This window comes from Arachis stenosperma, chromosome 4, assembly GCF_014773155.1.
Source record: "Arachis stenosperma cultivar V10309 chromosome 4, arast.V10309.gnm1.PFL2, whole genome shotgun sequence".
Taxonomy (NCBI): Eukaryota; Viridiplantae; Streptophyta; class Magnoliopsida; order Fabales; family Fabaceae; genus Arachis; species Arachis stenosperma.
This window is the reverse complement of record NC_080380.1, coordinates 50,481,672-50,553,760: the sequence shown is the minus strand read 5'-3', so window position 1 is coordinate 50,553,760 and position 72,089 is coordinate 50,481,672. Positions and strand designations below refer to the sequence as shown.

The following is a 72,089-nucleotide window of genomic DNA, read 5'->3' as shown; positions in this document are numbered from 1 at the left end:
ACAATTTCGCACACCAGTGGCGTATGTGTATTGATTACAGAAGGCTCAATACAGCCACTAGAAAGGATCATTTTCCTTTACCATTCATAGACCAGATGCTAGAAAGACTAGCAGGTCATGACTATTACTACTTTTTGGATGGATATTCAGGCTATAACCAAATTGTAGTAGATCCTCAAGATCAAGAGAAAACAACATTCACATGTCCATATGGAGTATTTGCCTACAGAAGGATGCCATTTGGTCTGTGTAATGCACCTGCAAACTTTCAGAGATGCATGCTCTCTATTTTCTCTGATATGGTAGAAAAATTTTCGAAAGTCTTCATGGATGACTTCTCAATATTTGGAGACTCATTCAGCTCCTGTCTTGACCATTTAGCACTTGTTCTGAAAAGGTGCCAAGAGACTAACCTAGTTTTAAACTAGGAGAAATGTCACTTTATTGTGACTGAAGGAATTGTCCTTGGGCACAAAATTTCAAACAAGGGAATAGAGGTGGATCAAGCTAAGGTAGAGGTAATAGAAAAATTACCACCACCTGCCAATGTTAAGGCAATCAGAAGCTTTCTGGGACATGCAGGATTCTATACGAGGTTTATAAAGGATTTTTTAAAATTACAAAACCTCTAAGCAATCTACTAGCTGCTGATACACCCTTTGTCTTTGACATGGACTGTCTGCAGGTGTTTGATACTCTGAAAGCTAAGCTGGTCACAGCACCAGTCATTTCTGTACCAGACTGGACATTACCATTTGAACTAATGTGTAATGCCAGTGACCATGCCATTGGTGCAGTATTGGTACAGAGGCATGATAAACTTCTGCACGTCATTTACTATGCCAGCCATGTTTTAAATGACGCGCAGAAAAATTACGCAACCACAAAAAAGGAATTGCTTGTAGTGGTATATGCCATTGACAAGTTCAGATCCTATTTGGTAGGATCAAAAGTGATTGTGTACACTGACCATGCTGCTCTTAAATATCTACTCACAAAGTAGGATTCAAAAGCCAGGCTCATAAGATGGGTGTTTCTTCTGCAAGAGTTTGATATAGAAATAAGAGACAGAAAAGGGACAGAAAACCAAGTAGCAGATCACCTGTCCCGAATAGAACCAGTAGAAGGGGCGTCCTTCCCCTCTACTAAGATCTCTGAAACCTTCCCGGATGAGCAACTCTTTGCCATTTAGGAAGTACCGTGGTTTGCAGACATTGCAAACTATAAAGCGGTAAGATTCATACCCAAAGAGTACAATAGGCAGCAAACAAAAAAATTTGTTATTGATGCAAAGTACTAAGACAGTGCTCAAGTTCCTCCAAAAGCATATCTTCAGCAGATTTGGTATCCCCAGAATACTAATCAGTGATGGAGGAAGTCATTTCTGCAATAAACAGCTTGACTCTGCTCTGATCCGATATGGAATTAACCACAAAGTGGCAACTCCATATCATCCACAGATAAATAGACAGGCTGAAGTCTCAAATAGAGAACTAAAATGAATCCTGGAACAGACTGTAAGTACCTGTAGAAAGGTTTGGGCAAGGAGTCTGGATGATGCTCTATGGGCATACAGAATTGCATTCAAAACTCCTATAGGGACCTCTCCATACTAGCTTGTGTATGGAAAAGCATGCACCTACCAGTGGAACTGGAACACAAGGCCTACTGGGCAACCCGATTCCTAAACCCTGATGCCAAGTTAGCTGGAGAGAAAAGATTGCTCCAGTTGAATGAGCTAGAGGAATTCAGACTCAATGCATTCGAAAATGCAAAAATTTATAAAGAGAAAGCAAAGAGGTGGCATGACAGGAAACTGTCATCCAGAGTCTTTGAGCTAGGATAGAAGCTGTTTAACTCTAAGCTCAGATTGTTCCCTGGAAAATTAAAATCTCGGTGGAGGGGACCATATGTGATCATAAGTGTGTCACCATATAGATATGTAGAACTTCAGGATATTGACTCTGACAAAAAGTTTATTGTTAATGGACAGAGAGTCAAACATTATCTTGAAAGCAATGTTGAGCAAGAATGCTCAAAATTGAGACTAGACTAAAGCTTAGTAAAAGTCCAGCTAAAGACAATAAAAAAGCGCTTGCTGGGAGGCAACCCAGTCATTAGCAAAGGTCCTTGTTATTTAAATAATAGTTATAGGAGTTTGATATAAATTATCTTTAAGGTTAATTATCAAAATGCAGAAGTTCACAGAGTTACAGAAGGATTCAGAGTACAAAGCAGAGAAAAAGAGCTCACTGGCTCGAAAACGCCAGTAAGAGGCATTTTGGGCGTTAAACGCCAAAATGGGTACCATTCTGGGCGTTTAACGCCAGTAAAGATACCTTTTTGGGCGTTAAACGACAGAATGGGCACCATTCTGGGTGTTTAACGCCAGAGTTGCAACATCCTAGGGGTTTAGAAAAATGCCCAGTGATAAAAGATTTCTGGCGTTTAACGCCACCTGGCTGGGCATTAAACGCCCAAAATGGCCAACAAATGGGCGTTAAACGCCAGAATTAATACCATTCTGGGCGTTTAACGCCAGAAATGACAAGGGGAGGTGATTTTGTTTCCACTTCAATTTTTTTCAAATTTTCATGTTTTAATTCATAATTTTCTGCATAAACATGTTACAAATTTTCATCTCTCAAATTCAATTTTCAAAAATTTAATAATCTTCTAAATTCTTTTTAATTTTCTTTCAAAATCTCTTCCAAATCTTTTCCAACTCATTATATCATCTTTTAATTCTTAGATGCATCAACAAAAATTCAGTTTTAACTTCTTTATATCTTTTCCATATCTTTTGAATTTTAAAATCTCATCTTTTTCATATCATGATTTATCTTTTCCAAATCATATCTTTCTATCATATCTTTTTCAAAATTTTTGAAACCCACCACCTCCCTTTTAAATACAAGTTCGGCCATCCCCATACCTCCACCATTCGAATCTGTCCCCCTCTTTTCATCTCCTTTCCTTTCTTTTGCTTGAGGACAAGCAAACCTCTAAGTTTGGTGTGTTTTTCCATAATCACTGAGCAAAACCTCACCAAGATCATGGCCCCTAAAGGAAAACAAACCACTTTAAAAGGCAAGAAAGAGAATAATCCAAAACCACTTTGGAATCAAGAGAGGTTCTTAACCAAAGAACATGTAGACCATAACCACAAAATAATGGGTTTGAGGTTAGTGATCCTGGAAGTTAAGTTTGATCTAAAAGAAGACGAATACCCGGATATCCAAGAACAGATTCGAAACAGAGGTTGGAAAATCCTAGCTAATCCTGAGATAAAGGTTGGAAGAAACATGGTTCAGGAATTCTACTCAAATATGTGGCTAACAGATAAATAGAGAATGACGGGAACTGCCTTCCATACCTTTCGAACTATGGTCAGAGGGAAGACTATTTACTTCCACCTTGACAAAATAAGAGAGGTCTTCAAACTGCCTCAGCTACAAGATGATCCAGAATCCTTTAATAGGAGAATGGTGAGAGTAGATAAGCGTTTGGACCAAGTTCTGGAGGACATTTGCCTCCTTGGAACTAAGTTGATAACCAACTCAAAAGGTGTCCCAAACCAACTCAAGAGAGGAGATTTCAAACCAGTCGCGAGGGGTTGGTTGGACTTCATTGGGCATTCTATACTACCCACTAGCAACCGCTCTGAGGTCACTGTCAAAAGAGCAGTGATAATTCATTGCATTATGCTGGAAAACGAAGTGGAGATTCATCATTTGATTTCTTGTGAGATTTACACAATTACAAATAAGAACTCCATTGAAGCCAAATTGGCCTACCCAAGCTTAATCTCTCTGCTATGTAAAGATGTTGGGATAAAGATGGGAGTGGATGAGTATATCTCAGTCGAGCATCCAATTACCCAAAAGTCAATGGATGGACAACAAGTGAACGAAAACTCCATCAAGAGGAGGGCGCAGGAATTCCTCCCAGAAATCCCTCAAATTGACTACTGGACCCGCCTAGAAGCATCTATCACCAAGCTACAAAAAGCTATGGATCAACTTAAAAAAGAACAACAAAATCAAAATAGCATGCTCTGCAAACTGCTTAAGGAACAAGAAAAGCAAGGGCGTGAGTTATAGGAGCTGAAGCCTCCCTTGAGGGACCAGACATCCCACAGATTGAAGGAGCATCCATCTCCCAAGATAAAGGTTGTTGAGTCCTAATCTTAAACCTGTGATAACTTTTATTATTAGAAACCTATCTTAAGAATTACATGAGTATTAGTAATTAGGGTCTTTATTTTTATTATCTCCAAGTAAGCTATAATTTATTTTTCTCATCATCACTAAACATGAATAAAATAGTAGATTTTTTTAGAATAAGGAGGCAATTGTTTCAAGTTTTCAATAAGAAAAATTCTAATTATTTTTATGTGGTGGCAACACTTTTTGTCTTCTGAATGAATGCTTGAACAGTGCATATTTTTGATAGTGAAGTTTATGAATGTTAAAATTTTTGGCTCTTGAAAGAATGATGAAAAGAAAGAGAAATGTTATTGATAATCTGAAAAATAATAAAATTGATTCTTGAAGCAAGAAAAAGCAGTGAAAAATACAAAGCTTGCAAAAAAAAAAACGAAAAATAAAGAAAAAGCAAGCAGAAAAAGCCAATAGTCCTTTAAACCAAAAGGCAAGGGTAAAAAGGATCAAAGGCTTTGAGCTCTAATGGATAGGAGGGCCCAAAGGTATAAAATCCTGGCCTAAGCGGCTAAATCAAGCTGTCCCTAACCATGTGCTTGTGTCATGAAGGTCCAAGTGAAACGCTTGAGATTGAGTGGTTAAAGTTGTGATCCAAAGCAAAAGAGTGTGCCTAAGAACCCTGGGCACCTCTAACTGGGGACTCTAGCAAAGCTGAGTCATAATCTGAAAGGTTCACCCAGTTATGTGTCTGTGGCATTTATGTATCCTGTGATATTACTGGAAAACAAGATGCTTGGGGTCACAGCCAAGACTCATAAAGTAGCTGTGTTCAAGAATCAACATATTAAACTAGGAGAATCAATAACACTATCTGAATTTTGAGTTCCTATGGATGCCAATCATTCTGAGCTTCAAAGGATAAATTGAGATGCCAAAACTGTTCAGGAGCAAAAAGCTACTAGCCCAGCTCATCTAATTAGAATCTGAGCTTCACTTAAAACTCTGAGATGTATTACCTCTTGATTTTCTTTCTATCCTATTTTATTTATCAAGTTTCTTGGGAACAAGCAACAGTTTAAGTTTGGTGTTGTGATGAGCGGATATTTTATACGCTTTTTGGTGGTATTTTTGTGTAGTTTTTAGTGTGCTTTAGTTATTTTTTAGTATATTTTTATTAGTTTTTATGCAAAAATCACATTTCTAGACTTTACTATGAGTTTGTGTGTTTTTCTATGATTTCAAGTATTTTCTAGCTGAAATTGAGGGACTTGAGCAAAAATCTGATTCAGAGGCTAAAAAAGGACTGCAGATGCTGTTGGATTCTGACCCTCCTGCACGCGAAATGGATTTTCTGGAGATACAGAAGCCCAATTGGCGCGCTCTCAATTGCTTTGGAAAGTAGACATCTTGGGTTATCCAGCAATGTATAATAGTTTATACTTTCCCGAGATTTGATAGTACAAAATGGCGTTTAAACGCTAGTTTTTTACCCTTTTCTGGCGTTAAACGCCAGAACTGGCATAGAAGTTGGAGTTAAACGCCCAAACTGGCACCAAAGTTGGTGTTTAACTCCAGGAATAGCCTATGCACATGAAAGCTTCAATGCTCAGCCCAAACACACACCAAGTGGGCCCCGGAAGTTGATTTCTGCACTATCTATCTTAGTTTACCAATTTTCTGTATACCTGGGTTTCTAGTTTAGTATAAAAACTACTTTTAGAGATTTATTTTGTACCTCATGACGTTTTACATCTGAATTTGTATCTTCTACGGCATGAGTCTCTAAACCCCATGGTTGGGTGTGAGGAACTCTGCTGTGTCTCGTTGGATTAATGCAATTATTTCTATTTTCTATTCAATCACGCTTGTTTCTATTCTAAGATATTCATTCGCACTTCAACATGATGAATGTGATGATTCGTGATACTCATATCCATTCTCAACTTATGAACGCGTGCCTGACAACCACTCCCGTTCTACTTTAGATTGAGTGTGTATCTCTTGGATTCCTGGTTCACGAGTTTGATTGACTCTCCTGACAACAGTGTTCAAATCCATGCAACCAAAGTATTTGTGGTATAAGCTAGAATCAATTGGTAGCACTCTTGAGATCCAGAATGTCTAAACCTTGTCTGTGGTATTCTGAGTCGGATCTAGGAAGGGGTGACTGTGACGAGCTTCAAACTCACAAATGTTGGGCGCAGTGATAGTGTGCAAAAGGATCAATGGATCCTATTCCAGCATGAGCGAGAACCGACAGATGATTAGCCCTACGGAACCCGTAGTTGGACCATTTTCACTGAGAGGACGGATGGTAGCCATTGACAACGGTGATCCACCAACATATAGCTTGCCATGGAAGGAGCCTTGCATGCGTGAAGAAGACAACAGTAGGAAAGCAGAGATTCAGAAGGCAGAGCATCTCTAAAACCTCAACCTGTTCTCCATTACTGCATAACAAGTATTATTCATTTCATGTTCTCTTACTTTTTACAAACAAAACTCTTTTCATTATTAATCTCCTGACCAAGGTTTACAAGATAACCATAGATTGCTTCAAGTCGACAATCTCCGTGGGATCGACCCTTACTTACGTAAGGTATTACTTGGACGACCCAGTGCACTTGCTGGTTAGTTGTGCGGAATTGTAAAAGTGTGATTGTAATTTCATGCACAAGAAATCAAGGTGGTCGATGATTCCATCGAGTTCATACTAGTGTTCCTTCTACCTCGACAGATCAGGGAAAAGCCATTTGCTTTGGATCTTATTGTTTTCCCAATGTGAAACATTTGCAAAAGGAAAGGAGCAAGTGATCATCGAAGAGACAGGTAAAAATATTGAAGCTTCATTGCCCAAAGCAAATCCAACTAATGCTGATGATCCCGATCTCAATGAGGATTATTTTGAGGAAGAGGATAAAGAAATGACTAATACTATTTCTATCATACCTTATGAATTCATTGGGCAGCATGAAGGTAATTATAGTGGGGATTACAATGATGACTCAATCAACAAGGACGTGTTTGCCTTCACTTTTGAAATTGAAGAGGTAGGGTGTTTTAATAAACTGATTGAGAAACAAAATGGACACCTTCGACCGCTACATATAACGCAACACTATGTAGCATTTTAATCAACAAAGTCTTCATTGATGGCGGTGTTGTGTTATCAGTCTTTTGCCTAAGAGAATGCTACTAAAGGTTGGAAAATATTTTGATGACCTGGTACCAACAAACATTTCAATAATAGATTACGGTGTTTCGATGCCAACAAAAGATCTAGTCACTTTTATGGTTAAAGTAGGATTGTTAACAAGGAGAATTGTGTTTGTGGTTGTCACCTCCAGAGCAAGTTATAACGCTTTACTAGGACGTGACTGGATTCATAGCGTAGGAGTCATGCCCTCAATCGTGCATCAAAGTCTTCTCCTTTGGACTGATGTAGAAAAGACTGAAGTGGTCAGTGTTGATAATAGCCTTTATGCCAAACAAATGCATGTTGACTTCAAGGTTTATAATGACAAGCTGAAATCTCTTGATGTTGACAGGAACCTTAGTTATTACAACTACGAGGGCTGTTTTCTAACTACTAATGGGCTTAGCGTAAAGCTTAGGCACCCAAAGCTCAAATATACTTCAACTAGTTAGGAGCAGTAAAAAAAAGGAGTAAAAGAGTTTCGATCAACAAATTCTACCAAATGTCTGATGAAGAAGTTGTTTCGAGATATTGAATTTCTTTATATAATTATGTAGTTAGTTTCAATTCTGCAGCATGTACCTTCCTTTCTTGTAGCGGTTCTTCTGATCAAGTTGAACCAAATAAGGTTTTACACTCTGCAACATGTATTTCACTTTCTAGTTTGGATTTGGCTGATGAAGATGGTCCACGTAGGGATTTATTTTCTTCAGCATGTACTTTTCCTTCTAGTCCTAGGATTTCAGGTTCGGTCAGTTCTGATTGGGTCTATGTTGTCCGTCGATCTTTTGTCGACACATTTCAAGCATTTTGTACTCAAAATAATTTGATAGCTGTTTTGGCTGATAATATTAATAAAAGTAGTTCTTTGGTGCACAAAATTGACTCCGCAATATTTGCACAGATAGATCGGAAAGTGCACTGAGTCATCTAAGTAATACCTCAAGTGAGTGAGGGTCGATCCCATGGAGATTGTCGGATTGAACAAACAATGACTATCTTGTAGATCTTAGTCAGGCGGATAGAAAAGATAGTTTTTGTGAAAAAACGCATAAAAATATAATCAATAAAGTATAACTGGATTGGTGTGAAATCAATGATAAGAGAATGGTTGAGGCTTTGGAGATGCTTCCTCCTTCTGGATCAACTTTTCTCACCATCTACTTCAACTTCTCATGACTCATTAATCTCCTCTGCTTCAGATCAAACGCCAGGTCAGTGGTCATCCAATCTGAATGGTGGTGAAGCTCCTATAGTCCATTCCCTTGGTGATCCTACTCAAAACACCACAGACAAGTTTGGATCTTCTGGATTAGAGAATGTTGCTTCTTGACTCTAGCCTATACCACAAAGCTCCTAATTGCCCCGTACCTCGGCTGAACTGATGTCTCCAAGTCCCAACGAAGTCGTGGATTAGCCGTCTAAGAGATGTATAATCAAGCTTGTGGTTCAATACTATCCCGTCAAAGACTTGCAAGAACCCATGTAGAATAGGGATAACGGTCAAGTTACACTCCTAATTCATTAGGATGAAGAACGAAGATACATCTTAGAATGGATCAAGCATAAATTGAAATAGAACAATGATATTATTAATCCATAAGAGTCAGCAAAGCTCCTAACCTTAACCTAGGAGGTTAGTGACTCATAGCTTACAGAAAACTAATGAAAGGTTTGAATGGGCAAAGATCTCTAACAAGGGTGATCTCTTTCTTTACTTTTCTGCACTTTCTTTCTGTTGGTTTTGATTGAGCAATGATGAACTAAACCCCATTTTCATTAGGGGGAGGAGCTCTATTGTAATCATAATGAATCAATGAAATTCTTCTTGTTCTCAATCCGCTTGGGTAGCTATAGGATATCTTCTATTTTGATTGTGAATTATTCACTCTGGAAGGGGGTTTAATTCAATTGAATGCTTGTGTGAGCCTCTAAAAGGGAATCACTAACATTAGAATTGGAGCTCTATCCTTCACAATTCTCTTAACCAACACCATTTGGGAGGAATTGAGGTTTTGAGAGTTTGTGTGGCTTATGAATAAGAGAATGTGCTCTAACTCTTCTCATGACAATTAGATCAAGGAATTGACAAGATTGATTGTGATTAGATTGATTGGTTTGCCAAGGAATTGGGATCCAATCAATTTCAATCCGCCATAGGTCTACTCATATGATTAAGAAAGGAGTTGAGACCCATTTTGTTCATGATGGATTATGATATCTCCAATCCCTGATGAATCTTTCTCTTTGATTTTCTTCAATTTAAATCACTCTGAATATACCTTAATTGCAAGTGTTCATTGCTTTCTTAATTCCAAGCACCCAATTCCCATTTACAATTCCTACAATTTAAGTTTCATGCCATTTAGATTCTGTACTTTTACTTTCTTGCAATTTAAGATTCAGCCCCTTTACATTTGATGCAATTCACATTCTGTTGTCATTTACATATAGCTCTTTTACTTTCTTGCTCTTTAAGATTCAACTCTTTACTTTTCTTGCTATTTAAGATTCTATCAATTTACTTTCAGTACTTTAAATTCCTTGCTGATTCAATTTCACCAAACTCTTTTCACTATTAGTTTGACTAGACTCATCACTCAACTAAAGTTGATTGATCCATCAATCCTCATGGGATCGACCTCACTCTCGTGAGTTTTACTACTTGATGCGACCCGGTATAGTTGCCGGTAGTTTGTGCGGATACGATTTTCCGTCCATCAATATGTATTGACAAAATAAAAGATTTTGATGCCTATAAAATTGATATCCACAAAATGGAGTAAGTTTCACTATGAGATATTAAACTTCAAACTATTCTTATGGTTTGTGATTGATCATTTCTTTTAATTGCAAAAAATATGTACAACACAAATATACTTAGATTTTTAATTTACCCACTACCTACCTCTACTTCACATGCACACATCTTTGATCCAAATGTCGATGTTACCTTATACTTTTGAGACTTTCTTTGTTCTATCATAAATTCATAGTAATTGATTTTATTGATTATTTTAAGTCTCTTTATAACTCAATTTTTCGTGCCAAATTTTTGCACGACACATAAAACCTAACAATTTAATTTCCACCAATTAAATTAATTTATCCTACTTTATATTGATTATGATTCTTACTTGATGGTTGAGGTATAACTCGCCCTTGTTGAGTTTTTACTTTGAGCTTCTTTATCTCTGTTCCAAGCTTCTTCTCTTCCAAGAGAGGCACACCTTGACGAAGAGAAAACAAAAAATAGGGGAAAGTACCTGCAAAAGGCACTCCGACGCTCAAGTCATTTTTTTGTAATTTTATTTTTAAGCAATATTCAACTTACCCCCAAATGAGTTCCTCCTTCTCTTTTATATTGGTAGTTTGTGTTCCGAGTTTGCTTGTTATCGAATTATGGTGGTAACGTATGTAGATCATAACGTTTTGATTTGTCGTTGTGATTTTAATAGCCGACCTATAACATATATGCCGAGCTTTTCATAATTGACTTATAACGGTCATATCATAGCCCCCAAGATGAGCCTAGTGAGATTTTAATAAAGCAGGTTGAGCTTTAAAATGACGATGTATAACTCGGCTTTTACGTAATAGGTCTGGGGCCCCCAGGTCAAGATACTTTATTAAAATGGAAAGCAAGCGAAAAATCCAAACAAAGTGATTTAATGAGTTGAATAAATACATAGTGAGAGAGAATTGGTGACATCATTAAATAGGGTGCTTTACCTTTCCCACCTACCAATGCCATCTGGACCGTTGTTCTGATGGGATTTAATGTTGGGGATCTCTGGTATGGAACTGAAACAGTTTCTTTAACTTGCAAGTGGTTTTTGTTTCGGAATCTAAATAATTTTCATAAATTTTGCTTCCCTTCTACCAAAACGTGTTGGAAATGATACTGTTAAAGTCATGAGTAAGAGTGGTAAGTGTTTCCTGCTATTTGGTTTACTTTATTTCGCTTTCTTCTTCTACTCTTGTTTTCTGTTCTGAGAAAGAAATGGGTAATGAAAAAGAAAGAAAAAGTGCAGTCATTTGTAAAGGATGGTACATATGACTGGGTGAGTGAAAATGTTAAAATACGTGGGTCACTGATGAGCGGATAATTTATATGCTTTTTGGCATTGTTTTTAGGTAGTTTTTAGTAGGATCTAGCTACTTTTAGGGATGTTTTTATTAGTTTTTATGCAAAATTCACATTTCTGGACTTTACTATGAGTTTGTGTGTTTTTCTGTGATTTCAAGTATTTTCTGGCTGAAATTGAGGGACCTGAGCAAAAATCTGATTTAGGCTAAAAAAGGACTGCTGATGTTGTTGGATTCTGACCTCCCTGCACTTTAAATCGATTTTCTAGAGCTACAAAACTTCAAATGGTGCGCTCTCAACTGTGTTGGAAAGTAGACATCTCGGGTTTTCCAACAATATATAATAGTCCATACTTTATTCGAGTTTAGATGACGCAAACTGGCGTTCAACGCCAGTTCCATGCTGCATTCTGGAGTAAAACGCCAGAAACACATCACAAACTAGAGTTAAATGCCAAAAACATGTTACAATTTGGCGTTTAACCCCAAGAGAAGCCTCTGCATGTGTAAAGCTCAAGCTCAGCCCAAACACACACCAAAGTAGGCCCCGGAAGTGGATTTCTGCACTAAGACTTATTTCTGTAAACCCTAGTAACTAGTTTAATATAAATAGAACTTTTTACTATTGTATTAGACATCTTGGTATCTATCTTTGGACGTTTAGTTCTTAGACTTTGGGGGCTGGCCATTCGGCCATGCCTGGACCTTTATTTGAAATTTCCACCAATGAATTACATAAGAATCTTTATCTCTATTTTATGCTTTATTTATCTCTATATTCGAAACCATTATAACCATTTGAATCCGCCTGACTGAGATTTACAAGATGACCATAGCTTGCTTCATACCGACAATCTCCGTGGGATCGACCCTTACTCACGTAAGGTATTACTTGGACGACCCAGTGCACTTGTTGGTTAGTTGTGCGAAGTTGTGAAGAGTGATATTACAATTGTGCGTACCAAGTTGTTGTCGCCATTGAGATCACAATTTCGTGCAGCAAGTTTATGGTGCCGTTACCAGGGATTGTTCGAGTTTGGACAACTGACGGTTCATCTTGTTGCTTAGATTAGGTAATTCTCTTTTCAAAAAGTTTTCAAAAATCTTTCAAAAATTTTTATTTGTTTTCGTTTTTCCAAAAAGAAATTTTTGAAAAACCCAAAAAATTAATAAAATCATAAAAACCAAAAATATTTTGTGTTTCTTGTTTGAGTCTTGAGTCAATTTTTAAGTTTGGTGTCAATTGCATGTTTTTAAAATTTATGCATTTTTTTTTGAAAAATTCATGCATGGTGTTCTTCATGATCTTCAAGTTGTTCTTGGTAAGTCTTCTTGTTTGATATTCTTATTTTCTTGTTTTGTGTCTTTTGTTGTTTTTCATATGCATTTTTGAATTCTTAGTGTCTAAACATTAAAAATTTCTAAGTTTGGTGTCTTGCATGTTTTTCTTGTCTTGAAAATTTTTCAAAGATAAGTCTTGATGTTCATCTTGATCTTCAAAGTGTTCTTGGTGTTCATCTTGACATTAATAGTGTTCTTGCATGCATCATGTGTTTTGATTCATAATTTTCATGTTGTGAGTCATTTTTGTGTTTTTCTCTCTCCTCATTAAAAATTCAAAAATCAAAAAAATTATCTTTCCCTTATTTTTCTCGTAAATTTCGAAATCTTTGGGTTGACTTAGTAAAAAATTTTAAAAAAAAGCTGTTTCTTGTTAGTCAAGTCAAGATTTCAATTTTAAAAATCCTATCTTTTCAAAATCTTTTTCAAAAATAAAATCTTTTTCATTTTTCTTATTATTTTTTGAAAATTTTAAAAAGTGATTTCAAAATTTCGAAAACTTTACTAACAATTAATGTGATTGATTCAAAAATTTGAAGTTTGTTACTTTCTTGTTAAGAAAGGTTCAATCTTTAAATTCTAGAATCATATCTTTAAGTTTCTTGTTAGTCAAGTAATCAATTTTAATTTTAAAAAAAATCAAATCTTTTTCAAACATATCTTTTTCAAATCATATCTTTTTCAAAATCAATTTCAAAAACCTTTTCTAACTCCTTATCTTTTCAAAATTGATTTTCAAATCTTTTTCAACTAACTAATTAACTTTTTATTTATTTCTTATCTTTTTCAAAACCACCTAACCACTTTTCTCTTTCTAATTTTCGAAAATTCCTCATTCTTTTTCAAAATTCTTTTTAATTAACTAATTGTTCCAAATTTTAATTTCAATTTTATTTCTTCTCTTAATTTTCGAAAATCACTAACCATTTTTCAAAAACAATTTTCGAAAACTCCTCTCTTTCACCTCCTTCTATTTATTTATTTATTTACTAACACTTCTCTTCATCTTAAAATTTGAACTCTCTCTTCCTCTCTGTGTTCGAATTCTTCTCTTCTCCTTCTTCTATTCTTTTCTTATTCTACTCACATAAAGGAATCTCTATACTGTGACATAGAGGATTCCTCTTCTTTTCTGTTCTCTTCTTTTTTATATGAGCAGGAGCAAGGACAAGGACATTCTTATTGAAGCAGATCCTGAACTTGAAAGAACTCAGAAGAAGAAAGTAAGAGAAGCTAAAACACAACAATCCAGAGAAAACCTTATAGAGAATCTCGAAAAAGAAAGAGACATGGCCGAACCTAATAACAATGGTGGAGGCGCAAGGAGGATGCTTAGTGATTATACTACACCTACTTTTAATTTTTATGGAAGAAGCATCTCAATCCCTGCCATTGGAGCAAACAATTTTGAGTTGAAGCCTCAACTAGTTGCTCTAATGCAACAGAACTACAAGTTTCATGGACTTCCATCAGAAGATCCCTATCAGTTTTTAACTAAATTCTTGCAGATCTGTGTTACTGTTAAGACTAATGGAATAGATCCTGAAGTCTACAGGCTCATGCTTTTCCCTTTTGCTGTAAGAGACAGAGCTTGAACATGGTTGAACTCACAACCTAAAGATAGCTTGGACTCTTGGGATAAGCTGGTCACGGCCTTCTTGGCCAAGTTCTTTCCTTCTCAAAAGCTGAGCAAGCTTAGAATGGATGTTCAGACCTTCAAGCAAAGAGATGGTGAATCCCTCTATGAAGCTTGGGAAAGATACAAGTAGTTGACCAAAAAGTGTCCTTCTGACATGCTTTCAGAGTGGACCATTTTGGATATATTCTATGATGGTTTATCCGAGTTCTCTAAGATGTCACTGGACCATTCTGCAGGTAGATCCATTCACCTAAAGAAAACGCCTGTAGAAGCTCAAGAACTCATTGACATGATTAAAAATAACCAATTCATGTACACCTCTGAGAGGAATCCTGTGAGTAATGGGATGCCTCAGAAGAGGGGAGTTATTGAAATTGATGCTTTGAATGCCATATTGGCTCAGAATAAAATGTTGACTCAGCAAGTCAACATGATTCTCAGAGTCTGAATGGATTGCAAAATGCATCCAACAGTACTAAAGAAGCATCTTTTAAAGAAGAAGCTTATGATCCTGAGAACCCTGCAATGGCAGAGGTGAATTACATGGGTGAAGCCTATGAAAACACCTATAATCCCTCATGGAGAAATCTTCCAAATTTCTCATAGAAAGATCAACAGAAGCCTCAATAAGGCTTTAATAATGGTGGAAGAAATAGGTTTAGCAATAGCAAGCCTTTTCCATCATCTTCTCAGCAACAGATAGAGAATTCTGAGCAGAGCCCCTCTAGCTTAACAAACATAGTCTCTGATCTATCAAAGGCCGAAACCAAACTAGAGTTCAACGCCAGTTCCATGCTGCATTCTAGAGTAAAATGTTAGAAACACGTCACAAACCAGAGTTAAACGCCAAAAACATGTTACAACTTGGTGTTTAACCCCAAGAGAAGCCTCTCCACATGTAAAGTTCAAGCTCAGCCCAAGCACACACCAAAGTAGGCCCCGAAAGTGGATTTCTGCACTAAGACTTATTTCTGTAAATCCTAGTAACTAGTTTAATATAAATAGAACTTTTTACTATTGTATTAGACATCTTGGTATCTATCTTTGGACGTTTAGTTCTTAGACTTTAGGGGCAGGCCATTCGGTCATCCTGGACCTTTATCACTTATGTATTTTCAACGGTGGAGTTTCTACACACTATAGATTAAGGTGTGGAGCTCTGCTGTCCCTCGAGTATTAATGCAATTACTATTGTTCTTCTGTTCAATTCAACTTATTCTTATTCTAAGATATCCGCTGCACTTCAACATGATGAATGTGATGATCCGTGACACTGATGACAGGTCATCATATACCCATTTTTCAAGTTAATTTCACTTGTTTTACTAGTCTTTATTCACTTTCTTGCATCCTAAGTAAGTGATTTGGAATGAAAATGCATAACTTCTTTAAATCAAGCAACCACCATTAAATTGATGCTAAATCATGAGGTTTAAGCAAGAATTAATTGATTTTTAATGAATTATAAACCTTATGAGTTTAGAGATACTTTGAGTGGTTGTTTTGGTTTCTTGTAGGTGAAGAAAGGAAGAAAAGAGGAAAAACGTGGCTTAAGAAAGCGTGGCCCAAGGGAAGAAGGAGTGTGGCGCATAGAAGGAGGAAGCAAACATTGCCCTCCACAATGGCACACTGCCCTCCAGGAGAGCAACATTATGAGCCAAACCTTGAAAAAGCATCACTGCCCTGCCCACAACAAGGGCGGAGCACAATTTGATGCTAAGAATCAAAGAGAGCAAAAACTTTGCCCTGCCCTCCTCAAGAGCAATATCGGGCTTCAACCAAGAAAAATTCAAAAGGAATTGCTTCATAATGCTTCCTATGGGTTTCAAACCCAAGGACAAGGAGGAAAGGAGTAGCACTCAAGCACAATAAAATCAAGCAAAAATTAGCTTGCTTTCATTCTCCCTGGATCGAACACGGCACCATGAGGAAGCAAGGAACTAAGCATGACTTTGGTGCCAAGAAAACCAAAGAAAAGAAGTAGCGTGTGCCTCCACCAAGTTTCGAACTTGGGACTTCACCTTTGGCACATTGCCCTGCCCTCCACAAGGGTAGGGCAGCATTTTGTGATGCACGGCCAGCGCACAAGATTGGCACGCACCAAGGGAGTCTCGGCCAGCAGCAACGCGCACGGGCAGAATCTGGCGCACCAAGAAAACTCTGCCCTGCCCTCCACAAGGGCAGGGCAGCATACTGCAGCATCACACGCACCAAACACGCATGCAACAAGGGCCGCACACACTATTTCCTGCCCTGCCCTCCACAATGGTAGGGCAGCCTCCTGGGAGCTACTTTCTCATGGGCTGAAATTGGATTAAAAATCCAATTAAATTCATTTCTTCACCAAATCAAAAGCCCATCCAAATTCCAAAATCCAAGAATAGAAAGTGTATAAATATGAGATAGTTTGATGTAATCAGAACTTTCTTTTTCACTTTTGACTTTTGAACCTTCTCTTGATTTTTGAATTTAGAGACTTCATTGAGAGCTAGGAACTGAAATTTCAGGGAATTAGGAAGGAGAATTGATCTCTCTTCTTCCTCGTTCTTGCTTGAGCATTTTTTTACTTTTCTTGTTTGAGTCTTGGGTGTGAAGAATTGAGGAATTTCTGTCTCAATCTCTATTCAAGATCTCTTTAATTCCTCTTCTGCATAATTAAGTTCAATTACATTTCCTTTACTGCTTCTTCTTTAATTTCTTGCTCATTGCTTTGTGAACTTGGATCTGGGAAGGCAATTGAGATCTAGACTTTACTATCTAGTCTCTGGAGTCCTGAGACCCAATTTTCTTTTTGGTTCTTCTGTGAACCTCTGCTGCAATTTAATTTCCCTTTCTGTTGAGATCTAACGAAATTCAATTCATCTCTTGCTTTGATAATTGTTGCAATTTAATTTCCCTTGCTTGAATTCTGAAATACCAGTCCTCAAATCCCTTTTCCATTCAAGCAATTTATATTTCTTGCACTTTAAGTTACTGCAATTTACATTTCTTGCACTTTAAGTTTCAGTCATTTAATTTCTTGTTCTTTAAGATTCAGCTCTTTTACTTTCAGTTCTCTTTAAATTTCTGCAATTCTTCCCTTCCCCTTTACATTTTCTGTCATTTACTTACTGTTGGATACAAAATCACTCAACCAAAACTTGATTCGCTTGACTAAGTCAACCACTAAACTAAAATTGCTCAATCCTTCAATCCTTGTGGGATTGACCTCACTCCCGTGAGTTTTATTACTTGATGCGACCCGGTACACTTGCCGGTGAGTTTTGTGTTGGATCGTTTTCCACACATCAAGTTTTTGGCGCCGTTGCCGGGGATTGAAATAGATTGACAATGATTAAGTGAAGTGGAGATCTAGATCAAGCACTTTTTCTTTATTTTTAACTAACACACTAACTGTTTGAAAATTTGCCTCTATCAACTCACTAACTGTTTGAGAATTTGTCTCAACTAACAGCACTCAATTCTCAAGAGTGCTGCTGTTTGTTCCTCCTGATTGTTTGCATGCCACAGGAAAAGAAATCTCTACAGACAAAGTGTATCATGACATGAAGCCACCACTCATTACACTAATCAAGAACAATTGTTCTTATGACGGAAATCCATTGGAAGATCCTCAACAGCACATATCCACTTTTCTGAGGACTTGTGATGCTGTCAAAACTAATGGTCTAGATCATGACACTTATAAGATCTTGTTATTCCCTTTCTCATTAAAGGGTGAAGCTGCATAATGGTTTGAAACTTTCCCCCAAGGAAGTATCACTAGTTGGGATGATTTGGTCACCAAATTTCTGGCCAAATTCTCCTCATCCCGACAGATCATCAAGCTGAAAGAGGGGGAACATCTATTCACACAAGGAGAAGAAGAACCACTCTTCAAGTGGGTTTCTGAGCTTTCTATGAAGGACTAACCCCAGAGACAAGAAAAGCAGTGGACTACTTCTCAAATGGCTTACTCAAGGCAACAACAACTGCCCAAGGTATTGCAAATTTCAATGACACAGGAGTCAACAACCAACACTCATTCGTGAAACCACAGAATGCAATTTCAGAAAAAGAAGTGATGAAACTTGAAGGAATGAATGTATTCATGAACCTGAACAAACAAATGCACCATCAAACACAGCAACACATGGAGCTGAGAGATAGAAAAATTGATTGCCTGCAGTCTGCTTCAGTGAATGCCCAGTTCCCACCATGGAGGCCCCATTCTTATCTAAGAATGGGGGAGTTCCGACATCAAGAACAAGGAAGTTTCAACCAGGGCAAATCCATGACCACAAACAACCAACATCACTCATCCACCAATGCCAATCAAAGCCAATACTCACAAAACATACACTTCCAGACTCATTCCAACTGGAGAAGGACCGAGTACCAAACTCACGAACCAAGGGACTTCAATTACAATAACCCCAACTTCACAAACCAGCAAAAACACCATTATGGTAACAACAACCACTACATACCACCACAACACCCACCCTTCCAACCTTTAACATCTCACAACTGACCAATCTCACAAGAATCTCAGAGGATCACTAACTTGGAGATCTTAATAGAGAGAATGATGAAACTCCAAGAGGAGATAACAAAGAACCAAGAGATGTCAATCAGAAGAATTGAGGAGCAGATAGCTCAACTGGCGAAGCACTTTGCAGAAATGGGTGAGAAGAAGGCAAATACTTCCCCCAGAGCCACTGAGGACAAACCAACCAACACCGAAGAGGCTACAAAGAAGGAATGATAGAAAAGGATCATAGAGGAAAGTAAGAAAACCTTGGACAAAGAAAGTACCAGCCAAGAAAAACACAACAAGGAATTCTTACAAGGAGAAACAGAGGATAGAATTAAAGAAAAGCAGAAAAGCCCCACTGGAAAATTTTCACTAGGGGATAGAGTAATGATAAACATTCAAACCATGAAGGTGTCCCCACAGTTTTCTGATCACTACACTGTGACTAAGATCCTTGATACGTAAAAATTAAGATTTCACGTACAACCGGCAAGTATACCGGGTCGTATCAAGTAATAAGACTCACTAGGAGTGAGGTCGATCCCACGAGGATTGGTAGATTAAGCAACTTTAGTTAAATGGTAAATTTAGTCAAGCGAACATAATTTTGATTTTATGAGCAATGTGACTTTTGAACATAATTGCAGGAATTTAAATGGCAATGAATTTAAGAACGGGAATATAGAAATAAAATGAAAGTAAATAACTGAAACTTAAATTGCAAGAAACTTAAATGACATCAAAGATAAATGACAAGGAATTAAAGGGTGCAGAAAATTAAAGAACATAAGAGTAAATAGCAAGAATTAAAGGAACAAAATGTAGATGACAAGAATAATAAATTGACCGAATGTAAAAGGGAATTGGGTTATGGGTAATCAACCAACTAGAAGCAAAAGGAATAAGAAGTAATGATAGAGAGGATCATTAGGGATCAGAGATGCAAGTTTTCATGAATTGATGTTAGTCAAATCCTTCTCAATCATGGGTATAGATCCATGGCAAGTGGGTAATTGAATCCCAATCTCTTGGTGATTCAATTTCTCTCAACATAACCAATTGCCACTCTCGTGATCTAATTGTTCATGAGAAGAGATGAAGCTCAAATCTAATCCAGCCACACAACTCCCATAATCTCAACCAAGGAGAGTTACATCTCACATACTAACCAAGGTGTATTGATTAAAGAAATCATGAAAGGATGAACTCTAAACTGAATTATGTGGCTCATTCCTCAAATTCACCACATAATTCATATAGATTAACCCCTCTCTCGATGGTGGTTGAATCTTTGAAGAACAAGAGTTCCCTCTTTAGATCAACCACTAGAATTGAGGAGGAAAAGATGAGTTCACCAATGCATTCCAACAAGCAGAGCTCTTCCCCCTAATGGAAGTGGGGTTTAGTGAGTCATAGCTCCAATTTCAACAACAATTGCCATAAACTAAAATTAAACTAAATGCAAAGAAAGATGATGAAGAATAAAGAAATGCTTAAAGCTTAAGAAAATGAAGAAGAAGAGTTCCAAGAAGAAACAAAATAGCTCTCCGGGTATCCTCCCGGAAGTGCTAAAAGAGTTCTCAAAGTGAAAGCTAAAAGTATAAAAATTCTAAGTGTCAAAAGTCTCCTTAAAGTACAAACTCAATCTCTATTTATATTAGTCCTAAAATTCCTTCAAAGATCTTCAATTGGGCTAGCAATGTGGGCTTTCTCTTTGTTGAATTTCTGGTTCAATTGATGAAGTTTCTTGCCTTTGTGAGGAATAGAGGAAGCAGAGCAAGTTGGCTATAATTCTGGCCCATTGAGGGGCGTTATTGGCAACAACTCTAGGCTTAATGCACGTTGGCAACGTGCATGGTATTTTCCTGGAAGTGAAGTTTGAGACTTGGGCGTTGCTGGCCCAAGTTATTGCCAACAACTTGCTTTTCTTCTTCTTGACTCTTCTTTCATGTCTAATGTTGCCCAGAATTTGAGTGTCAATCCTCTGCTTCAATATAGACTATTATACATCATTGGAAAGCTCTTGATGTCTTCTTTCCAATGCCACTGGAATCACCTCATTTGGACTTTCCTAGCTCAAGTTATGCTTCCTCAAAGAAGGTAAGGTCAAGCTGCCAAGTTGTTGCCAAAAACGCACCCATTCTCCCAAGTTGGCAACGTGCTCGTGCCTATCCTCCCAAGGCAGAGAAATGAGGCTGGCGTTGTTGCCAAACACGCCTTCTTGCTAGCACGTTGGCAACGTGCCCGTTGCTTCCTCATGGGCTGCCTTCTAGCCTCCTTGAATTTCAACTTCATGTTCTTATTTTTGGGGCCTAGAGAAGACTCTGATTTGGCTTCAATTTTGTGCTCCACCATAGACTATTATATATGGTTGGAAAGCTATGAATGTTAGCTTTCCAACGCAACTGGAAGCACTCAATTTGGATCTCTATAACTCAAGTTATGCTAGTTTGAAGGAGACAGGGTCAGGCTGCCAAAATCGCACATGTTTTTGGTGAAAACGCCCTTGTTTCCAGCGTTGCCAACGTGCTCAGATTCTGAAGCTCTAAATGAAGCCATCTTTTGAAGCTTCAAATGAATGCCAATCCCATACTATGATATATGGTTGGAAAGCTCTGGATGTCTACTTTCAAATGCCGTTGGAATCACCTCATTTGGAGCTTTGTAGCTCAAGATATACTCCATTGAAGGAGGTAAGGTCAGGCTGTCCAGCTCTCCAGCGTTTTTGGCAAACACTCCTTTGTTCTTTCAAGTTAGCAACGTGCTACCTCCATTCTTCACCATCCAAAGCTTCCTGGCGTTGTTGCCAAACACGCCAATGCTTTCTTGAGTTGGCAACGTGCTCGATGCTCTTTCCTAGCTCCAGACATTGCTTCCCACGTTGCCATTGAACACGCCTATAGAAGCTGGCGTTGGCAACGTGGTTGGCAAGGCTTCCTGGCGTTGGCAACTTGGCTGGCAGCACATCCTGGCGTTGGCAACTTGGCTGGCAGCACATCCTGGCGTTGGCAACTTGGCTGGCAGCACATCCTGGCGTTGTTGACGAACACTCCTTCTCTTCAGCACGTTGGCAACGTGCTCGAGCCTTCCTCAAAGCTCCATATTTGCTTCCTGGCGTTGCCTTGAAACACGCCAATGGTTCCTGGCGCTGGCAACGCCCTCGAGCTCCTCTTCAAGGCTTCATTCTTGTTGCTTGGCGTTGCCTAGAAACACGCCAGTGAAGTAGCACGTTGGCAACGCCCTCGAAACTCCTTCATGGCCCAAGTTCCTCTAGCTTAGCGTTGCCTTGAACAACGCCCATAGTTCTTGGCGTTGGCAACGCCCTCGAAACTCCTTCATGGCCCAAGTTCCTTGCTTGTGTGCGTTGCCCATAACAACTCACTCCTTCTTCCAAGTTGGCAACGCCACTTCTCTTCCAAGGTTGCCTGGCGTTGCCTCCAATAACGCAGCCCTTCTCCAAGTTGGCAACGCCAACTTCTCTTCTTGCAAGGTTGCCTGGCGTTGCCATGAACAACGCCCACTATCTCCAACTTGGCAACGCCAACTTCTTCTTGCAAGGTTGCCTGGCGTTGCCATGAACAACGCCCACTATCTCCAAGTTGGCAACGCCAACTTCTTCTTGCCCACCTTGCATCATTCTTGCTTCCATGCTTTCTTGTTTCATCACCTATCATCAACAAAGGAAATAGCTTCAAAGTCTTACCAATTCATGCAATAAATTTCATGAGATTCATTCATACTCATTCATGTATGTATTCCTTAAATCATTTGCATGAATTTGGCTAGAATCAACATGTTCCTTGGTGTTCTCATGCATGAAGACAAAACTCATAAAAGAGCTTGTTTATTTAGAGAAAATGAGTGAAACTAAGCTAAAACCAACTAAACTAACTAGCTAATATAGTAAATATGCAAATGCATCAATCCTTCCACAGGAATTCATAGAGGTCATCAAAGAGGAAACCGGAAGGAAGTTCACAGTGAAGAAAGACAAGCTAAGGCACTGTGATTTTCAACTTTCATGATCAGCAGAATGGAAGATGTCAAGCTAGTGACAATAAAGAAGCGCTTGTTGGGAGGCAACCCAACCTGAGGTAGTTTTCTTTTCATAGCTTTTTCAATAAAAATGTTGAATAATTGGTATGCATTACAAGGAGCTAAGTTCGGTGTTGCACACCAAAACAACTTAAGGGAGAGTGAAAGATTCTAAGTTTGTTGTTCCACCAAAAAGCTCATTTAAAAGCACATTCTCACCTCTTGCATAATGCTAGCTCCAAGCAATCAAACAAATTATCCAACTATTTAACTGCTTTCTAGCTTCAATCCCATAACCTTTAGCAAGGATACAAGGTTTCAAATATGGTTAACTTGTTGCATTAGAGACAGTGGCAAGTAATTAAGTTTGGTGTCTCCAACACCAAAATAAATCCAAGAGCCACACTCAATTTATGCATACTAACAATGCAATTAAGGGCTTGAGAAGCAAGCAACTTTGAGAATTATGCAGGACATGAGTCAACAATTGAAGATATTGTGCATCTTAACTCAAAGAAAACACAACAGAAGGAAGAATCACAGGGCTGCAACTTCAAAGGTTGTATCTAAACTCAATCCTTGCTGCTGTGAATTATTTTGAACGTGGGAACCATTATATATCCTGCTAAAGTGTTTATCTAGTTGCAAGTGAAGTTGTTTGATTAAGTATGATAACTTGCATGATGCTTGTCATCCATCACCTAGCTGAATTTAGTTTTGTTTCCCATATGCTTGAATAAAAGAGAATTGTTTGAATTGAAAAGTGAATATCCAATGTTGCATAAGTTAGAATGGAAGTTAATGGTGGTGTATGTGTTTGATTAAATGCATAACTCATAAAATAATTGCTGCATAATGTCATTTTCATTTAAGTGTGATCTAGCTTGCTGTTATAAAGGTTCTTATCAGTAAAGAAAAGCCCTTGAGAGCAAAAATAAAATAGAAAGAAAAGAAAGAAGAAAAAGCCAATGTGGCAAGAAAAACAAAGAATAAAGGCTGGACACCAATAGCTTGGACCCTAGGACACATGCCTGTGGTGTTCTTGTACTAGGATATGCTTGGATAAGTAAATTCTGAGGGGTATTTCAAAACCCGGTCACTTAGATCAACTGATTTGGGATGGCCAATTGAAAGTCCACAATAAAGAGCAACCTAGATACAGAACATTTAGTTATCCAAAGTGATGCTGGGCATCAATGATCCTAGGAAGAAATAGTGAGCCATGTGTCTGTGGTGGAAAGATGTTGAGTAAAAAAATAAAGCCAAAGGCTACTACTACAACATTAGACACCATGCCTCCAAAAAAAATAATAAGCTTGTCAAGCAACATGAGAAAAGAAAAGTTAGCAAGGGAGCAAAGAAAGAACAAACCTTATAACAGCAAGTTTAGTAAGCCTTTGAGGAAAAATGTATATTATGTAACAGCAACAATAATTGAGTTATCATTGTCTGCATAAAAACTCCATGAATCAAGTTCTTCTATATGCCTAATAAGGATATGTTTTCTTTTCTTGTTCATTTCATTTTCTCTTAGTTTTGATGCATGCTTGGGGACAAGTAAGAATTAAGTTTGGTGTTGTGATGACAGGTCATCATATACACATTTTTCAAGCTAATTTCACTTGTTTTACTAGTCTTTATGCACTTTCTTGCATCCTAAGTAAGTGATTTGGAATGAAAATGCATAACTTCTTTAAATCAAGCAACCACCATTAAATTGATGCTAAATCATGAGGTTTAAGCAAGAATTAATTGATTTTTAATGAATTATAAACCTTATGAGTTTAGAGATACTTTGAGTGGTTGTTTTGGTTTCTTGTAGGTGAAGAAAGGAAGAAAAGAGGAAAAACGTGGCTTAAGAAAGCGTGGCCCAAGGGAAGAAGGAGTGTGGCGCATAGAAGGAGGAAGCAAACATTGCCCTCCACAAGGGCACACTGCATTCCAGGAGAGCAACATTATGAGCCAAACCTTGAAAAGGTATCACTGCCCTGCCCACAACAAGGGCGGAGCACAATTTGATGCTAAGAATCAAAGAGAGCAAAAACTCTGCACTGCCCTCCTCAAGAACAATATCGGGCTTCAACCAAGAAAAATTCAAAAGGAATTGCTTCATAATGCTTCCTATGGGTTTCGAACCCAAGGACAAGGAGGAAAGGAGTAGCGCTCAAGCACAATAAAATTAAGCAAAAATTAGCTTGCTTTTATTCTCCCTGGATCGAACACGGCACCATGAGGAAGCAAGGAACTAAGCATGACTTTGGTGCCAAGAAAACCAAAGAAAAGAAGTAGCGTGTGCCTCCACCAAGTTTCGAACTTGGGACTTCACCTTTGGCACATTGCCCTGCCCTCCACAAGGGCAGGGCAGCATTTTGTGATGCACGGCCAGCGCACAAGATTGGCACGCACCAAGGGAGTCTCAGCCAGCAGCAGCGCGCGCGGGCAGAATCTGGCGCACCAAGAAAACTCTGCCCTGCCCTCCACAAGGGCAGGGCAGCATACTGCAGCATCACACGCACCAAACACGCATGCAACAAGGGCCGCACGCACCATTTCTTGCCCTGCCCTCCACAATGGCAGGGCAGCCTCCTGGGAGCTACTTCCTCATGGGCTGAAATTGGATTAAAAATCCAATTAAATTCATTTCGTCACCAAATCAAAAGCCCATCCAATTCCAAAATTCAAAAATAGAAAGTGTATAAATAGGAGATAGTTTGATGTAATCAGAACTTTCTTTTTCACTTTTGACTTTTGAACCTTCTTTTGATTTTTGAATTTAGAGACTTCATTGAGAGCTAGGAACTGAAATTTCAGGGAATTAGGAAGGAGAATTGATCTCTCTTCTTCCTCGTTCTTGCTTGAGCATTTTTTTACTTTTCTTGTTTGAGTCTTGGGTGCGAAGAATTGAGGAATTTCTGTCTCAATCTCTATTCAAGATCTCTTTAATTCCTCTTCTGCATAATTAAGTTCAATTACATTTTCTTTACTGCTTCTTCTTTAATTTCTTGCTCATTGCTTTGTGAACTTGGATCTGGGAAGGCAATTGAGATCTAGACTTTACTATCTAGTCTCTGGAGTCCTGAGACCCAATTTTCCTTTTGGTTCTTCTGTGAACCTCTGCTGCAATTTAATTTCCCTTTCTGTTGAGATCTAACAGAATTCAATTCATCTTTTGCTTTGATAATTGTTGCAATTTAATTTCCCTTGCTTGAATTCCGAAATCCCAGTCCTCAAATCCCTTTTCCATTCAAGCAATTTATATTTCTTGCACTTTAAGTTACTGCAATTTACATTTCTTGCACTTTAAGTTTCAGTCATTTAATTTCTTGTTCTTTAAGATTCAGCTCTTTTACTTTCAGTTCTCTTTAAATTTCTGCAATTCTTCCCTTCCCCTTTATATTTTCTGTCATTTACTTACTGTTGGATACAAAATCACTCAACCAAAACTTGATTCACTTGACTAAGTCAACCACTAAACTAAAATTGCTCAATCCTTCAATCCTTGTGGGATCGACCTTACTCCCGTGAGTTATATTACTTGATGCGACCCGGTACACTTGTCGGTGAGTTTTGTGTTGGATCGTTTTCCACACATCAGACACTCATCATCATTCTCACCTATGAACGCGTACCTGACAACCACTTCTGTTCTACCTTAGATCGAGCACGTATCTCTTAGCCTCCATTCCAAAAGATCGGAGTCTTTGTGGTATAAGCTAGAATTATTGGCGTCCATTCCTAAGATCCGGAAAGTCTAAACCTTGTCTGTGGTATTCCGAGTAGGATCTGAGATGGGATGACTGTGACGAGCTTCAAACTCGCGAGTGTTAGGCGTAGTGACAGACGCAAAAGAATCACTGGATTCTATTCCAATATGATCGAGAACCGACAAATGATTAGCCGTGTTGTGACGGAGCATTTGGACCATTTTTACTGAGAGGATGGGAGGTAGCCATTGACGCTGGTGAAACCTGAACATACAGCTTGCCATAGAAAGGAGTAAGAATGATTGGATGAAAGTAGTAGGAAAGTAGAGATTCAGAAAGAACACAATATCTTCATGCACTTATATGAAATTCCAACCAATGAATTACATAAGTATCTTTATCTCTATTTTATGCTTTATTTATCTTTATATTTGAAAACCATTATAACCATTTGAATTCGCCTGACTGAGATTTACAAGATGACCATAGCTTGCTTCATACCGACAATCTCCGTGGGATTGACCCTTACTCACGTAAGGTATTACTTGGATGACCCAGTGCACTTGCTGGTTAGTTGTGCGAAGTTGTGAAGAGTGATATTACAATTGTGCGTACCAAGTTGTTGGCGCCATTTAGAAGAGAGGGTAGTGTTTTGTGAAAATGAAGAATGATGGAGGGGTTTATATAGTGGAGGGAGAGGGGTTTGGTTTCGGCCATTTAGGGTGGGTTTGGGTGGGAAAGAGATTTTGAATTTTGAAGGTAGGTGGGGTTTTTTGGGGAAGAGTGGATGTATGTGATTGGTGAAGGGTAATGGGGAAGAGAGATTGAGGTGATTGGTGAAGGGTATAGTGTTATTGGATTGTGTGAAGAAGAGAGAAGTGGGGTAGGTGGGGATCCTGTGTGGTCCATAGATCCTGAGGTGATTCTGTGGGGTCTACAGATCTTGAGGTGTCAAGGATTTCTCATCCCTGCACCTTTTAGGCGTGTAAAATGCCCTCTGTATGCAATCCTGGCTTTTAACGCCAGACTGCAGCTTATTTCTGGCGTTAAACGCCAAAATGTAGCCTGTTTCTGGCGTTTAACGCCAGCTTGGTGCTTGTTTTTGGCGTTAAACGCTAGACAGATGCTTGTTTCTGGCGTTTAAACGCCAGGCATCTCTTCTTCCAGGGTGTGCTTTTTCTTTTGCTGTTTGTTTATTCTGTTTTTAGTTTTTGTAATTGTTTTGTGACTCCACATGATCATAAACCTAATAAAACATAAAAGAACAATAGAAATATAGATAAATAAAAATTGGGTTGCCTCCCAATAAGTGCTTCTTTAATGTCAATAGCTTGACAGTGAGCTCTCATGGAGCTACACAGATGTTCAGAGCATTGGTGGGACCTCCCAACACTAAACTTAGAGTTTGAATGTGGGGGTTTAACACCAAACTTAGAGTTTGGTTGTGGCCTCCCAACACCAAACTTAGAGTTTAATTGTGGGGGTTTTGTTCGACTTTGTATTGAGAAAAGCTTATCGTGCCTCTTTTCTATGGTTGTAGAGGAAGATCCTTGAGCTTTAAACACAAGGTAGTCCTCATTCAATTGAAGGACTAGCTCTCCTCTGTCAACATCAATCACAGCTCCTGCTGTGGCTAGGAAGGGTCTTCCAAGAATGATGGATTCATTCTCATCCTTTCTAGCGTCCAAGATTATGAAATCAGCAGGGATGTAAAGGCCTTTAACCTTCACTAACACGTCCTCTACCAATCCATAAGCTTGTTTTGTTGACTTGTCTGCCATCTCTAATAAGATTCTTGCAGCTTGTACCTCAAAGATCACCAGTTTCTCCATTACAGAGAGTGGCATAAGATTTATACCTGACCCCAGGTCACACAGAGCCTTCTCAAAGGTCATGGTGCCTATGGTACAGGGTGTTAAGAATTTACCAGGATATTATTTCCTTTGAGGTAAAGTTTGCTGAACCCATGCATTTAGTTCACTAATGAGCAAGGGAGGTTCATCTTTCCAAGTCTAATTACCAAACAACTTGGCATTCAGCTTCATGATAGCTCCTAGATATTGAGCAACTTGCTCTTCAGTTACATCTTCATCCTCTTCAGAGGAAGAATAGTTCTCAGAGCTCATGAATGGCGGAAGGAAGTTTAATGGAATCTCTATGGTCTCCATATGAGCCTCAGATTCCTTTAGGTCCCCAATAGGGAACTCCTTTCTGTCTGGAGGATGTCCCATGAGGTCTTCCTCATTGGGATTCATGTCCTCCCCTTCCTCTTTGGATTCGGCCATTTTGATTATATCAATGGCCTTGCACTCTCTTTTTGGATTCTCTTATGTATTGCTTGGGAGAGTACTAGGAGGAGTTTTAGTGCTTTTCTTACTCACCTGACCCACTTGTGCCTCGAAGTTTCTAATGGAGGACCTTATTTCATTCATGAAACTTAAAGTGGCCTTAGATAGATCAGAGACTATATTTGCTAAGCTAGAGGGGCTTTGCTCAGAATTCTTTGTCTGTTGCTGAAAAGATGATGGAAAAGGCTTGCTATTGCTAAACCTGTTTCTTCCACCATTATTAAAGCCTTGTTGGGGCTTTTGTTGATCCTTCTATGAAAAATTTGGATGATTTCTCCATAAGGGATTATAGGTGTTTCCATAGGCTTCACCCATGTAATTCACCTCTGTCATTGCAGGGTTCTCAGGATCATAAGTTTCTTCTTCAGAAGATGCTTCTTTAGTACTATTGGATGCATTTTGCAATCCATTCAGACTCTGAGAAATCATGTTGACTTGCTGAGTCAACATTTTGTTTTGAGCCAATATGGCATTCAGAGCATCAATTTCAAGAACTTCCTTCCTCTGAAGCGTCCCATTACTCACAGGATTCCTTTCAGAGGTGTACATAAATTAGTTATTTACAACCATGTCAATGAGTTCTTGAACTTCTGCAGGCATTTTCTTTAGGTGAATAGATCCACCTGCAGAATGGTCCAATGACATCTTAGAGAATTCAGATAGACCATCATAGAATATATCCAAAATGGTCCATTCTGAAAGCATGTCAGAAGGACACTTTTTGGTCAACTGCTTGTATCTTTCCCAAGCTTCATAGAGGGATTCGCCATCTTTTTGCTTGAAGGTCTGAACATCCACTCTAAGCTTGCTCAGCTTTTGAGGAGGAAAGAACTTGGCCAAGAAGGCCGTGACCAGCTTATCCCAAGAGTCCTGGCTATCTTTAGATTATGAGTCCAACCATGTTCTAGCTCTATCTCTTACAGCAAAAGGGAAAAGCATGAGCCTGTAGATTTCAGGATATACTCCATTAGACTTAACAGTATCACAGATCTGCAAGAATTCAGTTAAAAACTGATAGGGATCTTCTGATGGAAGTCCATGAAACTTGCAGTTTTGTTGCATTAGAACAACTAGTTGAGGCTTCAGCTCAAAATTGTTTGCTCCAATGGCAGGGATTGAGATACTTCTTCCATAAAAATTGGAAGTAGGTGTAGTATAATCACCAAGCATCCTCCTTGCGCCTCCATCATTGTTATTAGGTTCGGCCATGTCTCTTTCTTTTTCGAGATTCTCTGTAAGGTTTTCTCTGGATTGTTGTGCTTTAGCTTCTCTTAGTTTCTTCTTTAGAGTCCTTTCAGGTTCAGGATCTACTTCAACAAGAATGTCCTTGTCCTTGCTCCTGCTCATATGAAAAAGAAGAGAACAGAAAAGGAAGAGGAATCCTCTATGTTACAGTATAGAGATTCCTTTATGTGAGTAGAAGAAGAAAAGAATAGAAGAAGGATGAGAAAAATTCGAACATAGAGGAGAAGAGAGGGTTCGAATTTTTAGATGAAGAGAAGAGTTAGTAAATGAATAAATAAATAGAAGGAGGTGAGAGAGAGAAGTTTTCGAAAATTGTTTTTGAAAAATGGTTAGTGATTTTTGAAAATTAAATCAAAATTAAAATTTGAAACAATTAGTTAATTAAAAAGAATTTTGAAAAAGAGGGAGGTGATTTTCAAAAATTAGAAAGAGAAAAGTGGTTAGGTGGTTTTGAAAAAGATAAGAAATAAACAAAGAGTTAATTAGTTAGTTGAAAAAGATTTGAAAATCAATTTTTGAAAAGATAAGAACTTAGAAAAGATTTTTGAAATTGATTTTGAAAAAGATATGATTTGAAAAAGATATGATTAAAAAGATATGATTGAAATTTATTTTGAAAAAGATTTGAAAAAGAAATTAAAAAGATTTGATTTTTAAAATTAAAATTGATTACTTGACTAACAAGAAACTAAAAGATATGATTCTAGAATTTAAAGATTGAACCTTTCTTAACAAGAAAGTAACGGACTTCAAATTTTTGAATCAATCACATTAATTGTTAGTAAAGTTTTCGAAAATTATGAAATAAAGATAAGAAAAAGATTTTGAAAATCAATTTTAAAATTTTTGAAAAATAAGAAGAAAAATGAAAAAATTTGATTTTTGAAAAGATAGTGTTCATACCTGGGTCGAGCTGTCCGACCCGGGATGTTCTACAGACAAAGCGACCGACCTCTTCAGGTCAGGATGACCCGACCTCTTCTCAAAGAGTTCGTCCAAGTCACAGGAAAGCCCAATAAAGAGCCCAAATAGAGGAACATGACCCCAATCCTAAGGCAGCCCAAGCCTATAGAGATAAGGGCGGTTCCCATGAAAGATAAAGATAAAGATAAGATAAGATAACCAACTTATCTTATCTGCAAAGGTCACTCTACACCATTATAAATATACTGGAGCACCCAAGTATAACTTATACTCTGATTCTACTTAATACCTATTTAATACTCTTGCTAACTTAAGCATCGGAGTCCCTTGCAGGTACCCCCCACCCTTTGGGGACGGAGGAATCAGCACCGCCACCAAGTCCAACAAGTCAGACACAGCAACTCCGACCATTACAGAAGATCTCATCCGAGATCAACCTATAGTTTCAGGTAACCCTCGAAACATTGGCGCCGTTGCCGGGGACCTGGAAGTCATCCCATCACCATGGCGGACGACCATGACAACGACCACACCTCAGATCTAGAGGAAAGAACGTCGCATAAAAACGCGGATACGACACCAAAAGATACTTCCCAAATCGACAACAAGAAGAACTCCCCAAACGAGGGAGCCATGGATGCATTTCAAGACCGGTAAAAATAACTTGAAGAAGATGCCCTACGTCAACGAGAGGTCGAAAAGGACCTACAAAGGGAAATAAGGCGACTGGTGGACGAAATTGTGATCCATATTCTTTGTATTTGTATGATATCATTATTATGGCACCGGTTGAATTCACAACTCCGTTCAACTAACCAGCAAGTGTACTGGGTCGTCCAAGTAATAAACCTTACGTGAGTAAGGGTCGATCCCACAGAGATTGTTGGTATGAAGCAAGCTATGGTCACCTTGTAAATCTCAGTTAGGCATATTAAATTGGTTTATGGTTTCGAAAATTAATAATAAAATAGAAATAATAAAAGGGATACTTATGCAGATTCATTGGTGGGAATTTCAGATAAGCGAATGGAGATACTGTATGGCTCAAGAACGCCTACTTTCCTACTGCTTCAACTCAATCCTTCTTACTCCTTTCCATGGCAAGCTGTGTATAGGGGTTCACCGTTCGATGATGGCTACTTTGTATCCTCTCTGGAAAATGGTCCTCTGCGCTGTCACTCGCATGGTTAATCGTCTGGAGGCATCGCACAGGTCGAAGGCTACATCCCATCCTCGCAGTGAAAACTACGCTCACGCTCTCTGTCACAGCACGGCTAATCACTGGTTGGTTCCCGCTCCTGCTGGAATAGAATCCCTTGATTCTTTTGCGTCTGTCACTAATGCCCAGCACTTGCAAGTCTGAAGCACGTCACAGTCATTCATTACCGGAATCCTACTCGGAATTCCACAGACAAGGTTAGACTTTCCGAATTCCCAGGATCCTACTCGGAATACCACAGACAAGGTGAGACTTTCTGGATCCTCATGAATACCGCCATCTATCTAGCTTATACCACAAAGATTCTGTTGGGGAATCTAAGAGATACACATTCAAGCTCGGTTGCATGTAGAACGGAGGTGGTTGTCAATCACGCGCGTTCATAGGTGAGAATGATGATGAGCGTCACATAATCATCACATTCATCATGTTCTTGGGTGCGAATGAATATCTTGGAATAAGAATGAGAAAGAATTGAATAAAAAGTAATAGTAATTGTATTGAAACTTGAGGTACAGCAGAGCTCCACACCCTTAATCTATGGTGTGCAGAAACTCCACCGTTGAAAATACATAAGTAAAAGGTTCAGGCATGGACGAATGGCCAGCCCCCAAAACGTGATCAATAGCCTCTTAGGATGAAGAATAAAACAAAACTGAGACCAAAGATGTCTAATACAATAGTTAAATGTTCTATTTATAATAAAACTAGCTCCTAGGGTTTACATGAGTAAGTAATTGATGCATAAATCCACTTCCGGGGCCCACTTGGTGTATGTTTGGGCTGAGCTTGATCAATCCACGAGCTGAGGCTTCTCTTGGAGTTGAACTCCGAGTTATGACGTGTTTTGGGCGTTCAACTCCGGATCATGACGTTTTTCTGGCGTTTAACTCCAGACAGCAGCATGTACTTGGCGTTCAACGCCAAGTTACATCATCAATTTCCGAATGAAGTATGGACTATTATATATTGCTGGAAAGGTATAGATGTCTACTTTCCAACGCCATTGAGAGCGCGCCATTTGGAGTTCTGTAGCTCCATAAAATCCATTTTGAGTGCAGGGAGGTCAGATTCCAACAGCATCAGCAATCCTTTTGTCAGCCTTTTTCAGAGTTTTGCTCAAGTCCCTCAATTTCAGCCAGAATTTACCTGAAATCACAGAAAAACACACAAACTCATAGTAAAGTCCAGAAATGTGAATTTAACATAAAAACTAATGAAAACATCCCTAAAAGTAGCTTGAACTTACTAAAAACTACCTAAAAACAATGCCAAAAAGCGTATAAATTATCCGCTCATCACAACACCAAACTTAAATTGTTGCTTGTCCCCAAGCAACTGAAAATCAAATAGGATAAAAAGAAGAGAATATACTATAAATTCCAGAATATCAATGAATATTAATTATAATTAGATGAGCGGGACTTGTAGCTTTTTGCTTCTGAACAGTTTTGGCATCTCACTTTTTCCTTTGAAGTTCTGAATGATTGGCTTCTCTAGGAACTTAGAATTTCAGATAGTGTTGTTGACTTTCCTAGTTAAGCATGTTGATTCTTGAACACAGCTACTTGTGAGTCTTGGCCGTGGCCCCAAGCATTTTGTTTTCCAGTATTACCACCGGATACATAAATGCCACAGACACATAACTGGGTGAACCTTTTCAGATTGTGACTTAGCTTTGCTAGAGTCCCCAGTTAGTGGTGTCCAGAGCTCTTGAGCACACTCTTTTTGCTTTGGATCACGACTTTGACCATTCAGTCTCAAGCTTTTCACTTGGACCTTCATGACACAAGCACATGGTTAGGGACAGCTTAATTTAGCCGCTTAGGCCTGGATTTTATTTCCTTGGGCCCTCCTATCTATTGATGCTCAAAGCCTTGGATCCTTTTTACCCTTGCCTTTTGGTTTTAAGGGCTATTGGCTTTTTCTGCTTGCTTTTTCTTTTTTCTTTCTATTTTTTTCGCCACTTTTTTTTTCTTTTTTTTTCACTGCTTTTTCTTGCTTCAAGAATCAATTTCATGATTTTTCAGATCATCAATAACATTTCTCTTTGTTCATCATTCTTTCAAGAGCCAACAATTTTAACATTCATAAACAACAAGATCAAAAGACATATGCACTGTTCAAGCATTCATTCAGAAAACAAAAGTATTGTCACCACATCAATATAATTAAACTAAATTCAAGGATAAATTCGAAATTCATGTACTTCTTGTTCTTTTGAATTAAAACATTTTTCATTTAAGAGAGGTGAAGGATTCATGGAATTATTCATAACTTTAAGACATAGTTACTCACTACTAATGATCATGAAGTAGAGACACAAAACATAGATAAACACAGCATAAAAACCGAAAAGCAGAAAGAAATAAGAACAAGGAATGAGTCCACCTGAGTGAGGGTGGCGCCTTCTTGAAAGTCCAATGGTGCTCTTTGAGCTCCTCTATGTCTCTTACTTGCTTTTGTTGAATGATTCCTAGTAATTTTGGTGTTCCTACCCTTAGTTGCTTCCAATATTTGTGTGGAGGAAAATTTATCCCCTGAGGTATCTCAGGGATCTCTTGATTTGCAGCCACATGTTCTACCACTGAGCTATAAACCCTTTATATGAGTCTTTCCATCTCCCAAGACTCAGAGGTGGAAACTTTTGTCTTCCCTTTGAGGTTTCTCTGGCCTTAGGTGCCATTAATGGTAATGAAAAAGCAAAAAAAATTATGCTTTTACCATACCAAACTTAAAATATTGCTCGCCCTCGAGCAAGAGAAGAAAGAAGAGAAGAAGAAGAAGAAGAAGAAAATGGAGGAGAGTGAGGGGAGATGGAATCGGCTATATGGGTGGGATTGGGTGGAAAAGAGAAGTTGAATTGTAAAGGTAGGTGGGGTGTTTGGGGAAGAGTGGATAAATGTGGGTGGTGAATGAAAAACAGAAGGGATGACCATGAATGGAGAGATAGAGGGCAAGGTAGATGGGGATCCTGTGAGGTTCACAGATCCTGAGGTGATCCTGTGGGGTCCACAGATCCTGAGGTGTCAAGGAATTCCATCCCTGCACCAAATAGGCGTGTAAAATGCCTTTGCTCACCATTTTGGCGTTTAAACGCCGTGTGGTGCACATTCTGGGCGTTCAACGCCCATGTAAAGCATGTTTCAGGCGTTGAACGCCAGTTTCATGCTTGTTACTGGCGTTCAGCACCAGAATGATGCTCTGTTCTGGCGTTGAACGCCAGCCAGATGCATCTTACTGGCGTTGAACGCCAGCCTGTGCGTCCTCCAGGGTGCAAATTTTTTCTTCTGCTGTTTTTTATTCTGTTTTTAATTTTTATGATTTTTTCGTGCCTCCTCATGATCATGTACCTAATAAAACACAAAATAACAATAATATAGAATAAAATTAAAATTAGATAAATAAAATTGGGTTGCCTCCCAACAAGCGCTTCTTTAATGTCAATAGCTTGACAGTGGCTCTCATGGAGCCACAAGGTGATCAGGTCAATGTTGTATAGTCCCAACACCAAACTTAGAGTTTGGATATGGGGTCTTAACACCAAACTTAGAGTTTGGTTGTGGCCTCACAACACCAAACTTAGAGTTTGACTATGTGGGCTCTTCTTGACTCTGAACTGAGAAAAGCTCTTCATGCTTACTCTCTTTTGTCACAGAGGGATGGCCATGTGCCTTAAACACAAGGTAGTCCCCATTCAATTGAAGGACTAATTCACCTCTGTTGACATCTATCATAGCTCCTGCTGTGGCTAGGAAAGGTCTTCCAAGGATGATGCAATCGTCCTCTTCCTTCCTAGTGTCTAAGATTATGAAATCAGCAGGGATGTAAAGGCCTTCAACCTTTACTAACACGTCCTCTACTATTCCATAAGCTTGTCTCAATGACTTGTCTGCCAGTTGTAATGAGAACAAGGCAGGTTGTACCTCAATGATCCCCAGCTTCTCCATTACAGAGAGTGGCATAAGATTTATCCCTGACCCCAGATCACACAGAGCTTTTTCAAAGATCATGGTGCCTATGGTACAAGGTATTAAGAACTTGCCAGGATCTTGTTTCTTTTGAGGTAGAATTTTCTGAATCCAAGTGTCCAGTTCATTAATGAGCAAGGGAGGTTCACTTTCCCAAGTCCCATTACCAAATAACTTGGTGGTTGAATCTTTGAAGAACAAGAATTTCCTCTTGGATTAACCACTTGAATTGAGAAGGAGAAGATGATATATCAATGCATTCAAACAAGCAGAGCTCTTCCCCCTAATGAAAGTGGGGTTTAGTGAATCATAGCTCCAATTTCAACAACAATTGCCATAAATGAAAATTAAACTAAGTGTGAAGAAAGATGAAGAAGAAGAAGAAAATGCTTAAAAACTCAAAAATGAAGAAGAAAAGTTCCAAGAAGAACCAAAATAGCTCTCCGGGTATCCTCCCGAAAGTGCTAGAGAGTACTCCAAGTAAAAGTGCTAGTAAGTGCTAAAAGTCTAGAAATCTAAGTATCAAAAGTCCCCCCAAAGTACAAACTCCTTCTCTATTTATATTAGTCCTAAAACTCCTTCAAAGATCTTTAATTGGGCTAGCAATGTGGGCTTCCTCTTTGTTGAATTCTTGGCTCAATGGAAGAAGTGTTGCTAGACATGGAAGGAGGAGTTCATTCATGATGCTTCTGGCCCAATGGCTTGGCGTTTTTGCCAATAACGCTAGCCTTAATGCACGTTGGCAACGTGCATCATTTTTTCCTGGGAGTGAGCTTTCAGACTTGGGCATTGCTAGCCCAAGTTGTTGCTAACAACTTGCTTTTCTTCTTCTTGACTCTACTTTCATGCTAAATGTTGCCCCGGGTTTGAGTGTCAATCCTCTGCATCACTATGAACTATCATACATCATTGGAAAGCTCAGAGTGTCTTCTTTCTAATGAACTTAGAATCATCTTAATTGGAGCTTTGTAGCTCAAGTTATGCTTCCTCAAAGAAGGTAAGGTCAGGCTGCCAAGTTGTTGCCGAACACGCCCCTTTCTTCTCAAGTTGGCAACGTGCCAAGCCTCCCAAGGCTAGAACATGGGACTGGCGTTGTCCTCAAGCACGCCCCCTTGTTGGCACGTTGGCAACGTGCTCGTGCTCCCCTCCAGGGCTGCTTTCTAGCCTTCAACTTTGCTTGTCACGTTGCCTTGGAAAACGCCTTTAGAAGCTGGCGTTGGCAATGTGCTCGAGTGCTTCTCAAAATAGCTTGTCACGTTGCCTTGGAGCACGCCTTTAGAAGCTGGCGTTGGCAACGTGCATGCTTCTTCCCCTAGATAAGCTTCCTTTCCTAGCTTTGCTTGCTACGTTGCCCCCAAACACGCCTTTGGAAGCTGGCGTTGGCAACGTGCTCGAGCCTTCCTCAAGGCTCTATGCTTGTTGCTTGGCGTTGTCCTTGAACACGCCTATGTTTCCTGGCGTTGGCAACGTGGGTGGAGATCCAAGGCTTGGTGCCTACCAAGCATTCCTTCCTGGCGTTGCCTTGGAACACGCCAATGAAAGTGGCGTTGGCAACGTGCTCGATGGGTAAGATCCAAGGCTTGGTGCCTACCAAGCAGTCCTTCCTGGCGTTGCCTTAGAACACGCCAATGAAAGTGGCGTTGGCAACGTCCTCGAAGCTCCTTCCTGGCCCAAGTTGGCAACGCCCACATGTGCACTCCAATGTTGCTTGGCGTTGCCTTTAAACACTCACCCTTTCCCCAAGTTGGCAACGCGCTCTTATTTGTTGGCCCAGAATCTTGTCCCTGGCATTATTGATGAACACGCTAGTTCATTCCCAAGTTAGCAATGCTCTCGATCTCTTGGTTGGCCCAGAATCCTTGCTTGCATGCGTTGCCAAGGAACACGCCCATGCTCTCCCAACTCAACAACGTGCTCGAGCTTTCCTATGGCACCAAGCTTTGCTTGCTACGTTGCCAAGGAACACGCCTTCAGACTTTGGCGTTGGCAACGTGCATCTCCCTTTCCTGCCCAAGCCTTCTTGCTGCTGGCGTTGTCACCAAACACACCCTTGTTGGTGGCGTTGGCAACGTGCTAGAGAGCTGCTTCCTTCCAGGTTTTTGCTCCCTGCGTTGCTATGGAACACGCTATTAGTTTGGGGAGTTGGCAACGTGCCAACCCACTCTTCTTGGCTTGCCATGGATTGTTGGCGTTGCCCTCAAACACGCCATTGTACATTCAAGTTGGCAACTTGCTTTGAAGCTTCAAATTCACCTTCTAGGGCTACTTGGCGTTATTGCCAAGCACTCAAGTGATAATGTACGTTGGCAACGCCCAAGTCTCTTTCTCCTTTCCAAGCTTGCTATGTCCCCAATCTTTCTTGCTCAAATTCTTGCTCCATAGCCTTCTTACTTCATTACCTATCATTAACCCAAGAAATTGTCTCAAAGTATTGCCATTCCATGCAATCAATTTCATGAGATTCATTCATACTCATTCATTTATGTATTCCTTAAATCATTTGCATGAATTTGGCTACAATCAACATGTTCCTTGATATTCTCATGCATGAAGACAAAACTCATAAAAATACTTGTTTATTTAGAGAAAATGAGTGAAACTAAGCTAAAACCAACCAAACTAACTAGCTAATATAGCAATTATGCAAATGCATCAAAAGTCCAGATCTAAAATGTCATGAGGTACAAAATAAGTCTCTAAAAGTTGTTTAAATACTAAACTAGTAACCTAGGTTTACAGAAAATGAGTAAACTAAGATGGATAGTGCAGAAATCCACTTCTGGGGCCCACTTGTGTGTGCTGGGGCTGAGACTTAAGCTTCTCACGTGCCTGGGCTGTTTCTGGAGTTAAACGTCATGTTGTAGCCTGTTTCTGGCGTTTAACTCCAACTTGCAACCTATTTCTGGCGTTCAACGCCAGAATGTAACATGGAACTGGCGTTAAACACCAGTTTACGTCATTTATCTTCACGCAAAGTATAGACTATTATATATTGCTGGAAAGCCCTGGATGCCTACTTTCTAACCCAATTGAGACTGCGCCAATTGGACTTCTAAAGCTCCAAAAAATCTATTCCGAGTGCAGGGAGGTCAGAATCCAACAACATCAACAGTCCTTTTTCAGCCTGAATCAGATTTTTGCTCAGCTCCCTCAATTTCAGCCAAAAAATACCTGAAATCATAGAAAAACACACAAACTCATAGTAAAGTCTAGAAATATGAATTTTGCCTAAAAACTAATAAAAATATACTAAAAACTAACTAAAACACACTAAAATCTACATGAAAATACCCCCAAAAAGCGTATAAAATATCTGCTCATCACAACACCAAACTTAAACTGTTGCTTGTCCCCAAGCAACTAGATAAATAAAATTGGATAAAAAGAAATTAAGAAGAAATAATATCTCAGAGTTTCAAGTGAAGGTCAGATTCTAATTAGATGAGCGGGGTTAGTAGCTTTTTGCTTCCGAACAGTTTTGGTATCTCACTTTATCCTTTGAAATTCAGAATGATTGGCATCCATAGAAACTCAAAATTCAGATAGTATTATTGATTCTCCTAGTTTAGTATGTTGATTCTTGAACACAACTATTTTATGAGTCTTGGCCATAGATGTCATAGACACATAACTGGGTGAACCTTTTCAGATTATGACTTATCTTTGCTCAAGTCCCCAATTAGAGGTGTCCAGAGTTCTTAAGCACACTCTTTTTCTTTGGATCACGACTTTAACCACTCATTCTTAAGCTTTTCACTTGGACCTGCATGCCACAAGCACGTGGTTAGGGACAGCTTGATTTAGCCGCTTAGGCCTGGATTTATTTCCTTGGGCCCTTCTATCCATTGATGCTCAAAGCCTTGGATCCTTTTCACCCTTGCCTTTGGGTTTAAAGGGCTATTGGCTTTTTCTACTGCTCCTTCTCTCTTTTTTTTTCACTGCTTTTTCTTGCTTCAAGAATCAATTTCATAATTTTTCAGATCAACAATAATATTTCTCTTGTTCATCATTCTTTCAAGAGCCAACAATTTTAACATTCATAAAATTTAATATAAAAAATATGCACTGTTCAGGCATTCATTCAGAAGACAAAAAGTATTGCCACTACATCTAAATAATTAGAATTTTCCTTATTAAAAACTCGAAAAAATTGCCTCTTTATTCTAAAAATCTACTATTTATTTATGTTTGATGATGATGAGAAAAATAAATTATAGCTTAATTGGAGATAAAATCAAAATAGATATACTAATTACTATTACTAATATATAACTTCTAAGGTAAATTCCTAATAAGAACAATTATTACAGAGTTAAGGCTAAGATTAGGACTCAACAACCTTTATTTTGAGAGGTGGATGCTCCTTTAATTTGTGGGGTGCTTGGCCCTTCAAGAGACAGCTTCTGACGCTTCAGTTGCTTCAGTTCACGCCCTTGCTCTTCTTGTTTCTTAAGCAGTTTGCAAAGCATGCTATTTTGATTTTGCTGTTCTTCCTTCAGTTGCTCTATAGCTTCTTGCAACTTGGTGACAGATGCTTCAAGACGCTCCCAGTATTCAATTTGAGGAATTTCCGAGAGGAACTCCTGTGCTTTCCTCTTGATGGGGTCGTCCTGCATTTGTTGTCCTTCCATTAACTTTTTGGTGATTGGTCACTTAACTGAGATATACTCAGTTACTCCCATCTTTACCCCATCATCTTTACATAGCATAGAGATTAAGCTTGGATAAGCTAATTTGGCATCTTTGGAGTTCTTGTTTGCAATTGTGTAAAGTTCACAAGAAATCAGCTGATGAACTTCCACTTCTAACATAATGCAATGGATCATTACTGCTCTTTTGATGGTGACTTCAGAGCGGTTGCTAGTGGGCAGCATAGAACGCCCAATGAAGTCCAGCCAGCCTCTGGCGACTGGTTTGAGATCTTCTCTCTTGAGTTGATTTGGGACACCCTTTGTGCTGGTTATCCACTTAGTTCCAGGGAGGCATATATCCTTTAGAATTTTGTCCAAGCCCTTATTTGTTCTCATCATTCTCCTATTAAAGGAGTCTGGGTCATCTTTCAGCTGAGGTAGCTTAAAGATCTCCTTGATTTTGTCAGGGTGAAGGTGAACAATCTTCCCTCTGACCAAGGTCCGAAAGTCATAAAATGCAGTTCCAACTATTCTCTGCCTGTCTGTTTGCCACAGATTAGAGTAGAATTCCTGAACCATGTTTTTTCCCACCTTTGTTTCAGGATTAGCTAGGATTTCCCAGCTCCTATTTTGAATTTGCTCGCGGATCTCCGAATATTTGTTTTCTTTTAGATCGAATTTAACTTCCGGGATCACTGACCTTAGACCCATTATTTTGTAGTAATAGTCTGAATGTTCTTTGGTTAAGAACTTCCCTTGATTCCAAAGTGGTTTTGGAATATTCTCTTTCTTGCCTCTTGGAGTAGTTTGTTTTCCCTTAGGAGCCTTGATCTTAGTGGGTGTTGGTTTAGTGATCATGGATAAACACATCAAACTTAGAGGTTTGCTTGTCCTCAAGCAAAAGAAAGGAAATGAGAGGGATAGAAGGAGAGCCAATTTCGAATGGTGGAGGAGAGGAGGGAGGCCGAATGTGGATTTAAAGGGAAGGGGTGGGTTTTGGAAAATTTTGAAAAAGATAAGATAGAAGAAATGATTTGTAAAAGATAAGTATGATAGGAAAAAGATATAATTTAAAATTTGAAAAGTTATGAAAGATATTTGAAAAAGATAAATCTAAATTTTGAAAATGAGATATGATGAGTTTAAAAAGATTTGAAAAGAATTTAAAAAGATTTGAAAAGAATTTAAAAAGATAATTGAGTTTTGAAAAAATTTTGAAGAAGAATTAAGAAACAAGTTTAGGATTAAAAATTTTTGGAATTGAAGTTGAAAGATGAGAGTTTGTAACATGTTTATGCAAGAAATCATGAATTGAAACATGAAAAATGGAAAAAATTTGAAGTGAAAAACGAATTTACCTCCTCCCCACAATCCTGCCGTTAAACGCCCAAACGCTGCATGTTTTAGCCGTTTAACGCCCATTTGTAGCTTCTTCTGGGCGTTTAACGCCCAGCTGTAGCATTTGGCTGGCGTTAAACGCCAAAAAATCCTTTATCACTGGGCGTTTTTCTGAACGCCCAGGATGCTGCCAATCTGGCATTAAACGCCCAGAAGTTGCTTCTTTCTGGCGTTTAACGCCCAGATGGCTATCTCTACTGGCGTTAAACGCCAGTAGATGCTTTTTTTTGGCATTTAACGCCCAAAGTAGCTCTTACTGGCTTTTTCGCACCAATGAGATTCTTTTTGCTGTTTTATCCTCTTAATCCTTCTATAACTCTGTGAACTCATGCAATTGCTATTTTACCTTGAAGATAATTAGTTTGAACCTGTAAAATTCAATGAATTAACAAAATGGCTGGGTTGCCTGATAAACCACTACTTTGTGACTCATATTGTGTTTAATTATGTGGTTTAATCAAGTCTTTGCCCACTTATTCATATGATTTGCATGTATTTACAATTCCTTCCTAAAAATATCCTTGATAAACCCATATTTTGTGATATATTTTGTGCTTAGTTTGAGTGATTTATTCAATCCTTCACCCACTTATTCATATTAATTGCATGGTTTTACTTTCCCTTCCTTATTATGTGATATTTGTGAAAAACATGTTTCCTATGCTTTGAAATTAATTATTTTAATTACCCTTTATTATCATTCGATGCCGTGATTGGTGTGTTGAGTTGTTCTAGATCTCCTAAGGCAGGAATGGCTTAAAGGATGGAAAGGAAACATAAAAAAATGGAAAGAAAGCATAAAACGGAGTCTGTGAAGAAACTGGCAGCGACGCGACCACATGGACGACGCGGCCGCATGCCAAGCGTGAAGAAGCAGCGACGTGGCCGCATGACTGACGCGACCGCACGCCTAAAGAAGAACACCTATGACGTGACCGCATGACTCACGCGACCGCGCGACAAGGAAAACTCCAATTGACGCGACCGCGTGACCTACGCGGACGCGTGACAAAGGCCACGCACCTGAAATTGCAGAAAACGCTCATAGCGAATTTTGAAGCCCTTTTTAGCCCAAATCCAAGTCCAGAAGGCATAGACCAGAGGTTATGAAGTGAGGGAATGCATCCATTCAGGGGAGTCTCCAATTTTTAGTCACTTTCGATGATTTAGGTTTAGTTGGAGAGAGGTTATCTCCTCTCTCTTTAGGATTAGGATTTAGATTTAGGATTTTATTAGTTTTGAGGATTATCTCTTTATCAGGTTCAATATTCCTTTTTCATTACTTGTTTTCCCAATTTAGTTTATGAATTCTTCTATGTTACAGATTACTCTTTCAAATTAATGTTATTTGAGGTATTTTAGTTAATATTGCTTTCTTTTATTCATGTTATTGATTATTCCCAATCTGAAGACATTTTTGTTCCAGTAGATTTAATTCCTTTTCCCTTTAATCTTGGTTAAAAAATCAGTAACTCAGGAGTTATCTTAGCTCAACATAATTGATAACTGTTATCTTTGCTAATTGAACTGAACTTCAATAATTCCAACATTTTCTTAGGAAATAAATAGGATTCGAAGGTCAAACTAATTAGTCCCTTGACTTTCCTTTGCTTTAGTAAAGGTTAACTAAGTGGAATTAAGATTCAACTTTCATTATTATTGATAAGAATAACTAAGTCTGGACTTTCAATTTCTCATACCTTGCCAAAGGGTTTGCTTTACAGTATTTATTTATTTTAATTGCCATTTAAATTAATTGCCATATTCATTCCTCATTCTCAAACCCCAATTTACAATCTCCATAACCAATAATAAGAACACACTTCCCTGCAGTTCCTTGAGAAGACGACCCGAGGTTTAAATACTTCGGTTATCAATTTATTTAGAGGTTTGTTACTTGTGACAACCAAAACGTTTGCACGAAGGGATTTTTGTTGGTTTAGAATCTATATCTACAACGCGACTATTTTTATAAAATTCTTTACTAGCAAAAATCCTAACGTCAAAATGGCGTCGTTGCCGGGGAATTGCAAACGTGTGCCTTATTATTGGTTGTTGTAAATATTTTTCAGAAAAAAAATATTTTTCTTTTACTCGTTTATTTGTTTTCTCTCTTCCTTCTTATTTCTAATAGCTACTATGAATTCTCACCCCTCTCGCTTTGAATTTGGTTCTAATTTTGTTGCAGGGAATGGAAGCTATAACAGGACTATGCATCAAGGTCTAAGCAATCAAAGATGGATGGAGCCTCAAGGATCCGATCAACCCTTTAGGCAATAACATCATCCTAGATATCATGGACAAAGACCATTTTACAATGCATGCCCAACTGATAGATTTGGTGGACCGCCTTATAACTACCAACAAGCCCCACCCTGTGCTCAGAGACCATCCTCTCAACATAACTTCGAACCACCACACTCACAAGCTTCTTTTCACCATTCACTACCACATGATCCTTATTCACCCCAACGCCAATCCAATTACTCCCAAGAACCACCACTCCCTTATGCACCATGTCCATATCCGTCAAGCCAAGAATCACAGGTTCGCTTCGAAGAATCAGTAAACCAGTTCAATGCAACCCTTCATCAACTGGAGCAAGCAATAAATCAATTATCTTCCAGACATTCAGACACTCAACAGACTCCCATGGCTTCATGTGGAGAATCTAATGAAGAACGCAGCACGAAGAAGACACTAGAGACTCCAGTGGACAGTATAGAGCATAACTTCGTACTGGAACAAGTAGAGGACGCTGTCATTGTAGAAGAAGAAGAGTTGGTTGAAGATTTTGGAGATGCCAAACCGCCACCTGAATCTAGAGTTGTGGAGAATTCCGTCAAGAACGCTACAATTGATGCTAAGGAGGATAGTGCACAACCCCCAAAGCAGGTATCTTATGGGGAACTAGACGGAATTACCTAAGACACATGTTTCCTTGATGATCATAATCACAAGTCAAGTCCTCTTAGTAATGAACTTGCATCCGCAAGTGAATTCTTTGAGACAGAAAAATCTTCCCCAAGCGAATATGAAGATGATGCTGAGGTCGACTTCTCTCAACCTCCTATTTATGACTCAAGTGATGAGGAAGATATGGAAAACTTTGACCAGGACATGGCTGGAATGGAAAAGGTTTGCAAGGAAGTGAAGGAATTCACTGAAGACCACAAGGGAGTAGAGCTTGCAGAACCACTGGAAACACTAATCCCAAGGCCACTACCACTCAACACAAACTTCAAGTGGGTAAAATCCTTGACTCTTATCTTTATTTTTCCACTTGAATACGGTTTACTTGAAACAGATGGCCAGCTTAGAGTTCTCTGCGGCTTTAAGAGTAAAAGGGAAATGGCTCACATTCAGAGCTGGTATACAAGGTTCAATAAGGTTCCACGCTTCAACTCGAAGTGCACGGATTGGTATCATGTTCAATCGAATGGATCTCGGAAAACGTTTGGTCATCTTGGTGAGAATCTAATTTCCAAACCGCCCGGATGGAAAAGTATAGATCAAAACGAAAGCGGATTTGGAACTAGAGTTTGGGATCCTGGAATATATTCTAATATTCATCACCCCGGGAGTCTGAAAATCTGTTTGAAGCTACCCAGAAGCTTCACATGCATAGTTTGGGACCCTGGAGGCTATTGGCATTCCAAGCATTGGTGGAGATTTCTGGACGAATTCAAGCACAAGCCACCATAACAGGAAGCTCATCCAATGTCCAACTTAAAGATTTTAACTAAAAGTGCTAGGTGGGAGACAACCCACCATGGTATGATCGTTTCTGTTTCCATTTTATTTCGTTTTTATTTATTTTATACTATTTATTTCTATTGAACCTGGATGCTATTCATAACATTTCCATTTAGCACTGTATACTGCATAAAAAAAAAGAGAGGGAGAAAAAGGGCGTGCGACGAGACCGCATCGATTATGCGATCGCGTCAGTTGCGACAAAACACCTTCCACGTAGCCGCGTCATCCACACGGTCGCGTGACCTGGAACTCAGCGTAAAGATCCAACGCCCAGAAAATTGGGCTGGAATCGTGTGGCCATTGTGCGTTTTGCATAAAATGAACCACGCGGTCGCGTCCGTGAGGCGATCGCGTCACATGCACCAACACTAATCCCACGTGACAGCGTGAGCGACGTGATCGCGTCGCGTGGATAGCACACCACCCCAAAGGAGACAGAGAGTTACGCTGAAGCAATGCTGGAATTATGCGTTTCGCACGATTTCCAGCGACGCGATCGCGTCGCCTACGCAATCGCGTCACCTATGCAATCGCGCCATTCATTATTTACCAATCCCATGCGATCGCGTCAACCAAGCGATCGCGTCAACCCCCATTTCACCCTGGCCATGCGACTGCGTGCCCCACGTGATCGCGTGGATTCAAATTCACTAACCTCCCAGTCACGCGAACCCTACCCATTCCCGTCATCCCCACCCTTCTCCTTCCTCTCTTCTCTCCACAGCCACCACCCACAACCTCCAGCAACCACCACCGCCCACTGCAACTCCTGACGACCACCCAAAAGCCACCACCACGACACCCCCTTCCTCTTTCCTCCTCTTTTTTCTTCTTCTTTCCCCTTCTCCCTCCACCGCCGTTGACCCCCCTCCGCGATCGCCACCCATCGCGCTGCCATCACCGCTGCACCCCTATCTGCCCATAACCACCACCCTCAACCCCATCCTAACTACCCTCCCAGACCCCCCATTACCCCAACCTTTGCCTCCCTGCCCCCAAACAGCAGCCACCGCCGCCGTGCCACCCTCCTCCGCCGCGCCAAATGCCACCACCACTATCCCCCAATCACCTCTCTGCCCTACTCTCCTTAATTCGCCTACCAGGTTCCAACGAACGCCACCCTTCTCTCATTCATAGTTAATTTCATCTTTTTTTTTATGTTCATCATTAGGTTAGTTAAATATGCATGTTGTAGTGGATTTTAGGTTTTTAGGTAGCCTAGGATGTGGTTAGTGGATTTAGGCCTGATAATTGCGCTGTTCGTGTTTCTTGCTTTATGATTTTCGCAATTCTGATGTTTCTGTGATGTTGCTATTGTTCATTTGCTGTACTTTCTTGTTTCATGCTGCTTTTTACATTGCCTTTTTCATATTCATACTCCTTATATGTGATTGCAGCTATGTTTTAATTTTCATTCATATGAACTGTTTGTTTATTTTTCGGGATAATCCAATTTTAGCCGGAATGCTGCCCAAATTTCTGTAAAATGTTTCCATTCTTGTCTTGGTTTTGGCATTTTCAACTGTACTTTCCTTAGATTCCCCCAAACCAATTCATGAATGCCAGGGAACGTATTCTTATTCTCTTTGATCTCCTGGTTCATAAATTGCATTTTTGATGTTTGATTCCAATTTTTTTGCTATTTCTATATCTATCTGAATCATCATCAGCCTATTTTCCTTGTTTGGTTATGAGTTACTTATAGCTTCTAATTATGAATGCTTGTTACTTTGGAACTTATCCTTATGCCACTTACCTTAACCCATTTTTCACTCTCACTAATTTTACCTTCCTAAACTCTTTTTCAATTCCAACCAAACTGACCTTTTAAAACATCTCTTCTGGTTTTTCACTTTCTTTTAACCTCCTAACCATGGCATACTAATACTTTTTCCTAATTAACATGCCTTCTATTACATTTTGGATTGTCAATTCTTTCTTTCGAACTTTTAACTCCTATACAATCCCTAATGCACATTTACTTAACTCATTTTCCTCATTTTAATTCTCCTTTGCCACTTTGTGTCTCTTTTGACTATTTGCCTATTTGTTTTCCTATTTTTTATTATATCCTGGTTTTCTGTTTTTCAGCATGTCAAATTCCCAGAGAAAGGGAAAAGGAAAGGCTACCACTGGCAAACGTAAAAGAGGAGATTCATCTATGTCTATTATAGATCTTATGCATGATGCCTCCTGGCGGGAGAAACACTTTACCACACTGGAGAAGGCTGACCAGCTACTTCCTGCTACTGATCCCATAAAGTTTGCAAACCGGTACTGTGAGCTGAAATTTCCTAAGTTTGCTAACTCCAAAAATCTGTACCTGGAGAGGACCTTGAAAATCCCAGAAGAACTACAGCAGTACACCTCTGATCAGATCAAACAGAGAGGCTGGTTCTTCTTAGAGCGAAACTTGACTGAGGTAAATGCTTCCTGGGTTAGAGAGTTTTACTGCAATTACTTCAAGACTTCCCTGGATGCCGTGCATCTCAGAGGGAAACAGATACTGGTCACTGAAGAGGCCATTGAGGATATTTTACAGCTTTAGTAAAGGTTAACTAAGTGAAATTAAGATTCAACTTTCATTATTATTGATAAGAATAACTAAGTCTGGACTTTCAATTTCTTATACCTTGCCAAAGAGTTTGCTTTACAGTATTTATTTATTTTAATTGCCATTTAAATTAATTGCCATATTCATTCCTCATTCTCAAACCCCAATTTACAATCTCCATAACCAATAATAAGAACACACTTCCCTGTAGTTCCTTGAGAAGACGACCCAAGGTTTAAATACTTCGGTTATCAATTTATTTAGGGGTTTGTTACTTGTGACAACCAAAAAGTTTGCACGAAGGGATTTCTGTTGGTTTAGAATCTATATCTACAACGCGACTATTTTTATAAAATTCTTTACTAGCAAAAATCCTAACGTCAATCCTATGATTAAAAACTTGCTTCCTAAGATCTTTTAGCTATATATTTTTATCTTCCTTTGTACCATTCGATGCCGTGATCTGTGTGTTAAGTGTTTCAGGCTTCATAGGGCAGGAATGGCGTAAGGAATGAAGAGGAAGCGTGCAAAAATGGAAGGAACAGAAAGAATTGAGGAGATGACCAGCGAGAAATCACGTGGTCGCATGGCTGACGCGACCGTGCAAAACGGAAAAAATTACAGCGATGCGCTCGCGTGCCTGACACAACCACGTGGATTGGAAGCTGCATGAACGACGCGAATGCATGGACGATGCGCACGTGTGGTACGAGAAACGCTAAGTGACGCGAACGCGTGGATGACACGGCCGCGTGACGTGCGCGATCTACAGAATTTTAGAAGTCGCTGGCAGAGTTTCTGGGCCACATTTTAACCCAGTTTTTGGCCCAGAAACACAGATTAGAGCCAGGGAACATGCAGAGACAAAGGAACAACATTCCTTCCGCATAATTTTCAGTTTTCAGATCTGAATTTACTCCTCCCCTAGGTTTCTCACTTGAACATTCATAATTAGGATTTTGAAGATTTTAGCTTTAGTTTTTGAGAAGTGTCTACCTCCGGTACTAGTCACTATAGTTTGTTATTTACTTTTCATTTATTCTTCCATATTCTTAATTCCTCTAGAGTTGACATTGGATTATTTTCACAAGTTATTAATACAGAACTATTTTTATTTTTAATTAATCCCTTTTATCATTATTTATTATGTCTTCTTTTATTTTTCCCATTGATTCTGTGAAGTCTATAATTATGATGAGTGAGTAGTTCCATAACTTGATTGGGAGATGATTGAAAGGAAACCGTGAATTGGATTACTCAAGAGAATAATTGTAATTGGGTTTATTGTTGGATCACCCTCTAGTCATTGATACTAGTCCTTCCCAAGGGAGAAGGTTAGGACTTGTGACTAGAAATAGCTTTCCAACTTGCTTGACTTTCCTTTACCTAGTAAGGGATAACTAAGCAGAGCAACCTTCAATTATCAATTAATCTTGAAAGTACTTCAACAAGAATAGGGCTTCCAACTAATCTACTCCCAGTCAAGGCTTTTATTTAAATTATCTAAATTCTCTGATTTAATTTCCTATTTATCAACTCAACCATTTTTGAAAACACCTAATTAATAAAATAGCTCATCTTTCTGCAACTCGTTGGGAGACGACCTGGGATTCATACTCCCAGTATTTTAATTTCAATATTGTGCCAACCATTCTAAATTGATAAGCGGATTTTTAGCTGGTTAAGGACTGTACTTGCAACGTATCTCTTATAATAATTTCTTAACTCGTCAATTTTTGCCACGTCAATTTTTGGCACCGTTGCTTGGGAGTTACAATAGTGTGCTAATTTATTGATTGGAATTTATTTAATTCCAATTTTTCTTTTTATTTTGTTACTATAAGCTGCACATTTCTTTCGTTAAATGACGCGTTCACTTCCTGATCCAAGCTTACCAGTATTTGACCCTGAGATTGAAAGAACTATTTCACGTATAAGGCAAGCTCGGCGTCGGCTAGTCCTCTCTGAGGACGAACCTGAAACATCATCTAAGGAAGAAACAAGCTCCCTCTCTACTGATCCAGTTGATTTACGTGTAGGTGACATGGCAGCACCTAGGAGAGTCACTATCCAAGGGGAAGGAGCCCCATATTTTACACTATAACCATTTCAGGCACACCACCCAGCAGTGGCTGTGGATTTTGAAATAAAGTATGCACTACTCAACTTGATGCCCAAGTTTCATGGCTTACCAGCTCAAGAGCTTATCAAGCACCTTAGGGATTTTCAGACTGCTTGTTCTACTATTAAGCGTGATGGTACTTACGAAACTTCTATTCTGTTGAAATCTTTCCCATTCTCTCTTGAGGGGAAGGCAAGAGAGTGGTACTACACTCAACCCGGAACAATTATTTCCAACTTGGATACGCTTAGAAGAGAATTTTGGGAGAAATTCTTTCCAGCTGAGGTTGCCGATAAACTGAGGAAAGACATGTCCGTGATTGTTCAGGACGAATCTGAAACTCTCTATGAATATTTGGAACGCTTCAATAATCTTTTGGAAGCATGTCCCCACCATATGATTAACAAGATAGTGTTGCTCGACTACTTTACACAGGGGATGAAATCTCAAGATAGGACCACATTGGAAGGTGCTAGCAATGGGTCTATGAAAAAGTATAAGACCACTGATGAAGCATGGCAATTGATCAGTGACTTAGCTGAATCTACTCGGAATCACAGGCAGAGACAAGGCCGTTCGAAAGCTATTGCAGAAGTATCCTCTAGCAAAGAGACTACTGCTATAACTCAGAGCTTATGTGAAATGACTAACTTGCTGAAGCAGATGCAACTAAGTCAACAACTGGCTCAGCAAGTTCAGCCTTCTCCACCACAGCACAACCAATAGTTGGTTCCACAAAGAGTGTGTAGAATCTGTGCAGATTACAGTCATTATACTGATGAGTGTCTGCAACTCCAACCGGAAGATCACACTGTGGCAGCCACTCATAACTTCTATGACCGCCCCAATCAAGGGTACAATCAAGGTGGCAGCTACAATCATAGATGGCAGGATAACTCTAACCAAGGCTGGAGAGATAATTCTAACCAGGGTTGGAGGGACAATCATAACAGAGGAGGCAGAGATAACAATAGAAATCAGAGGTGGAATAACAATAATAACTTCAAGCAGCAGAATCATAATCAGGCCTACAGAGTACCTCATCTCAGACAGCCTCAAGCATCTCAGTAGACCTCTCAGATCACATATCCCTCTTCATCTCCTAATGATGAGTTACTCCAGTCTATTGATCGGAGACAACAAGCCATGGAAAACAACCTTACTTCTACTCTGAATGGTCTGAACTCTACTTTGCAAGCCCTTGTCTCACAGATTGGATCACTGAACAACTCCAACAACCAGTCTTCAAGCTCTGGTGGACTCCCCTCTCAACCATTACCCAATCCAAAGGGTGGCATTAATGCCATCACCCTAAGGTCCGGAACCACATTACAAGAGAGGAATCAGGAAGAGCCAAACCCACCAGAACACGCCTCAGATGAAGAGGTAGTGGAAATAGAAGATGTTGAGGAGGAAAAAGATATACAGGACATGGCTGAAGAAGAAGAAGCTCAATCACAGGAAGAAGCACCAAAGGGTGCAGACACTGTAGAAAATGCCATTCCTATTCCATTTCTACAACTTGCAAGGAAGCCCAGGAAGCAGTTGGAACTTGATCCCAAAATGGTAGAAATATTCAAAAAGGTTGAGGTAACTGTTCCCCTTTTTGATGTTATTCAACAGGTACCTAAATACGCAAAGTTTCTAAAAGATTTATGCATACATAAAGACAAAATTAATGAATTAGAAACTATTCCTTTAGGTAGTTCTATATCTATTTTAATGGGAAATATACCTAAAAAATGTAGTGACTAGGCCCATGCATGGTTAACTGTACCATTGGAGGTGTGATGTTTTCTGACTGCATGTGTGATTTAGGAGCATGTGTTAGAATAATGCCTTTGTCTATATATGATGTTTTGAGGCTTCCTTCCTTAAAAAGGTCGGCAGCTCATTTTGTGTTAGCAGATAAAAGCATTATTACAGTGGGACAGGCAGAAGTCTCCAAACCTCAAATATGCTTACCTCGAGGACAGGCAGAAGTTTCCAGTAATCATTGCATGGGACCTCACTTCTCAACAGGAAGAGCATTTACTTAGTGTGCTGAGAAGGCACAGAAAGGTAATTGGGTGGAGTTTGGCAGACATAGTAGGTATCAACCCTCAAGTTTGTGAGCACAGAATATTTTTAGAAGAGGGAGCAAGACCCGTTCGTCAACCCCAGAGAAGACTGAACCCCACTATCTTAGAGGTTGTCAAGAAAGAAGTGACCAGACTACTAAAGGCAGATATCATCTACCCCATCTCAGACAGTGAATGGGTGAGCCCAGTACAAGTGGTGCCTAAGAAGTCTAGAGTCACTACAGTGAAGAATGAGCATGGAGAACTCATAGCAACCAGAGTACAAAACACCTGGAGGGTCTGCATTGATTACAGGCATCTCAACCAAGCCACTCGTAAGGATCACTACCCTCTTCCATTCATTGATCAAATGCTGGATCGCTTGTCAGGTAAATCAAATTATTGCTTTTTAGATGGTTACACAGGCTATTTCCAGATTCATATAGCCCCTGAAGATTAGGAAAAGACTACTTTTACATGTCCTTTTGGGACTTATGCCTATAAGAGAATGCCCTTTGGCTTGTGCAATGCACCAGCTACTTTTCAAAGGTGCATGATGAGTCTTTTCTCTGACCTTCTTGAGGACTATATGGAGGTTTTTATGGATGATTTTAGCATTTATGGTGATTCCTTTAGCCTTTGCTTGGATAGTTTATCGAGAGTACTAGATAGATGTGTCAGTACAAACCTTGTATTGAATTTTGAAAAATGTCACTTTATGGTAAGACAAGGGATTATACTAGGACATGTTGTGTCTAATACTGGCATTTCTGTAGATCCAGCAAAGGTGTATGTTATTTCTAGTTTGCCTTACCCCTCCTTTGTGAGGGAAGTCCATTTGTTCCTTGGCCATGCAGGTTTTTACCGGAGATTCATTAAGGACTTTAGTAAGGTAGCACTTCCCCTATCCAGGTTACTGCAGAAAGATATCGAGTTCGAGTTTAGTGAGGATTGCAAACAAGCGTTTGATAAGCTGAAGACCGCCCTGACTCAAGCTCCAATTGTGAGAGGACCTGACTGGAGCCAGCCATTCGAAATCATGTGCGATGCTTCCAATCATACAGTAGGAGTAGCGCTGGTTCAACGTGAAGGTAAGGATCCTTTTGTCATTGCTTATGCGTTTAAGACTTTAGACACTGCTCAGTCGAACTACACTACTACTGAGAAAGAGCTTCTTGGTATTGTTTTTGCTCTGGATAAATTCTGAGCCTATTTACTTGGTACTAAAGTAGTAGTGTATTCAGACCACGAAGCTCTAAAGTATTTATTAGCTAAAAAGGAATCCAAACCAAGGCTTATACGTTGGATACTGCTACTACAAGAATTTGATTTAGAAATAAAGGATAGGAGTGGTAACCAGAATCTAGTGGTAGACCACTTGAGTCGCCTTGAGAACATTAAAGATGACTCCACTCCTATAGCTGATAATTTCCCATTTGATGACCTACAAGCAGTATCTGAGGTAGTCCCTTGGTATGCACCTGTCGCTAATTATCTAGTTAGCCGCACCTTTCCTCCACTCTTTACTAAGCACCAAAGAGACAAGCTAAAAAGCGAGTCTAAATATTATATATGGGATGACCCATATTTATGGAGATGTGGCACTGACCAGGTAATTAGAAGGTGTGTGCCTCAATCAGAATTCCAGTCCATTTTAGAGGCCTGTCACTCATCTGAGAGTGGAGGACATTTTGGCCCTCAAAGAACAGCTAGAAAAATCTTAGACTGTGGATTCTGGTGGCCTACTCTTTTTAAAGACGCTGCTGAATTTTGTAAATCTTGTCCCCCATGCCAAAGGTTTGGTAATATATCCCAGAGGGATGAAATGCCTCAACAAATTATGCTTTTCTGTGAAATTTTTTATGTTTGGGGCATTGACTTCATGGGTCCATTTCCAAATTCTAATGGCCACTTTTATATACTATTAGCTGTAGACTATGCCTCTAAATGAGTGGAATCAATTCCTACCCGTACTGATGATGCTAACACCGTTGTTTCCTTTGTTAGAAACCACATTATTTGTCGCTTTGGATCACCACGAGCAATCGTGAGCGACCAAGGCACCCATTTTTGTAACAGGAGACTAACAGGATTACTGAAGAAGCATGGGATCATTCATAAAGTAGCAATAGCCTACCATCCTCGGACTAATGGGCAAGCCAAGGTATCTAACAAAGAGATAAAATGCATATTGCAGAAGATAGTCAAACCTCATAGAAGAGACTGGAGCACCAGGCTACAAGATGCACTCTGGGCATACAGAACAGCATACAAGACACCCATTGGGATGAGTCTTTTTCGCTTAGTTTATGGAAAAGCCTGTCATCTTCCAGTTGAAGTAGAGCACAAAGCTTTTTGGGCAGTAAAGGAGTGCAACATGGGATTTGAGAAAGCCTGAGCTTAAAGGAAGTTGCAACTGCGAGAATTGGAAAGCCTTCGCCTATAAGCTTATGAGAACTCAAGGCTATACAAGGAAAAGATAAAGGTTGTACATGATCAGCACATCAAGACGAAAGAGTTCCAACCTGGGGATTTAGTCCTCCTTTACAACTCCAGACTGAGGCTCATGCTAGGCAAGCTGAGATCAAGGTGGGAAGGTCCATATAGAGTCGAGAAGGCTGAGCCGTACGGAGTTTTTCACCTAAGTCACCCTTCAAGCTCTGCACTCATCAAGGTTAATGGACATCATTTGAAGCTCTACCATGGTGAGAAGGTGACGAAAAACATGGAGTTAAATATCTTCCTCTTGGAGGATCCACTCATAGCAGAAAACTGAGCTAATGGAGCGTCCAACTTAAGGACGTTAAAGCAAAGTGCTAGGTGGGAGACAACCCACCATGGATGGCCACCAAGAAAGGCAAGGAGAAAGCTACCCCCAAATCCACAGAAAGGAAAGGAACAAAAAGAGCATTAGTGGCATAGCCTTCTTCAACTGCAGTCAAGCCCTCAACAAAAAGAATTAAAAGGATTATAAAGGTTGATGAAAAGGAGAGAGCCTTCCCAGCAAAGGACACTGCACGATTTCCCAATCGTTACTGTGAGTAGATGTTCCCCATTCTGGCAGCTCGGAATTACAACAATGAACACCTTCTTATCCTTCCACCGCGTATTACCGAATTTGTTGAGCCACAAATTGCGCAAAGACATTGGGGATTCCTACAGAGACAGCCACGACAGGTTAATCTTTCTTAGGTAGTTGAGTTCTACTCCAACTTCCACCTGCCAACCCTGCAGTCTGTTTATATCCGTCAGAAGCAAGTCCCCATTACAGAAGAGGCCATTCAGCGAGCCTTAGATCTTCCCTCTGCTCCAGAAGGACTGGACGCTTTTCAAGAAGCCGCACTCAAGCGCCAGGCGTACAAATTTGACTGGGATGCTATTCTCAGAGTTATCGCATAACCTGGCAGCAAATGGATCTTCGGATACCATCGTTCCCGTCCTAAGGGAATATCGGCTTCCGCACTCACCTTAGAGGCTCACGTATGGGCACAGATTATGTCCCATTACGTCTTCCCGAGCACTTATGAGTCCTCCTTCACTGCAGACATGGCCATTCTACTATGGTGCATCCTCACAGACCAGCCTCTAAATTCACCAAGGCATATCCGGAATGCAATGGGACACATGCAAATTGCGGGTAACCTACCTTTCCCCGTCTTGGTCTCAGATCTTTTCTCAGCAGCCGGAGTCTCCTACAGAGCTGGGGACACCAAAGCTATTCTTCCACGGGATGATCAGTACGTCCCTAACGGGAGATATCTCAGGCCACCACTTGCCACTACCAGCCAGTCCACAGAAGATGTTGTAGTTCCTCCACCATCTACTAGTCAGCTGCTGCATCAAATACTGAAGAGGTTAGACCAACAAGACCAGAAAGTAAAGCTCCGAGAGCACCGCAACCACCGCCGATTCAAATACCTCAAGGAGCTACTCACAGGCAACCATAGACCTGATGAGGACCCAAGCACTCCGGACTCCACTTTCTTTACCAGCACAAGAAGCTATGATGGTCCCGATGATAAACCACTATTTTATGGTTTATATTGTGTATAATTATGTGGTTTTATCATGATCCTTACCCACTTATTTATTAATTTAGCATGCATTTATATTTCCTTCCTGGAATTATTACATGGTTGAAAACTGCTTCCTAGAGACTTTTTATTATGCATTTTAGTTCTCCTTTATCCCATTCGATGCCGTGATCTGTGTGTTAAGTGTTTCAGGCTTTATAGGGCATGGATGAGTTGGTGATTGGAAGGGAAGCTAGCAAAAATGGAAGGAACACAAGAAATTGAGGAGACAACTAGCGAGAAGTGACGCGGCCGCATGGCTCACGTGTTCGCGCGGAAGAGGAGAAATTGCAGTGGCACGGCCGCATGGCTCATGCGACCGCGCGGAAAGGAAAAGCACAAGTGACGCGGAAGCGTGGACGACGCGAACGCGTGGCACGGAAAAACACGAATGACGCGTCTGCGTGGACGACGCGATCGCGTGACATGCTCGATCTGCATAATCTGCAGATTTCACTGGGAGCGGTTTTGGGCCCTGTTTTGACCCAGTTCTCGGCCCAGAACAGCAGACTAGAGCCAGAGAACATGCAGAAACAAAGGACAACATTCATTCTACACAGTTTTGAGTTTTGAGATCTAGTTTTTACTCCTCCTCTAGGTTTTCTGTCTACACAATTGATACTCTTAGGATATTATTTTTCTACTACTTTTGCATTGGGATATTGAGAAGGGTCATTACCTCATCAAGACTTCGTCATTCTAGTTCGTTTTCTTTACTTGGCTTTACTCTTCCATGTCCTTTGCTTTGTTAATTTTACCATTGGAATATTATTAGGATTTATTCAATATAAGGATTATTCTTATTTTAATTGGATTATTTTTTATTTCTATTTACAATGTCTTTCTTTAATTTCTTCTCAAATGTTATGAATTTTGCATTCACAATGAGCAAGTAATTCCCTAACTTGATGGGGAGTTGATTGAAAGGAACCAATTAAGTTGGAAGGCTTGAAAGAAAGATTGTAATTGGGTTTACTATTGGATTGCCTTCTAGTCACTAACACCAATCCCTTTTAATTAAGTGGGTTGCAATTTGTGAACAGACGTAGCATTCCAACTTGTTTGACTTTCCTTTGCCTAGGGAAGGATAACAAAACAGAATAACTTTTAATTATCAATTAATCTTGAGAGTATTCCAACTATAATAGGGATTCCAACTAATCAACTCCCAGTCAAGGCTTTTATTTACATTGTTCAAATTCATCAATTTAATTTCCTGTTATTCAACTCAAACCTTTTTGAAAACATCTGATTAATAAAATAACACACTTTTCTGCAACTCGTTGGGAGATGACCTGGGATTCATATTCCCAGTATTTAAAATTTGAATTTCTGTGACATATTTCTAAATTGATAAGTGGATTTCCGGTGAGTTAAGAACTGTTCCGAGGGTTACCTGAAACGTGTAGCTCGGTCTTCTGGCAAGGCCCGAGGTGGGGGGTCTGTGACCCGAGCTGGTTGTGCTGAACGGCGGGGGATTGTACCTGCAATGACACTCCGATGCTTAAGTTAGCATGGGTCCAAGCAGATATCAAGTAGAATTAGAGTATGAGTTATACCTGGGTGCTCCAGTGTATTTATAGTAGTTGGCTGCGATCATCCCTGGATAAGATATTCTTATCTTATCTTATCTTTTGGGAGATTCATCTCTATCTTTGCGGAACCGCCTTTCCCAGGCCCTTTCGGCCTTTAGGTTTTGGGCTTAGTTCCTTCTGATGGGCCTTTCTTTGGCCTGTTTGTCCGAGGTCCGACCTCGAACGTGGGCCTTAGGTCGAGGTCGGGCCTTCTATCAGCTTTACCGAGTTTGGAGAGCTCGGTCAGGGTATGAACAGTGCCCCTGCCCGAGTTCGTCTTTTTTCGGAAGGTCGAGCTCGGGCATAGTAGTTTTTCAAAATTTGAAAACGGTCGTTTCAGCATTTATTGCTTGTTACCGTTTCTTCCTCGATTTCCGTGCGGCGCTCTGTGGAGGCTTTATTTATTTGCCCCTTTCTTCATTTTTCTTTGTTTATTCATCACTTCTTTTCGAGCATCTTCTCTTCTTTCTCTCTGTTCTTCGTCTTCCATTTTTTGTGCGTTTTTTCAGAGTTCCTTTCTGCGCCGCCGTTTTTCCTTTCGTCGGAGCTCGTCGCTTTCTTTTTTTCCAGGTTTGCTTTTTTCGCTTTTATTCTTCGTACGCTTCTTTTTTCTGATATCTTCTATGCCCGGGTTGCCCCGAAAAGAGGCGCCGCTATTGCTTTGTATGTGTGTGTGGGGGGACTCTTTTCTCCGATCCATTTTTGTTATTCGAGTTGCTGCCTTCTTGTTTGTAAAAGAACTTTGCTTTCTTTTGTTTTTGTTGAATTTGGTTTTTCTGCCTTTGTGTGATTTTTGTCTTGCTGTTGTATTCTTTCTTTGTAGGCAAGATTTTTTTATGTCTCGAAAGGTGTTTCAAGCAATGTCGACCAAGATTCCGAGTGGTCTAGGTTGGGTAGATCCTGCTCCTTTAAGGGTCCCGTCTGTTGTAGATTCTGAGTATCTGATTAGGTTCCGTAGGGAGTGTAGTATTTGTGAGAACAGGGAGTCTGAGCGGGATTACGAGTTAGCAGCCCCGGAGTCCGAGGAGAGGGTATGTTTTCCGCCGTTAGAGAGTTCCGAGAAACTTTTCTTCTATGCTTATGATTGTTTCTTCTCCAAGCTAGGTGTCCGTCTTCCTTTCACCGACCTGGAATCCGAGGTCCTTTGGTCTTGTAACCTTGCCCCTACACAACTCCATCCGAACTCTTGGGCGTTTTTAAAGCTTTTCCAACTTTTGTGTCAGATTTTAGGCGTTTCCCCTTCTGTTTCTCTTTTTTCTTATCTGTTTGTACTGACGAAGCCGGGATCGGGTGCTGGGAAGGTGTCCTGGGTTTCGTTTAGGGCTAACCAGGGTAGGAAATTTTGCACTTTGTATGATGAGTCGTTTCACGATTTCAAAAACTATTACTTCAAAGTCCGGGCTGTTGGAGATGTCCGACCTTTTTTCTTAGATGAGAGTGGGGAGCCTTCGTTTCCTCTTTGTTGGCAAGAGAGTGTGGTGTCGGTTAAGTACACTTTCGAGAGTCTAGATGAGGTGGAACAGGCTTTCGTTGGTGTGTTGAGCAGTCTATGGGGTCGGGCACCTTACTTGGATACGAAGAAAATGTTGGGAGATCCAAGCCTTCTCCGTTCCGAGTTAGGTAGCTCCCGACCTCTTTTTGAGATTTCATTTTCATATTTTGACTTTGTTTTGATCTTTCTGATTGATAACCTCTTTGTTTCGTTTCTGCAGAGATGTCTTCTCAGGCTGATTCTATGAAGTTTCTCCGTCGAGCGAAGAAATCTGCGGCATCTCGGAATATCGAGGCTGAAGCTTCTCCCCAACCTTCTCCGCAGAAGACTACAATTGGTGTTCAGACTCGGTCGAAGACCATTCCGGTCCCTCAGTTCCGAGCTATAACTCAGGATCCTCCGACCTCCGGACCCGGTCAGCTTTCCCCGACCTCGACCTCGGGTCCTCCCCCCAAGAAACTGAAGACTTCCCGAGAGCCTGCTGGTTTCAATGACAAGGATTTCGATGCTCTCGGTTGGGTTGAGCAGCACATTCTTCCTCAGACTTTTATTTCTACTGATGATGCGTCCATGGAGCATCACTTTCAGTATATGGCGCGGAGTTGTGTTCGGATGGCTAGCCTTCATGCCGCCATTGCTCGGGAGTTTGAGAAAGCTCCCCTTGGGGCGACCAGCTCCCGACTTGAGAAGGCCCGGTCCGAGCTTGATAAGGTTAGTCAGCTGAAGGATGCTAGGATTGCCGAGCTGGAGGAGTCTTTGGAGGAAGAGAAGACTAGGGCTACCGCGGCTGTGGCGGTGGCGAAGACGTCTGAGGAGATGGCGAGGGTGGCGACGGAGAACTATACCAAGCTGTATGCTGAGCTTGTGGAGACGAAGGAGAAGCTGCAATCTGCTCGGGATGACTTTTATGAGCTGGAAGATAATGTGGCCAAGGGTATGGATGCTATGTTTGTGAATTTGAGGGATCAGGTCCGGGTTCTTGCTCCCGAATTGGATCTCAGTTTGTTCAGTACGGATAACATGGTTGTGGAGGGGAAGATTGTTCCTGCCCCTGTTGAGGATGAGGTTCCGATGTCCGACCCCAAGGCTCCGGTGTCCGACCCCGAGGCTCCGGTCGTGAACCCGACTTCACCTTTGGCCGAGGATAGAGTTGGTATGGAGGTTCCAAGCGATGGTGCTGTTCCTGCAGTCCCGATATCCATGTTTCAGCCAGGTGTTGATGCGGAGTCTGGAAAGGGCCTTGATCCTCTGTAATTTTTTGTACTTTTTGTGCCTTTGCCCGACCTGTGGGCTTTTTGTTTTTTGGATGTTTTCTGCAAACATTTTGGACACCTGTTCTGCTATTTTAGCTACTCTTGTAGCTTTATTATGCCATGCTTTGTGTTTCGATTGTCTCGTTCCGCTTTTATGCTTTTTAGTTGTTCTCGGGTAACAACTTTTTAGCTAGCGTTTTGACTTCTCGCTTTTTGCTTTTTTAGTTGTTTTTGGGTAACAACTTTTTAGCTAGCGCTTTGACTTCTCGCTTTTTGCTTTTTAGTTGTTTTTGGGTAACAACTTTTTATTTTAGCTAGCGCCTTGACTTTCTCGCTTTTTGCTTTTTAGTTGTTTTTGGGTAACAACCTTTTAGCTAGCGCCTTGACTTTCTCGCTTTTTGCTTTTTAGTTGTTTTTGGGTAACAACTTTTTAGCTAGCGCCTTGACTTTCTCGCTTTTTGCTTTTTAGTTGTTTTTGGGTAACAACTTTTTAGCTAGCGCCTTGACTTTCTCGCTTTTTGCTTTTTAGTTGTTTTTGGGTAACAACTTTTTAGCTAGCGCCTTGACTTTCTCGCTTTTTGCTTTTTAGTTGTTTTTGGGTAACAACTTTTTAGCTAGCGCCTTGACTTTCTCGCTTTTTGCTTTTTAGTTGTTTTTGGGTAACAACTTTTTAGCTAGCGCCTTGACTTTCTCGCTTTTTGCTTTTTAGTTGTTTTTGGGTAACAACTTTTTAGCTAGCGCCTTGACTTTCTCGTAGTCCTGGTTCTTTGCCCGCTTCTTTCTTGGGTCCGAGTTTATTCTCGGACATCGGGATCCTTGAGTACCCCTTTGGTCAGGTCCGACTTCGTTGTTTGGTCGGCCTTTTTTAAGTTATTTTTGTAACTTCTTTTCTATTTGGCTTTTTGAGCCATTTCAGAGTTACTTTTATAACTTCTCACATTAATTTGAACCTCGTCGCTTCATCTTTGCCGACCTCGTATGGCCTTTGGCAAATGATTTTTTGCGTTTTGCCGAGCATAAATTAATGCGCCTTGGTGGGGTACTTTTTAGGATATGCTTTATAACGAGAAAGAGAAAATAAAGAAATTTGATTAGTACTAAAAAGAAGAATATGTACAAAGTGTTTACCCTTTTGACTAGGCCGGGTGTCCTACTTAACCGGGTGTCTCATTAAAAAACCCTCGTGGGGAAAAAGAGTACACCTCGGGTTAAGTTTTCTAGCTGTAGTATCGTCTTAGGTTACAGGCGTGCCAGGTTCTGGGCAGCTCATTGCCTTCTAGGTCGGATATCTTGTAGTAGCCTGTCCCTAAAACTTCTGTTACTTTGTAGGGCCCCTTCCAATTTGCGGCTAGCTTTCCTTCTCCCGATTTTTGTGTTCCGATGTCGTTTCGGATTAAAATCAGGTCGTGAGTGGAGAAGCTTCGTTTTATCACCTTTCGGTTATATCTGAGGGCCGTTCGTCGTTTTAAGACTTCTTCTCTGATTCGGGCTCTTTCTCGGACCTCGGGTAGGAGGTCGAGTTCTTCCCTTTGTGCCTGAGGGTTGCCTCCTTCGTTGTAGAAGATGGTTCTGGGTGATCCTTCGTCTATTTCGACGGGAATCATTGCCTCCATTCCGTAGGCTAGTCGGAATGGGGATTCTCCTGTTGTAGAGTGCGGGGTTGTCCGATATGCCCATAATACCTGGGGGAGTTCATCGGCCCATGCCCCTTTGGCCTCTTGGAGTCTTCGTTTTAACCCGGCCAAGATGACTTTATTTGCGGCCTCTGCTTGTCCATTGGCTTGCGGGTGTTCGACCGATGTGAACTGCTGTTTGATTTTTAGCTCGGCCACCAAGTTCTGAAAACTTGTGTCTGTGAACTGTGTTCCATTGTCTGTTGTGATGGAGTAGGGGACTCCGAACCTCGTGACAATGTTTTTGTATAGGAATTTACGGCTTTTCTGAGCCGTAATAGTGGCTAAGGGTTCAGCCTCGATCCACTTTGTGAAGTAGTCGACCCCTACTATGAGGTACTTGACTTGCCCCGGTCCTTGTGGGAATGGGCCGAGTAGGTCGAGTCCCCACTTTGCGAAGGGCCATGGTGCGGTGATGCTTATGAGGTCTTCGGGCGGTGCTTTGTGAAAATTGGCGTGTTTTTGGCAGGGGGGGCATATTTTCACAAACTCTGCCGCGTCTCTTTGCAAGGTCGGCCAGTAGAACCCGGCTCTGACTATTTTCTTGGACAGGGCCCGGGCTCCGAGATGGTTCCCACACATGCCTTTGTGGACTTCTTCGAGGACGCTCTTTGTTTCTGTGGTCGGGACGCACCTCAGGAGGGGGTTTGAGAATCCTCTTCTGTATAATACGTCGTGGATTAACGTGTAGTTCTGGGCGTCCTTTGTAAGCCTTTTAGCTTCTTTTCTTTCGGCGGGGAGAGTTCCCGATTTCAGATAGTTGAGTATGGGGGTTATCCATCCTTGTTGTTGCCCGGATATATTTAGTATTTCTTCCTCCCTTAACACGGAGGGGGATTGTAGAGTTTCTTGGAGGAGACTTCTGTTGTTCCCTCCGGGCTTGGTGCTAGCAAGTTTTGAGAGGGCGTCTGCCCGGGCATTTTGCTCCCGGGGTATGTGCTGGATTTGTATTTCCGGGAAGTGTCGTAATTGCGCCTGTGTTTGGTCTAGGTATTTTTTCATAGTAGGGTCTTTGGCCTGGTAGCTTCCATTTACTTGTGATGTGACGACCTGGGAGTCGCTGAAGATCGTGATCCTCTTTGCTCTGACCTCTTCGGCTAGTTTTAGTCCCGCTAGTAGGGCTTCGTATTCGGCTTGGTTATTTGAGGCCTGGAACTCGAATTTTAGGGATAGCTCAATCCGTGTTCCTTGATCGCTTTCGAGTATAACACCGGCCCCGCTTCCTGTTTTGTTTGAGGATCCGTCGACATACAGATTCCATGAGAGTGGGGTTCCCGGGGTCTCAGTGTATTCTGCGACGAAGTCGGCTAGGTATTGAGATTTTATGGCAGTCCGGGCTTCATAGTGGAGGTCGAACTCGGACAATTCCACTGCCCATTGTAGGATTCGTCCTGCCATGTCTGTCTTTTGTAGGATGTGTCTCATGGGTTGGTTTGTCCGGACTTTGATGGTGTGGGCTTGAAAGTAGGGGCGGAGTCTCCGAGCTGTGAACACTAGTGCATAGGCGAATTTCTCTATTTTCTGATAGTTTAATTCGGCCCCTTGTAGTGCTTTGCTTACGAAGTATATGGGGTGTTGCCCCTCCTCATTTTCTCGTATTAGTGCCGAGGCGACTGCCCGATGTCCGACCGACAGGTATAGTACGAGCTCTTCCCCTTTTAGAGGTCGGGTTAAGATTGGTGGCTGCCCGAGGAATTCCTTGAATTCTTGGAAGGCCTTTTCGCATTCCGGGGTCCAAGAGAAGGGTTTCCCTTTCTTTAGGAGTGAGTAGAGAGGGAGTGATCTTATCGCTGATCCTGCCAAGAATCTTGATAGGGCGGCTAGTCTCCCATTTAGTTGTTGTACTTCTTTGACACACGTCGGGCTTTTCATATTGAGTATTGCTTGGCATTTGTCCGGGTTTGCTTCGATGCCTCTCTGAGTCAGCATGAAGCCTAAGAACTTCCCGGCTTCTGCGGCGAAGGTGCACTTTGTCGGGTTAAGTCTCATGTTGTGTTTCCGGAGGGTGTCGAAGATACTGCTGAGGTCGGCAACCAAGTTTCTGTCTTCTTGTGTCTTTACTAGCATGTCGTCGACGTACACCTCTAGCTGTAGCCCGATGTGTTCTGAGAACATTTTGTTCATTAGCCTCTGGTAGGTTGCCCCTGCGTTCTTCAGCCCGAAGGGCATTACTACGTAGCAGTAGTTTGCCCTTGGGGTTATGAACGAGGTCTTTTCTTGGTCGGGTCCATACATCGGGATTTGATTGTATCCCGAGTATGCATCCATGAAGGAGAGGTATCTGTAGCCCGAAGCGGCATCGACTAAGGCGTCGATGTTCGGTAGTGGATATGGATCTTTGGGGCAGGCTTTGTTGAGATCCGTGTAGTCGACGCACATCCTCCATTTTCCATTGGGCTTCTTCACTAGGACCACGTTTGCGAGCCATAGGGGGTACTTTACTTCCCTAATGAACCCTGCATCTAGTAGTGCTTGCACTTGTTCTTCTATTGCTTGCATGCGTTCGGGCCCGAGCTTCCTGCGTCTTTGTTGGACAGGTCGGGATCCCGGGTATACTGATAGCTTATGGCACATCAGGTCGGGGCTTATGCCTGGTATATCGGAGGCTTTCCAGGCGAAGAGGTCGGAATTCTCCCTTAAGAGGGTTGTGAGTTCCTCCTTTAGGCCTGCTTCGAGGTTTGCCCCTATGTTTGTTACTTTCTCGGGTGTGTTCCCGATCTGGATCTTTTCGGTCTCTCCTTCTGGTTGTGGCCGAAGATCTTCTCGGGCTTGGACTCGCCCGAGTTCTATTGTGTTGACCTCTTTCCCTTTTAGGCTCAGGCTTTCGTTGTAGCATCGTCGTGCTAGTTTTTGGTCGCCTTTTAGGGTAGCGATTCCCTTTGCGGTAGGGAACTTCATACAGAGGTGTGGGGTCGAGATTATAGCCGCTAGTCTGTTTAGGGTTGGTCGTCCGATGAGGGCATTGTATGCTGAAGTGACGTCGACTACAATGTAGTTGATGCTTAGTGTTTTGGTTTGCTCGCCTTTTCCAAAGGTAGTGTGTAATGAGATGTATCCCAAGGGGCGGATCGGGGTATCTCCTAGTCCAAACAGGTCAGTGGGATAGGCTTTTAGCTCTTTTTCTTCGAGTCCGAGCTTGTCGAAGGCTGCTTTGAACAGGATATCTGCTGAGCTTCCTTGGTCGATCAGGGTTCGATGTAAGTTGGCGTTGGCTAGGATGATGGTGATCACCATAGGGTCGTCGTGTCCGGGTATTATTCCAAGAGCATCTTCTCGGGTAAATGAGATAGTAGGTAACTCGGGTAAGGGGCTGTCTTCTCGGACATGGTAGACTTCTTTGAGGTGTCTCTTCCGTGAGGATTTGGATGTCCCTCCCCCTGCGAAACCTCCGTTTATCATGTGTATGTGCCTTTCAGGAGTTCGCGGGGTTCGTGTTTGCTCGGCCCGATCTTCGTTATCTCCCCGTCTTCTCTTTCTGGTTTCTTCTCCTTTCTCAGCTATGTATCTGTCGAGTTTTCCCTCTCTGGCTAGCTTTTCTATAACATTCCTTAAGTCGTGGCAGTCGTTAGTAGAGTGGCCGTAGAGTCTGTGATATTCGCAGTACTCGGACCGATCTCTTCCTGCTCTCTTGTGCTTCAGAGGTTTGGGTGGTGGGATCTTCTCGGTGTGGCATACTTCTCTGTAGACGTCTACCAGGGAGACTCGGAGGGGAGTGTAGCTGTGGTATTTTCGTGGCTTGTCCGAGTTGGATTCTTCTTTCTTTTCTGTTCCCGATCTCGATCTCGGGGCGGGTAGGTTGACTCCTTCCTGGAAGAGTCTCTCAGCTGGGAGGTTTCTTCCATGTTGATATACTTTCCTGCCCGTTCTTGTACTTCGTATAAGGAGGTCGGGTATCTTTTGGATAGGGATTGGCTAAACGGTCCTTCTTTTAGGCCGTTTGCTAGTCCCATGATGGCTGCTTCCGTGGGCAAGTGTTGTATGTCCAGGCAGGCCTTGTTGAATCGCTCCATGTACTCTCTGAGAGTTTCTTGGTTGCCTTGTTTGATCCCGAGTAGGCTGGGGCATGTTTTGCCTTGTCCTTTTGAATAGAGAACCTTGTTAAGAATTTTTGGTCAGGTCTTCAAAGCTGGAGATTGATCCTGGTGGCAGGTTGTCGAACCACTTCATGGCTGACTTAGTGAGAGTGGTGGGGAAGGCTTTGCATCGAATCGCGTCGGAGGCGTCGACTAAGTACATTCTGCTTCTGAAATTGCTGAGGTGATGACTTGGATCGGTGGTGCCGTCGTAGAGGTCCATATCTGGTGGTTTGAAGTTTCGCGGTACCTTCTCTTTCATGATCTCTTGTGTGAAGGGATCATGGTTGCTTTCGGGAGTGGTGCCGTGTTCCGTCCGATCTTTTAGGTTGGCCTCTATCTTCCGCAGTTTTTCTTCCAATTCTCTGCGTTTGCGAGCTTCCCTTCTCAGATCCTGTTCAGTTTCCTTCTGCTTCTTTACGTCCTCTTCGAGTTGTCTCAGCCGGCTTTGTTGTGCCCGAACTGTTTCCAGAATCTCCGAACTTTTTTCTCTTTCGGGATTTTGTGGATCTTTGTCTGGGGGTGATGTCTTTGGGCGATTCTGTTTGTTTCCTCCTGGAGTGCGTGGTGATAGAGGGCTGTCCGGCCGTTCTCCGGTGTCAACTTCCTCTTCTTGTTCTGATGTAGCGTGGTTATTGTTGGGAGGGTCGTCCGCCATGGTAAAGGGATGACTTCCAGGTCCCCGGCAACGGCGCCAATGTTCCGAGGGTTACCTGAAACGTGTAGCTCGGTCTTCTGGCAAGGCCCGAGGTGGGGGGTCTGTGACCCGAGCTGGTTGTGCTGAACGGCGGGGGGTTGTACCTGCAATGACACTCCGATGCTTAAGTTAGCATGGGTCCAAGCAGATATCAAGTAGAATTAGAGTATGAGTTATACCTGGGTGCTCCAGTGTATTTATAGTAGTTGGCTGCGATCATCCCTGGATAAGATATTCTTATCTTATCTTATCTTTTGGGAGATTCATCTCTATCTTTGCGGAACCGCCTTTCCCAGGCCCTTTCGGCCTTTAGGTTTTGGGCTTAGTTCCTTCTGATGGGCCTTTCTTTGGCCTGTTTGTCCGAGGTCCGACCTCGAACGTGGGCCTTAGGTCGAGGTCGGGCCTTCTATCAGCTTTACCGAGTTTGGAGAGCTCGGTCAGGGTATGAACAAGAACTATACTTGCAACGTACACATTTTAATAATTTTTAATTCACCAATTTTCGCTGCATCACCCGACTGTGGAGATACTGCCACCAGCCCACCCTGTTCCTGACAGATGGCACCGAGGACGGTGTAAAATCTTAAGTGTGGGGAGGTCGGTCAGTACCTGACTTCCGGAGGTAATTCTTTCCCCCTAACAACAATTTCTTCTTCTTTAGTATAGGATAGATTGTATATTAGTAGGTTATTTGCATGCATGTTCTACCTAATTAAAAAGACAATAAGTTTCTTTTAAAACCATATATTTTTTTGAAAATTTCACTAATTCAAATCAAAATATTTATGTTAAATTTGTTTGAAGTTGAAATTGGAACAGAATTTTTGAGCTAAAAAAACACAGAACCCATGAGACCTTGAGCCTAAATACATGTTTACACTATTTAACCATAAACATTTTTTTTTCTTGTGTGTTTACTTCTCTATGATTGTAATCTGAAATTTGTTTGATCCTATATGTCCAAAATTAATGTGTTATGTGCATGCATATGATTGAGGCCATTGTTTGTTTAACTCACATATCCCAAATAAGCCAACCCTTTTTAACTGCCTTTGTTAACCACTTTAAGCTGTTTTTAATCCCATTCATTCTATATTGTACCACATTACTAGCCTTAAGCTGAAAATAATTGAAAATCTCAATTGAATCTTTGGTTAGCTTAAGATAGAATTTGTGTGTTAACTGAGTATGGGAAAATTGTGGGAATAAAGGGTAATAGAAAATATGTCATAATAGAATAAAGGGAATTTGGGTACCTATTCATGTGAAACCATAAAAGGAAATTACAAATCTATGTGCATTGATAAGCTATACCAAAAAAAAAAATTTCTTTATTTTAGTAAATAAGGGGACAAAATCACCCCAATAATAAGTCAGAGTTTAAATAATCAATGCACATGTGATAAAATTAAAATAAAGGTTGAGATATGAATATGAAATGTGAAAAGGAGATTTTGGGTAGCTAAGATGAATGTTGAAATTATATAGAGTATATGTATGTTAGGTAGGAGCTTAGGTTAATTAAAGATTCAATACACAAGCTCACTTAGCCATATGTGTATCCCCACCTTTACCTTATCCCCATTACAACCATGAAAAGATCTCATGATGTTTGCATTAGCATTTTAAAATTGTTGATTGATTAGGTGAAAAACAAAATTTTTGAAAGCATGATTAGAGAAGGATAGAGTGATTACCCCATATACTAGAGATGATTAGAGTGCACATGCACCAATAGTAAGGGTTCAATGCTCAGTCCTGTATTCCCTGCTTTCACAAGCTATCTTCTTACAAATTTATCTGCTTTTACAATATGATTTGAATTAGTGAAATCTACCCATGTTTTGTCTTAGAGAACTTATCTATTTTTAATCATGTAGACAAACTCATATAGTTGCATTCATATATATATATATATATATATATATATATATATATATATATATATATATATATATATATATATATATATATAGGTTGCATTGCATTACATGAGTCTTACATGTTCCTATTCATTCATATTTCTCTCCTTCAACTTAGCATGAGGACATGCTAATGTTTAAGTGTGGGGAGGTTGATAAACTACTATTTTGTGATTCATATTGTGTTTAATTGTGTGGTTTTATCAAGTATTTGCCCACTTATTCATATGATTTGCATGTATTTACAATTCCTTCCTAAAAATATCCTATGATTAAAAACTTGCTTCCTAAGATTTTTTAGTTATATATTTTTATTTTCCTTTGTACCATTCGATGTTGTGATCTGTGTGTTAAGTGTTTCAGGCTTCATAGGGTAGGAATGGCATAAGGAATGAAGAGGAAGCGTGCAAAAATAGAAGGAACATAAAGAATTGAGGAGATGACCAGCAAGAAATCATGCGGTCGCATGGCTGACGTGACCGTGTGAAACGGAAGAAATCACAGTGATGCGCTCCCGTACCTGACGCAACCGCGCGGATTGGAAGCTGCACGAACGACGCGAATGCATGGACGACGCGCATGCGTGGTACGAGAAACGCTGAGTGACGCGAACGCGTGGACGACGCAACCGCGTGACGTGCGTGATCTGCAAAATTTCAGAAGTCACTGGCAGAGTTTCTGGGCCGCATTTCAACCCAGTTTTTGGCCCAGAAACACAGATTAGAGCCAGGGAACATGCAGAGACAAAGAAACAACATTCATTTCGCATAATTTTCAGTTTTCATATCTGAATTTACTCCTCCCCTAGGTTTCTCACTTGAACATTCTAATTAGGATTTTGAAGATTTTGGCTTTAGCTTTTGAGAAGAGTCTACCTCCGGTATTAGTTGATGCGGTATTTTACAACCCACACTATTAACCGGCAAGTGCATCGGGTCGTACCAAGTAATACCTTACGTGAGTAAGGGTCGATCCCACGAGGATTGATGGATCAAGCAACAATTCTTGAGTGATAAGCTTAGTTAGGCAAGCAGAAATTGGTTTTGAGATGTTCAAAAGGTTTAAGTAATTCAGAATATCAAAAGTATAGACAATTAAATAAATTGGGAATAAAATATGGAGAAAACAGTTAAGGTTTCAGAGTTATCTAATTTCCGGATTAACTTTTATTACTAATTAATTTAATGATGCAAGATTTAATTTCATGGCAAACTATATGTGACTAGACCCTAATTCCTTAGACCTTCCTAGTCTCCTCTAAAATTTATTAATTGCCAATTCCTTGGTCAATTAATTCCAATTAGAGGGTGATGATCAATTTCTAGTTTATATGCCAAAAGAATCATAATTATCCACAAATAAGGGGATTATATGTCACATATCCTTTTAAATAAAAACAATTAAAAATTCAGTATAATATGTTTTCAAGCTGTTGTTCAAGTAAAGAGCTTTTCCAAGTTTTACGAGAACTCAATTAGAACATGGGTCATACTTCCGTTCCACCCAATGTTCATAGAATAAAGAACGAAAACAATTATTGAAATATAAATCAAGACATGAATTAAATTAAAAAGATCAAACGAATCAATCCATGAAAATAGACAGAGCTCCTAACCTTAACAATGGAGGATTAGTTGCTCAAGGTTCAGAGTAGAAAACTAGGATTTAGGTAAACTGTTTCTGATCTGAATGTCCAGAGTTCCTATTTATTACTAATCCTAATAGGTTTAAAATCTAAAATTAAAAATAATATCTTTTCCTAAAAGATAAGATTTGAATTTAAATTCGAATTAATTAACAGATCTTCAGTTGATGGGTGGGGACCACTTGATTTGTCCATTCTGCAGCTTCTAATCTGTGTTTTCTGGGCTGAAAACTGGGTCAAAAACAGCCCAGAAATCGTAACCAGCAATTTCTGTATTATTGCAGATCGCTCATGTGACGCGTCCGTGTCGTCCACGCGCTCGCGTCATTTGTGCAGATTCTAGTCCACGCGTTCGCATCAAGCACGCGATCGCGTCATTGCAATTTCTCCATTCCGCGCGGTCGCGTGAGCCATGCGTTCGCGTCGGTCTTCGCTGGTCATCTCTTTGGTTTTTTCTTTTTCTCTGCAAAAACTTCATCAAATCCTTCCGAATGCTACCTAAAATAAATAAAATTGTACAAAACTCAAAATAGCATCCATAGTGGCTAAAATATAATTAATTCTTAATTAAATTCAACAAATTAGATTCAAATTCACTAGAAAAAGATAGACAAGATGCTCACGCATCACAACACCAAACTTGAACTGTTGCTTGTCCTCAAGCAACCAAAACTATATAGGCTTGGGATGTGAATTTGCATGAGAATGAGAATTCGATTAAACTCGTGTCTCTTTTTATAGTGGGGTTTATAACTGTAATCCTGAATAGGTTT

General features: G+C 40.4%; 2 non-coding genes across 2 annotated transcripts; one reads left to right on the top strand and one right to left on the bottom strand.

Moving 5' to 3' along the window:
• Window positions 1-14,480: 14,480 nt before the first annotated feature.
• Window positions 14,481-14,588, bottom strand: LOC130977909 (small nucleolar RNA R71). Its single transcript, XR_009085580.1, has one exon. It is a non-coding gene; the product is annotated as a small nucleolar RNA R71 (small nucleolar RNA).
• A 15,142-nt stretch (window positions 14,589-29,730) lies between these two features.
• Window positions 29,731-29,838, top strand: LOC130977992 (small nucleolar RNA R71). The gene has a single exon (XR_009085657.1). It is a non-coding gene; the product is annotated as a small nucleolar RNA R71 (small nucleolar RNA).
• Window positions 29,839-72,089: the final 42,251 nt, after the last annotated feature.